Source organism: Protopterus annectens, chromosome 17.part0 (genome assembly GCF_019279795.1).
Source record: "Protopterus annectens isolate FY-2018-M chromosome 17.part0, PAN1.0, whole genome shotgun sequence".
Lineage (NCBI taxonomy): Eukaryota > Metazoa > Chordata > Ceratodontiformes > Protopteridae > Protopterus > Protopterus annectens.
The window spans coordinates 209280363-209352451 of NC_056751.1; positions in this window are offsets into that span (position 1 = coordinate 209280363).

Consider the following 72089-nt stretch of genomic DNA (forward strand, 5'->3'; position numbering starts at 1 on the left):
AAAAGTGAATACACCAGGGACAGAAACACGTAAACACACTGAGGATTGGACTGATTACTGTGGTGTAACCTTCTTTAGGCACCCAATGGAAAGTAAAGTTAGAAAAAAAGTACATCTAGATGTAAGGTTGCACATTACTGTCTCTGTCAACCTGTGTTTGTGCCACAAGTAGAAGACTGCAGATCATGAAACTGTAGAAGGAGGAGGAATGGAGAAGCATGACTGACAACCCTTTAGGATGCAGAATCATATTTCCTAAATAAATTGACTCATCTGATATTAAATATGATAGCTGTACTGTACCTGTGCTGCACAAAATGCTAAGTACACAACAAAATATCGATTAAGTGGTTGTATATGCAGTTATCTGGATGAAACTTTTGATTGCAGACATATATATATATATATATATATATATATATATATATATGGTATATCATCTATTATGTTTGAGTTTTTGTTAACCGGAATAGTAGTATCTATTTTTAGGAGAGGTCCTGGGTGAAAAGTTCTACAGGAGCACATTATAATGGATCTACTTCTAAATCCCGATGAACATATAACTGATGTTCATTTACACGAGATAAAAATAGCAAAAGATGAAATACCTGAACAGTAAAGTTTTCCCAGGATAAGTAAACACTTGCCCAAACATAAACAAAACACACACCGAGGTAAGTAAAACCCACCTAGGTGGGGGCTACACCCCCCCACACCCCAATGTGGGGCGGGGCTTTAACCCACACTCCCCCAACTATATATACCAATTCCAGGATCACACTACAGTGGAGAAAAGGACATGTTGGGCAAGCATTTACTTACTCTGGGAAAATTTTGCCATTTGGGGTTATTTCATCTTTTGCTATTTTTGTCTCATGTAAATGGACCCCGGTTATATTGGAATTGGGATGTCAAAGTAGACCCATATATAAAATGTAAAACTAATATACTGACAGCTGCTGAACACATTAAAATAAACCAAAAACAGTAAAATATTATATTCATAGAATAAAACGGGTCCCCTTCACATGATCGACTTTTCATAAAGTCGAAATTCATATGGCCAAGACCATATGATCGACTTTTGAAAAGCCAGCCATGGGGAACTGCTATCTCCGTACAGTGCAGAATGGGAAAATGTCCCTCTTCCGCACTGTAGTGTGATCTTGGAGTTGGTATATTTAAGTTACGGGGGGTGTGGGGGTGCAGGGGGGATTGGCCCCTGCTAACAGTTTTAAGGCAAGTGTTCATTGTGTTTTTTGTGTTTATTTTACATGGTCGGCTTTCCAAAAGTCTATCATATGGTCTCGGCCATATGAAAGTTGACTTTGTGAAAAGTCGACCATATAAAGTAGACCTATATATATATATATATATATATATATATATATATATATATATATATATATATATATATATATATATATATATGTGTGTGTGTGTGTGTGCGTGTGTGTGTGTGTGTGTGTGTGTGTGTGTGTGTGTGCGTGTGTGTGTGTGTGTGTGTGTGTGTGTGTGTGTGTGTGTGTGTGTGTGTGTGTGTGTGTGTGTGTGTGTGTGTGTGTGTGTGTGTGTGTGTGTAGTAAAGGTTTTGGTGACACAAAGTGATGTATATGTATGCTTAAGACGCATTTCTTAGTATTGTACTGATGCCGACTCACCCCATTACCATCACCACAGTCTGACATCTCTAGATGTTCTGTCTACTTGAAGAGGTAGTGCATATAATGTGACAGTTCAGTCCTCAGGACTGTAACTTGTCATTTTCCCACCTTCACATCTACAGGGACAACAGCATGGGGCTATACTGACTGACATACTGCATCTGCTATCGATGAAGGTATCATTCTGTTGCCTGTATGCAGTCACTGACCATTCACTGTTAATCCTCTGTTATTTACAGATGAATGGTATGCTCTGTCCTCCCTAAGAAGAGCTATCCTTGGTTCTCCATTCATTCCCCAATTTCTGGTACATTGAACCCTGGACTCAAGCATGGCAGCAGAAGACATGTGGCTGTTTCTGAGTTTCATACCAGTGACTCAGCAATCTGCTGTAAATGGAGCAGAGTCCATACTAGTATCCTACCTGATAATCAAGAATAATATGTCTTCCTATGGTAGAGGGGGTACAGGTACTGTTCCACATATGTATAAGATGCACTCCCATATATGAACATTGCCAGATACTGCTGATTACCCCACTTCATACAGCAGACTGTTTCTGATCAGGTTAGTTTCAGTTACAGTGAGCTACTGTTGTCACAGAGAGTGATACAACAGTGACAGTGTCCCAGATGGCACAGAATAAACTGGTGCCACAAGTCCAGGAAGGCAAAGGAGTATGGGAGTGAGAGGCCAAATCTGGTTCTGTCTTCTTGTGGAGAAGAAGGTGCCTACCCCACTGCAATGCGAACACCTACTGGAGGGGAGTGTGTAGTATGAGTGGTGGGTGTACATTATTGTCTCTATCAACCTGTGTTTGTGCTATAACCTAAACAGGAAATATACAGGAATTGGCTTGCTCATATGTGAATGAATGCACATGAACAGAGAAGAAGGCACTGTGGGCCTTCATGTCTGTGAACTTCCATGTCAAGTGATGGAGGCTGGTTTAGAGTATAAAAAAATGGAAAAATCCGCATTGCTGCCCGGATAATGTCAGCATCACAATTAGCTCTCATCATAGTGATGTGAAAGTAAGAAACAGGTAATTAAAGTGAGGATTAGATGATTAGTAGGCACCAAGACATGCATCCATGTATAAATAAATAAGTGCATACATACATACTTACATACATACATAAATAATAAAATAAATTAAAGTTAGCTCAGCTGATATTTGATTCTGCATTCATTTTGGGATAGCTATGCATCCTTTTTTTCTTTCTTTCATACCTAAAAAGCCAATAAAAAGTTTACACAAAAAGAAAAGGATGTAGGGAAGAAATAATTTAGTAAATTTGAAACAGCAAATAATATGATGATGAATGATGATGTGATGGGATAGCAGAATGTTTGGAGGGGACAAAGAAATGAAATTCAGAAAAAAACAGTTGACATGAATGCTATGTGATGAAAGGAGATACTGCCAGCCCAGCTAGCTATAATTTTGTAAATAATTATATGTCATTGGAGAGTATCAAAATTATTTGTGCAAGATGTTTGTGTTACAACTATATTAGAATTGCATGTCATGTGTCTATCAAACTGCTTGTACAGATGTGTGCTGAAAATGGTATTTGCAAAAGGCTTGTGTTTAAAATGGATCCACAGTGTACCCTACTGGAATAGAACCAAAATGTAAAAGCGCTACTGTAACTATTTAAATGTATATATTTTAAAAGTGGAAACTGGAATACAGGAGGTTAACTTCAGTCTAGTAAATTTTAGAAAAATACCTGAAATTAAATTACTTTATGGCTAGGCCATAAAAGATGATATCTTACAGTTTTCTACACAGCAACAGACACAATGTCTGCACTAGGAAACTTTCTGTATTGTCTTTAGGGTGAATTAATTATACTACATCTGAAAGCATGAAATAATGGAATTGTTTTATGACTTCCAGCATCTGCACAAGATCCGAGGTCTATGTATTTTTACAGGTAGATGCTAAATACTGCCAGCTTCCAGCAGTGGGGGTTTCACCTAGGAACTAAAGTCAGATGACGAGAAATTATATAATTCTGCAAGCTATCCCAGAAGTAATATTTTAGATATTATTTTGAGAAGTCTCTTAGTGAGACAGAGCATTCTGCATTATGTCTTGGAGCTGACAACCACTAAAAGACCCATTCACAACACATCTGCCTTGCTCTATTAGTACATTCTTAGTTTACAGTAATTCTCTTATAGATATAGTCAGGAATATAGTGAAGCTAAGTTTAGATATTTTGTTTTTATTTGAGACCGTCCTGCAATGTTGTTTTAAATATTTCCTGTGGTTTTGAACTCTGAGGTCACTGTGAATATATAGTTAGTATTTTCTTGTTCTTTTATTATTTATTATTACATATATTTAAATATTTCATTGTGGCTGATCTGTCTAGAGATGTTTAAGTTTTGAGACTGTATGCTTATTTATTTGGTGACACTGTGTGGGCCACTAATAATAGCCTTGCTCTTGGTCAAACTATCATTTGTGTTAATATTAATATTATACAGTAAGATTGGATACCCTTTGTTAAGGGCCTTAAAGTAGCTGATAAGGAGTGACTGGTGGCAGTAATAACTAACTTATAGTCTGGGCAGAAAGGGGCATAGCTAGTAAACCTTACCAGCCTTTCCCAGGTGTGTGTGTGTGTGCGTGTGTGTGTGTGTGTGTGTGTGTGTGTGTGTGTGTGTGTGTGTGTGTAAATCAAACCTCAAAGTGTATGTGTGTGTCAGCTACTTGGGCAGGGACACAAAGGACTTGTTGGACAGAGAGGGTGCTGGGGGTCTTGGCTTGGTCAGTCAGCTGAGATCTCATCTCTATAGCTGTGCCAGTGGGAAGTCTTACTGGGGATCTGGAGAAAGGTACAGGAAACATCCTCGAACTAACTGTGGTCTCTGTGTGCTCTTAAGGGAAATTGCACTTGATGCATCTCGAAATACTGTGTATGTACCTGTCATACTCCCAGTGAACATTCCCCACTGTTGCCAGTGGTGAGAATTGAAGCTCGATTACTGGCTAGCAGTGGTGGTTCATCACATACTACAAGACAGGAGGAAAGAAAATGTAGTAAAGTATCTGTCAGATAATAAAGGGAAGGGACGTGGAAGTATGGCAAAATTAGGGACAAGACAGAAGATTTATATAACGTACTATTTGCCTGGATGTCAAAAGGGTTGACTAAGTCCCCCGAATAATGCAGCCCTGTTTGTACTTGCTGGTATGTGCAGGGGGCTGAACAAGCTGGCAGATAAATGGATGGTGACCAGAAGATACATAGCCACCTTGCCCAATGAGAATCTTTGGTGGCCACATAATGGTCTCTTCTGATGTGTCTATATCACAATGATGGTACAACAAAAATGAACTGCAAAGTACAAAAATAAAAGTGCCCTTTGGAATCTGCCTTGACAGACTTTTAAGGAGCTTACAAACACAAGCCATAAATAGGATGTGGCTGATACTATAATTTTGATTGACAGTAATGGGCATTCTATCTAATCCCCACCTGAGAGATAATAGAAGGTAGGACTGCTGGTGGCAACGGGATATGTACGCAGGTGTATCTGCCATGCAGGCAGTTAAAGTAAGGGGTCTCTATCAGGCCAGAAAATAATGAGAGTAAACCTAAACAGATGAATGTCACACAAGAAAAATATTTCTACTTATTTATATAATTGGTAATGTGGCAGCAGGCATGTCACTTCACCTGCTGATTTTGATGGCAAAATTCTCAACATCTGTGGTTGTCTCAAGCAGGAAAGATTTACTTTCAGCAGAGATATGAACACCATTGTGGATAAATCAGTAGCACAAGTATGTATGAATAAAATTAATTAAGACAGCAATATTGCATTTTTCTTCCCTACACTTCATAAAATGTATTAATTGTTGCATATACACAAAAAGAAGTAGGAGTATGGAAAGAAAAAGTGAAACGATAATTAACTGCAAAGAGCTTATAACCTTTGACCTTAACTTCACAACATCTCCACCACCGTGTTTTGGCCAGCACAGACTGATTTAACTATATCAGATATCAGTTTACAAAGTAAAGCAAAGGTAGATACATTGCCACTTTTGTAGTCAGAAAAATGACCAGTTCTTTTCACAGTGAAGCAAATTAAAGTAATGTCCACCTGCAGTATCTTTCTTGGCCCTATTTAAATTACAACTTGCCTTGATCTAAAAGGTAATCACTTCTTTTATTTTGCTTGAGAGATTAATGCATGACCAACTAGACTTCCTCCCCACCCTAAAAAATGACTTATGATTAAGACAGTGTTAAGGCTCTGATGACTTCTCATACCAGTAATGATGGCATGAAACTTTACACATATTGTAAACTATTGAAAGATATTTGTAATTTAGTTCATTGTGATAGCAAAGCAGATGCATCCCAACTGAGTCACAGACACATTTTATGAAACTGATTTTCTGTTACTGATGTGTTATAAAGCATGACAGTTTTCAGCTGGCAATGCTTTGCCTGCTTAAAATGATTTACAGACAGCATACTGATGTGGTGATGTAATACAAATCTTCATTTAGATGTAAATTAAACTTTTTGCTCAAGTAAATAGCAAAAGCTGAACTATTTTTCTTAAAAGGCAAGAATTAAAGCAGGATTAGAATACTTCTTATTTACATATATATCAGGGCATCTGATTTTAAAGTGCTGTACATGAGATATATAAAAAGTTTTTAGAAAAGAGATCTACTGTTCATTAGCAAATGGGCTTAACCTTCAATGATACCATAATGGAAGAAACTCTTTGATCAGCAATAAAACAAAAGGGGATTAATGGCATCATCCCTCATGTTAGAAAGCTTATTTATGCCAGTAGTAAGCTGATGCAGATATTGCCAGTCCTTGTGCCCAGTAAATTTTAAAGTACTTAGAAAATGATTCATATATATATATATATATATATATATATATATATATATATATATATATATATATATATATATATATATATATTTATTTATTTATATATATATGGCTCTATTGTGTATGACTGAACCTCCCGAATGTCGAATGTAAAACACCGACAAAATAAATTTGATCGTACACAATGGTGAAAAAAATGAAAACAGTATCAAGAGAGGAAATCTATTTCCTCTACCAATATTAAAACTAATCTCCCCCCCCCCCCGACACTATCTTCAAATTTGTCTCAATAGTATTATGGGAAGGTTTTAATAATGTTTAGGGGAAGGTTTAGGGTTGCAAAAAAGGGCAATGTTAGGGTTGGGGTAGCACCCATTACTAAAAAGGGCGGGGAGGCTCTCATGGAAAACAAGACAACTACATGTGTGCACGTAGCACTAGAAGAAATTGGCTGATGGCCAAGCTCCAACTATATTGCCTAAACAGGGCAGGGAGGCTCTGCCCCCTTCACCACCTTAGTAATGGGTGCTAACCCTAACCTTAAAGCTGCTCCTTCCACCAACCCTAACTCTACACGTTAACATCATTAAAAGTTTCTGTAACACTGCCACTACACAAGATGTGTGGTTCCATGATTTGTGTAGTTAGATATTTGTGTAGTCAGGCTATTATGTGCTTGTTGCTCATTTATTATGTGAACATAAGCTGATATAATTATATATAGATAGATAATCCTGAACCTTTAAGGAGACTCTTAAACAACTCCAAAGAACAAAGTAAAAATGAAAAAGCAGCAAAGCAAAGACCAGGAAGGAACCGGACCACAAAACGTATAAGCTTTCATTCATTTAATAAAACACCACGAACTTCATCAGCATTTATTCTGGTGAAGTTCGTGGTGTTTTATTAAACGAATGAAAGCTTATAAGTTTTGTGGTCCAGTTCTTTCCTGGTCTTTGGTTTGCTGCTTTTTCATTTCTACTTTAATGAGACTCTGTTATAAGAAGAGTGTAGGAAAAAGGTATAGTAAGTTTAAGAAAATATTGTAACTGTAAGTCAGGGAAGTACTGGTTTCACTGAGGATGAAATATCCAGCAGGCATAATATGAACATCTTTAGAGGGAATTCAAGAATACTAAGAATCAGGAAACTCATAATCTATCTAATTATGTAATTATGCAAAACTTGTCACAATGTCTATACTATCGTACTTTCGTAACATTAGTATACAAAAACAAATATATATATATATATATATATATATATATATATATATATATATACATCTTGCACTTCAATACATTTATTTCAACTGACTTAAATATGTTGTGCTATTGATCTCCAAAAATCATAAGAAAATCATGCTGTTGACAGTATTTTTTGCAAATACCTTTAACATAAAGAAATGTAACTAATGGCAAGGAAATAAGAACATAGCATCAAGATAGTGTACAACAATCTAGGTATGGTACGTTAGCATGTCTTTTATGCTAGATGGGTAGGAGCTGCTTGTGTGAACACTAAATATGGTAACAAGACTTATAAAACAGCAAGATGGTATGTTAATATTTATTGGACGCATGGAGTAATCCCTCCTATCTTCTGCAGAACAGTTGACATGCATAGAAGCATTTAGGTCACAGCCCTAGTTCCTCTACATTGCCAGATACGTTAGTTACTAGGCCAATAGATAACCCAAATCCAATATTTTCTTTAGCATTTGCCCAAATTTGCCCTTCAGCTAAAAAACAGCAAATATTTTGTTTAAAGTATCGAACTTAAATAAATTTCAACAATGAAATTAAGCAACTAGCATTGATTTTTATTTCTTATTTTACTCTATGTTTTGTTAACCAGGGTAGGGGCATTAATTCCAAAGGCCCTAGGCTTGTCCAGACAATACTGAGAAACAGCAAAGTTACATTCAAACATTGTCAGAAAGCACATTTTAGTTTATTGTTTTAAGTTAAGTAAATTAATACTACGTTGATGGCAAACAATAAAAAACTGTAAGGTGATAAGTGGTTTTCTACAGCAAAGTAGTTGCAATATTTACAATATTCATATATGTGAATGTGAAAAATGTGCTATATTTCATAGTTTCATAGGTTGTTACTAGGCATTTGGGTCCCAAGTATCATGAGTGTCTATACGGGGGGGGCATGTTAATACGGAGTAAACTAGGGATTTAGAGAGGGGAGTGTTAGTTATGATAATACTTTTCTTATTCATGGTCTCTGTCCATAAGCTACATGGGGGCCAGATTGGGGATAGATTTATGATTTGATGCTTTGGGGTGTTAAATATCACTGTGGCAGTACGATAATGGATTTAGAGGGGTATGTCCTCAGGTTATTTAACCAGCAGTAACATTTTGCATCTTTAAAGATAATTTTTTTCTGCTCAGAATTCAATATAAATTGGCAACCTTGAGACTGGAAGGTGGAATCCTAACCTCATAACACATCAGCACCTCATCACTCCCACCCCTTTTCCTGGCACTTGGTGATTTGAAGAAATAAGCAGAGATTAACATCAGTATACATCCTGACCCAGACCTATATGAAATAAAATATGTCATGTCAGTACAATAACAAACATGCACAACACTCAGATGCAGAAGAGTCTATCCACATACATGTGTCATTGAAGTCTTGCCACATACAGGTGTCATGAGACATGAAGTGGCACATCACACTTGGCTGAGTATCTGTAACAAATCATAATATACATATATATCAACATGTCTGGCAGAGCACATGTGATAACGCATATGACAAAACATGCCTGATGTTGACATGTAATGACAATGGGGTGTATATCAAAAGATCAAATGCTGAAAAGTTCGAACACCAAAACCTCAAACCTGAAAGTTCGAAGACTGAAAATATCGAAGCCACTGAACATCAAATTCTTTCCCAGGGAAAAAATTTGACAGGCCGTTTCCCCGGCTTCACTATTTCCTCCACTGTGGTGCGATCTTGGAGTTGGTATATTTAAGTAGGGGGAGTGTGGGGGGCACAGTCCCCCACGTTGGGGTTGTGGGGGCAAAGCCCCCCCACATTAGAAATAGTTTGTAGTGTTCATGTGTTTCACGTTTTGCACTGGAACAGTGATTTTTTTCCCCAAGGAAAAAAAATCGCTGTTCTCAGTCTTCGAGGTTTTCAGCTTTCATGGTGCTGGGTTCGATGTTATAACACTTGAAGTTTTGACACTTTGATGTTGTGATATAGACCCATGACATTGTGATGCCTATCTGTCACTCAGTGTAGCCACATGCTGTTCCTGCAACTGTGATGTCACCAACAATAGCCATATTACATATTCATTTTTCACAAGAAAATGGCCAGGTTTTTGACTCATTTTTCACAAATAATATCTATAGTTCATACAAGATAAACATGCTGCAGTGAGAACAGCAGATGTGGGACAGCCAGCAATAGTAAGTCACATATGTCCCAAGTAGTCCATAATTCTAACTGAACCATTGCCTGTACATGTGCACACACACACAGGGCAAGAAATCATCGTGGTACACAAGCTACATAAGAATACATTATGTTGTACAACATACTAATGGAAGTATTACTGCTGCCTTGAAAACAAACTTAAAATCTGTGACTAGGATGACACATATGACTCTGCACCTAAAAATATACAGGCAGCACAACACTAATGTGGCACAGAATTAGTACCTCCATGTGTATGCAGCACAGTGCTGTGGACTCAGCAAGATATGATGGTAATGCCACATTCTATAATGATGTTACCATCTTGATCCCATGATGTACAGTGGGCAGGGAATACACATGCTGCATCCTGGCCAGCTAGATAGACTGGCATTATGGTGCTCACTGCAGCATATGATGTGAAATGGCCAGGAACTGAGCACTTTATGAACTCACCATCTATGCAGTCTACAGAGAATGGGCAGCACTATGACTAATATATAACAATAATGACCCCTCAACAGCTGTCACTCTCTGCCTAGAGTCATGCTGATTTTCCTCTCTCAGTTCAGCATCTGAAAAGTAATGTAATACTGATAAGTACACTGATGCAATGGAGGACAACAGTGGCCAAATAGGTGTAAAGCTTAATGGTACTCTGAGTTTGCCGTGCCTGGGTGATCAAGATTGTGTGGAAACTGTTGTTTCCTCCATTATATCCACCACAACATGCTTGCTTAAAATGTAACTTCACATATAAAATCTTCCAATGCATTTCCTTGAACTGTAATTAAAGTTTTACATATAAAAATAACAGGGAAATACTTTGACACTCTGGACTCAGCTTTTAACAGGGATAAACAGATCACTGTTACTTTGTTTTGCTAAATAGTATTATCAGTCTCTAATTATCAAAAATAAATGAGCTGTCTCTCTTTAAACCATTAGAAAAAAACATAAAGAAACCCCCGGATTTAATAAACTCCATGTAGGAATAAAGTTATTCCAACACGGAGTGAATGGTGTCCATTTCTACATTTCCCTCTCAGCAGCGAGCCTTTAATATTAATGAAGCCATGTACACGGATTCTGAATGAGTGCTAGGGGGTGTGTTACAGTGCTTGCAGATCAGTAACATGCCCCCTGTACTCTCAAAGTGTCGTATAGCACTTTCACAATAAAGAAAGTGTCCTTGGGCACTTATTTAAGAATGCGATGTATAATGTCATGTAGAGTGTGTATTGCAATATCTGTAACACTCCCCCTGCATTGTGAATGTGCTGTATGGCACTAAAACAAATAAAGAAAGTGTCCTCAGACACTTATTAAGAATGTGAAGTGTAATGTTCTGTAGGGGGTGTGTTACAGTATCCGTAACACAACCTTGCACTCTCATTAGTGCCAAAGTGCTGCATGGCATTTTCACAATAAAGAATGTATTCTTGGACACTTATTTAATAATGTGAACTGCAATGTCATGTAGGGGGTGTGTTTCAGTACCCATAACACACCCCCTGCAGGGGTGCCATACAACACTAAAACAAATAAGGAATGTGTCCTTGGACACTTATTAAAAATGTGAAGTGTAATGTCATGTATGGGGTGTGTTATAGTATCCATAACACACCCCTGCACTCTCAAAGTGCCACACAGCACTTTCACAATAAGTAAAGTGTCCTCAGACACTTATTTAATAATGTGAACTGCAATGTCATGTAGGGGGTGTGTTTCAGTACCCATAACACACCCCCTGCAGTTTGAAAGTGACATACGGTATTAAAACAATAAAGAAAGCATTCCCAGGCACTTATTTAATAATTTGAAGTCTAATGTTTAATTTTTAATTAATGGTTATTTTTTTTCTGCAAAGTTTAAGTGTAAGTGTAGCTGAGTGGGTTTGTGTGGCCCTTAGCTCAGCAGTGCTTAAATGCATTGAGAAGCTATATAGAAATGTATAGCTAAAAACATCACAGCCAGTTGAGTGGTTAGAGTCATGGCTTTGTGTGCAGTAGGTGCACTGCTCGAATACCCAAACAAACCATTATTTTTTTACATGGGAAAGCCTTTTCAAACTATTTTTTTTTTTTTTTTATGTAGTTATTGATATTTGCTAACCAGGGAACTGGAGCTGGTCCAGAATCCCATGTGTCAGTGGAGATATGAGGTGAAAACCACCTTTTAAACACAAGTGACTGATACAATACAGTCACACTCCAATGTAACATAATGAAAGCACACAGGGGGAGGCCATGTAAAGTAAAATACATACTTTTAATAATAATGTAGCAATAATGAGTAATTAATATCTAATGTTTATTTTTTTAAATGAAAAACTTTGTTTTCCTTCAGCTCAGTGTTAAGCACTGCTAAGCCAAGCTAAGTAATGCATAAACAGTAACTGTCTATTTTTATTTATTTTATTTATTTATTTTACATTTGTTTACCGGGCTAGTCTAACTGAATATATTTCCATTTTCAGTAGAGGCCCGGGGAGAAAAGCTCCAAAATAGCATAAAGAATTTAAACAACAATACTATCACAAAGTAATAGACAGATTTTAAAAAATACCACGATATAGTATTAAAGAGCAGAGATTAAATTAAATAAAAAAACTAAATAACTGAATAAAAAAATAAGTTACATACTGGATAAAACAAGTCTTTTTACAGTATCACACATGAGGTAGTTTATAATACAGAAAGGAAATTATTTGTACAGAGGGATAATGTAATTTAGTAGTTACAGTTACTGCTTTGGGGAGATAAACAATGTAGTTTCAGTTTTAGAACAACATGGGGAAAAAAGTGGAGAAAGAAGATGTGGCATCAGAAGTTAGACAGGGTTTCTACAGGGACATAACCAGTGTGTTTTGAGGTGTCTTTTAAGCTTTTGTTTAAATAGTGTAAGAGATGGAAGTAGGGTTAGTTCACTGGGTAATAAGTTCCAGTTTTTTTCCAGCAGTGTTGCAGAATAGGGAATCACCTGCCAAGTTGTTGGTCTTGTTTATGTTAGCTAAAAGTTTATTGGAGCAGCCTAGGGAATTGAGGTTTTTGTAGGGGGTGATGAGATTAGTGAGTATGGGAGTGTTGTTAGGTTAGTAAAATATCTTGTGGGCAATAGTCAGTTGAGAAAATATCAGATTGTTTTGTAGTTCCAGCCAGCCTAGCTGCTGCAGATTTTGACAGTGGTGAGTTCTAAAGGGATTACCAGTTGCAAATCTGGCAATGCTATTGTAGGAGTTAGCTAGTTTGAGAAGGTTATTTTTTTTTAGGTTAGTGTATATGGGTGAGGCATAAAGAAGAGTTGAGATTAAATGAGAGTGGGCAGTTGTAGTTCTAGCAGTAGGAGTTAAGAAGGGTTTAATTTTATATAATGAGCCCATTTCTCTGTTTACTGTTTTAATAATGTTGTTTATATGGTTATCAAAATTAAGGTTATTATCAATTGTAATTCCTAACAGTTTCATAGTAGAGTCAGGAGATATAAGGGTGCCATTATTGGATTTGACAGAGAAATCTAAAGGGGGTGGACTTACTGGTAGGAGTAAAGAGTAGGAGCTTAGTTTTTTGGGCACTCAAAAGGAGGCAACATTTCAAGAACCATGCCTCAACTGTGTTGAATAGCTTCTGAGTTAGAGATTGTAGTTCTGATGGGGAGTTATTTGAACATTTGATTGTAGAATCGTCTGCATATTGTATGCAGGTGGCTTGAGGAATTGCTAAATAAAGGTCATTAATAAAAAGTGAGAAGAGAAGAAGTCCTACAATGGAGCCCTGGGGGACTCCAAGGTTGACTGGCAGGTGGGATGATAGAGTATTCACCCAGAGAACTGCCTGTTGCCTATTTCTTAGGTAGGACTTGAACCATTGAACTGCCAGAGTGTCAAGAGAAATGGATTCTAGAGTATTTATAAGAAGGGGGTGATTTACCATACCAAAAACTTTTGAGAGATCAATAAAGAGTGCAGATGAGAGGATGTTATTATTGTGGTTTTTATTGATGAACTCAGTGAATGATAATAGAGCAGTAGTGGTACTGTGAAATGGCCTAAAACCATTTTGGCAGTTAGCTAGTATGTTGTTTTGAGTTAAATGGTATAGTAGCTGTTGGTGAATACATTTTTCCATAACTTTTGCTAAGGGAGATAAAAGAGCTATCGGTCTATAGTTAGAGTAGTCTTTTGAGTTACCCCCTTTGTGTAGGAGGATGATGTGGGAGATTTTCCAAATGTCTGGGATGGTTCCCTCATTAATGGTTCTGTTTATAAGAATGGATATAGGATAGGCTACTGCTCTGACTGCATTTTGCAAGTATTCAGATGGTAACTGGTCAGCAGAGGGAGTACAAGGCTTAAGTTTTTGGAAGATGCTATAGATTAGAGTGGTAGAGATAGGTTGTAAGTGGAATATTGGGAAGGTACCAGATGAAGAGGTAGGGAGGCTTGAGTTATCAGGGGCTAGTTGACTGGCTAGAGATTGTATGGTCTCTGTAAAAAAAGGTATTGAAGGCATTGGCAGTTTGATGGGGGTTATTGTGTTCAGCACCTAGAGGGGTTGGTGTACTAGAGTGCCCTGGGTGAAGAAGTCTATTAATATTTGACCAGAACTTCTGTGGGTTGTTTTGATGGGACTGCTGTAATATACAATAGTAGTTTTTTTTGTCTGTCAGTATTGCTTTTTTTGTAATATTTCTCAATTGTCTAAACGTTAGTTGCTCAGAAGTAGTTTTGGTGGCTCTCCATTTAGCCCAGGATTTGTTCCTAAGTAGAAATTTTTGTCGCGTTTCATCGGATAGCCAGAGGGCAGGTTTGGACTTCATTCTAATTGACCATTTAGGAGTGTGAATATCAAGGATAGCTAGGAATTTGGAGTTGAAATATTTAGCAGCCTCTTTGAGTGGGAGAATTTTTAGAGGTTTCCAGTTGCAGGCATTAAGTTCATTTTGGAATAGTACTGTGTTAAAGTGTTCATTTGTCCTTATGATCCCATATATGGGAGGGTTAGAAATATCTTTCCTTTGTCTAATAATATAAGTCAAAGTGTGATCACTTACATCATCAGGCAGGGTTCCTACTTTATAAGATTGTTGTTGTTTATTGATAAGAATCCAGTCTAAGGTACTCTCTTTATGGTTTGGTTTGTTAATTCTGGTTGTATTGGTGATTGTTTGACTAAAGCCATGAAGATTAATATGGGAGGTAGGATTTTCAGTATTGACACATTTCCAGTTGGTATTGAAATCACCTAGTATTATTGTTTCTTGTGGGAAGGTAGAAGATACCCAGTTTAGAATATCCTCTATTAAGCTGATATTATTGCCAGGAGGTAGGTAAATGCAGACGCAGTCTAAGCAATACTTAGCAATGCTTAGCTCCACTTAGCCAGTTTGAGCATTGCTAAGCAGTCCCCATCTAAGCAGTCCTCAGTTAAGCTAAGCAGATTTGTAAACCTCTAAGCAGTGCCAAGCATTTGCCACTTTAAGCACTGCTCAACTCAGCTTAGCGGGTTTGCACACTGCTGAGTTTTGCTCAGCATTTTTAAAAATGGTCCAGTGGTGGCAAAGGGTGGGAAAATGGCCTTAATTAACTGCACAGGTGGGAATACAGGCAGAACATGTTAGAGTCTGATCCATGCAGGAACTATGGCAGCTATTGGAGAAGAAGCAGGCTTTCGGGTGGAGTGCTGGGGCATGTTGGAGTCCAGGGTCATAGCTGGGCTCCTTGTTAAGAACCATGATGACAGACTGCTGCAGGGCTAGTACCAGGGCTCAGAATACAAGTCTGAGCCCTGGGACCATCTGACACATGAGCTCACCAATGCCACTGGCAACCCCTGCACTGGTGAGCAGGTCTGTCATTATTATGACAACCTGAAATGGAGGAAGAGTGTGCTTTTGGCCCAATGGATCCAGGATGCTCGGGCCTAGAATGCCCCAGAAGTTTGTAAGTATATCAACTGGTGATTTATCAAATTGTAGTATGAATATCTGATAGACAGGTATGCATAATGGTGTATTTTCCCCACAGCTGTAGAGGAGAGGGCTCGTAACATTGAGTTTCACGCAGGATGACAGGCGAGGCTGCACTGATACTGTGGTGAGTACAGATCTAACGTGCAATATATAATGCAATAAATAAGAAAGTGTAATTGCTTACTGCCATTAGGTATAGTATGCTCTAAGTGTACTGAATAAATGTGATGTTACATCAACATTGGTATAAGTGACTAATGCCAGGTACTGTGTAATACAGATGAAGGCAGCAAGCAAGCTACTATTGATGAAAGAAAGCCAGTACTGTAGTAATACTGTGTAGGAATGAATTTGGTAATAAAGTACACTATGATTGCACTGTGAAGGTAATAAATAACATTCATTCATCATCTACAGGATATACAGTACAATTGAATTTAGAAGTTTGAATGTAATAACCACTGTATCATGTAACCATCAATAAAACTTAGTCCCACAAACTGCTGTGTTTAATCTGGTCTGCTGTTGAAGACATACAAGTATACAGGTGATACACAGAAAATATGGCTATGAGAGTGTAAATTGACTGAGGTTTGTCTGATAACCAGCTGTTATGCCAAATTGTAGATGTGGAGCTTTAAAACAAGATACTATGACATTTGATATATGCTCTGCACTAAGATCTGAACCTTGAATAGTAATGTGTAATGTATTACAGCATGTTCCCTGCAGCATTGTCTTGTGTTAACCTTTGCATTTCAGCTATATGTAGTCCTGAATGTAGGTATGCTGATGCAGGCAAGTATGAGACTGTAATAGATACAGACTGCTGATATATGATGTGCAAATGTGTATGGATTGGGTATGCAACACAGCACCCTGCTATGGCCTGTACAGATCACACATAATCACATCTACTAGGGGTTAAATAGGTGCACCTGCATTCAAAGTATTAATACACAGTTCACTAACTATCATGCATAACTCTCAGGCATGTATCTTCAACTGTCACTACAGTCTTCTGTGACACTCCACTTATATTGCAATGTCAGACTTTGTAACCAAGTGAGTTTTAGGCACAAATCAGTCAAGTAGCAGACAGCAGTGCCTCAGTTGCTCAGTGTAATAAGAAACCAATATCTTTTTGCACACACAGACCATGGTTTGAATCCAGTGGCTGGTACTAAGTTGTGTTTATAGTTACACACAAGTCCTGAGTATTTGTAGAAACAGTCAGATAGTATTAACAGATATATTCTCCACAGGGCTTACAGATAAAGAAATGTTTGTATTAGCTGTATGAAGGGTATACAAATAAACTGTGTACAAATGTTCCAGTGTCCAACCCCATGCTTACAAATGACAGCAGGATAGATATATACACTATGCACTCTTCCTGATACATATATTTCAAATGTCACGCTGTCATGGCTAGTGATCACTGTTGCCAATAACCTTGGACACAGATATAAATACAGTAGAAGTATGCCAGTAGCACACTCACACAATATCAGTGCAGGGTACACCTTGTTAGTCATATATGTAACCCTGACATGTACGAGTCCCCTATGGTCATGTACCTAGAGTTGTCACAGCTTGCCCCATACCATTTCAGGTCAACAGCTTAACATGCTACAGTAGCTATAGGCTGCAGGCAGATGTAAAGTGAGCACAGACCTGTTGAGTATTGAGCAGTACTGTTGCGAAAAATATAGCCTATACAGCTGGTAATGGACTGTTTTTCTCTCCCCACCCCTTACCATATTCATATAGTATGGGTATGTTCTTCTTAAAACCTAATGATGGGACTTGTGTTATATTACTGTTCATATATTTCAATGGTTGCATACTAACATACCTTGTTCCAATCCCACTGTTGGTGGCTTGTTGCCGTAACTGTGGCTGGAATGCTGTTACAATAATGACTGTTATTCCATTTATGCATGTGTTTCATTTGCTATGCAATTTTTTCAATTCTATTGTTCTGGGTTAATTGGAACACCCATGCATGGTGTTATAACTAATGTTGAAATGTTTTGTTCATGACTAACCAATACACTTTGACAAACCTCAACACCATAGCACATTTGGGTAGGCAGATCTCAGCAGATCCACCTGTCCCACCTCATCTGGCTGTGGCACTGGGTCCCAGCACATCTGGAACCCAACCTGGAGCTGCCACTTCCACTGATCCTGCACTACCCTCGGGTGGAACCACCTCAGAGGACGGGGCCCACCCCCCCCCGGTTGTGGGCATGGAGGGGACCTTGTCAACTGACACCATTTCTGAGGTATGGTGCGCAGGGTCATCCAGCGGGATTTGGATGCCTGCCTGTGCCAGATCGAGGGCAGACTAGTGCACTTCGAGGGGCAGTCTGGCCCAGTCATCCAGCCCCCAGCACAGCCACCTTTTGGGCCATGAAGGAGAAGTAGTGACTGTCCATGGGTGGAGACCTCAGTCCCATTGTTTCCATCTGGGGTCACGTGGTCCTCTGATTCCCAACCACCCTCCCCGTCCAAGGTGTTTACCCCCCCATGGGTCATACACCTCCCCTTTCCACTGTCTTGTCTGTCTTATCTGTCTGCAAAAGCAACATCTCCTACCCAACTTACATCCCCAAATGTACATACAACCCTTCCCCAACATCCCACTCTCACCTTAAAAAAAGAAAAGGGGCATCTGTCCACCCCAAAAAATATCATTCCATACATAGCTCTCCATTTCACCCCCCACATACACTGCCATGAATCAATCATCCCATCAATTAATCAACAAACTTATGTTATCCACACCCATCCCTGTAGGGTGTGAGGCTCTAAATTCTAAATTGTCCACATCATGCACAGCTGTTGCTGCGCAAGGAATGGAGAGCTCTGGTCCTTTCCTACACCTGTCCTGCACATCCCTATCTGCCTTTCATAATGTTTTTCCGCTGCTTGCCCCTATTTCACCACTTTCCTATCACCCTGTTTTTCTTTTCATTATTTGGAAATAGCACTGGTTTAAGTGGGGATAAGCTCCGCTAAGCAAAGCTAAGGGGACCTAATCGCCATTTGGCATCACTTATCATTGCTCAAAACTGTGCTAACCCACTTAAAACTGCTTTAATCACTGTTTCATTCAGCCATTGTTCTGCCCAGCAACAAAATAACCAGCCCTGGCACATCTCAAGCCCAGGACTTAGGTACTAGAGTCAGAGCAATGCACTACTACAGCAAATCAGCTTTGGTGAATTATTACTGCTTTTGTAAATATATCATGCAGTGCACTCATGTAACGTTAGGGAAAAAAGACATCACTGTCAAGTCTCAAACCCATGACCCTATGCACTAGAGTCAGAGCAATGCAGACCTACACCAAATCTGCTGTGGGGAATTGCTACTGCTTTTGTAAATATATCATCAGTACAGTCATGTAACATTAGGGAAAAAAAACACCACTGCCAAGTAATGCACCCAGGATATTGTCAACTACAATACATTGCATTACACCAGCAGGCCAACAGAGCTCGAGATCAAGTAGTGCTTTTACAAACATATCCTGATTGCCAGTGACACACTACTCCTATATATACTGGGACAAATCACAGTGTACTTGGCCTAGAGTAACCACCTGTCCCTCTTGGTGAGCGACAGACCCTCTTTGGGCAGTTGTGTCCTGCAAAGAAATAGAAACAATGGCAAATTTCCTGACATGTTAGGACAAGCATTTTATCAATATTTTATGTAATAGTTGCATAAGACAGTTATTCTGCATCTGAAACATGTAAATGTTATAAGAAACAGAATAAGCAACTAAAATGCTACAAGAATAAGCTGTAATGTAGGCAAACAAATGAGTTTCTGTCCTTTGTACTGGCCATGAGTATGTTTTGCCATGTGAAATCTGATGTTTTTATCAAAAATGTCCCACTTTGGCAATTGGGAAAGGTGGCAACCCTAAACTAGGCCTCTGACACAGACAACAAACCAGTATACAGACAAATAAATGCTGCTAGATGTACAGGGAGGCCTACAATATCAGGTAGAGCTGATAAATGCTCAGACTGTTGCTGAATGACCACAGTTGTGTCCCCTACATATGGCAGGGTTGCCATAAAACCTATTCTGTGTGTTGACATACTGGAAAAGCAGTGCAGATTGAGGTTACAAACCATGACAGACAGCTTGATGTTACACATCATACCCATCTGAACACACACATGTCCATGCCAATCATGCACAACACATTGTATTTATGCACATATGTCTTAGAAATGGGTCTACCTCTATGGTTACAGTTCATTGACAGTTTATTTATTTTTTTGTTTTATCATTTTTAGGCATTTTTTTTGGGGTTTTTTGCCCACCACACACACCCACCCACCACCCCCCGGGCCCCCCCCTTATATATATATATATATACAACTCACAACATTGGGGAAGGGGGGAAGGGGCTTGTCTGCTTGTCGAAATGATGAACTGTCGACCAAATGAGTGTCGGTCATATGAACTGTCGACCATGTGAAGGGGACCCCTTAGAAATACACCTGACATGCTATAATACCTTATTAGTAATATAGTATATAATATATATTATGATAATATGATAATATATTATCACAATATATATATTATATTATTATTATGAATATATAATATATATTATTAACATATTCTATATCATCTATCTGTTACATTCCTAGCATGTGTCACATCTTGACACCCACAGTGCTGGCCCACAGCCCAGTCCATGGCACAACTACATACATGTCAACAAAACATAGGAATAACTGAGCCATGCAATGACCAGCAAAACTGCTTGCTCCCACCGCACTCACTGCCACCTACAGTAGCATGTTAAAGGCCTGCAGGGTGGGCACATTTCACAATTATGAATATGTATTATAAATCTTGCCTAACACACTATAGATGACACTATTATGCAATATATGTACCAGAGGCACATGTTTCACCTGGACTGCTATGGGTACCCTCAGACAGGCCATGATGTAACACAACAGCTGATACTGCTCCCTCACTGACAGTAACAGCTTGCTGTCTCCCTATTCCTTCATAATCCCTGACTCCGGGCCAGAATGCAGTAGCTGCAGCCTGCTACACATGCAGCAGTATGTCCAGCTACCTGCTACAGACCTATCATAAATGATCATAATCAATGATCATCAATTATCTTAATCTAATCATTCCTCAAGCTACATGTATCCAATATGCTGATGACTCCACACTAATATGTTCAGCTACCTCTGCACCTCAACTTCAGGCCATTACCCAAACAGTGCTTAACACAGTAGAAAACTGGTTCTTAGAGCATAGCCTCCTCCTGAATCCTAAAAAGACAAAACTACAACTCTTCACTCCCACTCAAAGGACCCCCCCCCCAATTGACTTCACAGTTTTATCCAATGATGGCATTGTTATATCTCCCGACCCAACTACCAAGCTCTTAGAGGTAACAATAGACTATAGTCTTAGCTTTAACACACATATTAACACAACAATAAAAACAGTAAACAGAAAATTAGGCTCCCTGTATGGGATTAAACCCTTCCTAACTCCAACAGCTAGAACCACTATTGTCCACACCCATCTAGCTTCCACCCTCCTCTACACCTCTCCCATCTATACCAACCTATCAAAAAACAACCTTAACAAACTAGCTACCTCCTAAAACAATATTGCCAGATTTGCTACTGGTTGCTCATATGGAACTCACTACTATCAAAACCTTAAGCAACTAGGTTGGCTAGAGCTTAATAATCAACTTCAGTTTCAACAACTTATTATTGCCCATAAGATCCTCTACTTCCTAAAAATAGTCCTATACTTACTAACCTTCTAACCCCCTACAGTAATTTGACTACCCTTCACTCAACCAATAAAGTACTGGTATCTACAGTCAAATCAAAAAATAAGGTCGGGGATTCTCTGTTTTCCAATACTGTTGGCAAATCCTGCAACCTGCTTCCCAAGGAACTCTCATCTCTCTCCTCAGTGAAACTGTTCAAAAAACAACTCGGAGAATACCTTATTAACCATTGGTTATGCCCATGTAGTAACCCAGACTAATCCTTCCACCACTTTCTCTGAACCCTACCTACATAACCTTTTGCAATTTAATTCCAGTTCTCTCTATGCCTTAGAGAGTAGACCTACCTATACTAATTTTAGTCTTTACAACTCTCTCTTACACATGATCCTCTTCTATGTACTTGCATAGATTGCTGCTTGCAGCATTAACTTGCTATCACATATAAATATCTGCATAGACATTCTTTATATTTCTTATAACATGCTGCCTTAAAGTAGCTATGCTACTATAGGATAATGGAATGACTCACTGCTAAACACTGTACCTGGAGCTGCTATATTTGCTAGTGTGTTTTTTCATTTCTCTTTCTTAATGGCGCCACTTTAAATTTGTTCATTGTTCAATCTCTTTTCTTATTATCTGCTACTTTAATACTAATTTTTATCTATAAAACATTTGTATTCTTCACCTTAAAATAGTACTGCACCTAAATTTGTTACATCTTTACTTATCTCTACCTGTAGTTGCTAATATTTTGCTTATGTGGAGCTTTTCTCCCCGGGCCTCTACTGAAAATGGACATATATCCAGTTAGACTAGCCCCGTCAACAAATGTAAAATAAAATAAAATAAATAAATGCCTCCCACACACCTAGAACAGTGTATCCACAAGACCCATAAACATCAAAAGTTGGCCGGGTGCTCATGTGATAGGAGAAAATTACAGTCAGCTGCCTGTTGGGTGCCAGGATCTGCCACATAATGCATGCACTCAAGTCACTCCACAACAAGTACAAATATGACTCTGTCATTGTCCATGTTGGAGTGAATGACTTGAGACGTACCTCCCTGGACTACATGAAAAGAGACATGGAAGAGCTCTCAGATCATGTGGCCCAGGCAGGTATGACCCTAGCCCTGAGTACATCCTGCCTTCGCCCAGAATGATACCACAATATAAGGACAAAATGATTGACTTCAACAACTGGCTAAGCTTCTGGTGTCATTCAAAGGGGATCCAGTATCTGTCTGCCTGGGATGACATGACTGACAGACCACGATGCTTTACCAGAGATAGTCTGCACCTGTCTCCCCTGGGATTCAGGTTACTGGCTAAGGCTCTTGCCACCCCTATAGTGCCTTTTTTAGGCAAAGTTCAAAGGACAGCACCACCACCGTAACAGGTACAAGCATGCAAAATCTGAAGGTAATGCTACTCAATGCTAGAAGTCTAAACCTCAAAATGCACTCTCTCGAGGCACTCCTAAAAATGGAGAACATCGATATCTGTGCAGTAACTGAGACCTGGTTCAAGGCTCCAGAGAGCAGCCCTGCAATACCAGGCTACAACTCTTACCACACTTTTCGGTCACCAAACCAGGACCGAAACATTAAAGGTGGAGGAGTGTCAATATTCACCAAGGATATTCACACCACCAGCCTAGTTGCCCAACACAATGCGTCTGAAATTCTCCAGGTGCAACTAACACTAGGTAAGACTGCAATCCAAATTGTAGTTTGCTACAGATCCCCCACCATACCCAAAGATTCTCACTACACCTTTCTAAACATACTGGAAAATATTAAGATAGAACCAAACACCCTAATACTGGGTGATTTTAACTACCCTGCCATTAACTGGGAAAATGACTCATGTACCAACACCTTTGCCCAATGGTTCTTGGAATTCATAAATTCCAATGCCCTGGATCAACTAATCCATAGTCCCACCATGGGCTCCAATATCCTAGACCTGGTCATTACCAACATGGGAAATTGATGCTCCAAACCTATGGTCACCCCCTCGTTAGTCAGGTCTGACAATAAGCTAATCACCCTTAACATCCACATCCCACCCCCACCCCCCAGTAAGGAAACCTCCATAAAAAACTTCTCCAAAGCCAACTTCATGCTACTCAAGTCAGAAGTGACAAACTTCATGACACCCATGCAGACGGGAACTGAAAGTTCAACTGCTGAATCCTACACTAAGGCACTATACGAGCACATCCACTCATGCATGAATCGTGCCATCCCAAATAGAACCAAGATGCTCTCATCCAAAATAAGGAAGCCAATCTGGTGGTCCCCTGCCATAAACAAACTTTACAACAAAAGGAAGAAACTGTTGCAGAAAAGAGGAAAATCCCAGGATGCAAAAAACTCCCTTACCAGCCTCAGTAAGAAACTGAGATCCCTCATAAAATCCTCCAAAGCTAGTTACAAAAATAAAATTGCCAAAGATTCCAAAGACAACCACAAGGCATTCTATAACTATGTCAAGAATCTAAATGGCAATGCTCAGATCTGCTCTGAGCTAAAACAGAATGGCATTAAATATACTGATCCCAAGGATATTGCCAATATCCTGGCAGATCAATTCAGTGCCAACTTCACCCCCTCTCACTCCCTAAATGGCCCATCTCAATACCGGAAGATTGCCAAATTCCGGTAATAATGGCCACACAGGTAAAAAATGCACTCTCCAAAGCTAAGAATACAGCATCCATGGGACCAGATGACATCCCGGGCTGTGTACTACATGAACTACAATATGAACTGGCACCTCACCTAAGTGTCATGTTTAATCATAGCCTCACCTCAGGTTTCATGCTCACTGAGTGGCGCAGAGCTACAGTTATCCCACTCCACAAGGGGGGATCCACCTTGGATCCTGGAAACTACTGCCCCATCAGTCTGACAAGCCTTATCTGCAAGGCCATGGAGTGTATTATCATGGAACTTATAAACCCAGTTTGGGTTTGTGAAGGGTCGATCTTGTTTCCTGAACCTCCAGAGCCATGGACAAGGGTAAGGTGGTCCACACAGCCTATCTAGACCTCGCCAAGGCCTTTGACAACATCCCCCACTCTGGAATCATAGATAAACTTACTAAGCTGGGCATTAATCCCTACATCACCCAATGGGTTGCTAACTGGCTTACTGATAGAACCCACGCTGTCAAAGTAGCCAACTCCAAATCCATCTCCAGACAAGTGACAAATGGAGTACCTCAGGGTTCAGTCCTGGGACCGCTCTTGTTTGGCATCTTCTTCTCTGAAGTACAGGCCAACACTAAGGAACTCTGGCTAACAAAGTTCACAGATGACTGCAAACTGGGAGCCATTATTGAATCCCCAAATGATGTGGGTAATCTACAAAAGGGCCTTACAGAAACAGATGCTTGGTGCCAGAGCCATGGGCTCAAGCTCAATGCCAAGAAATGTATAGTTATCCCCTTTGGGAAAAAACATGTATCTGTGAATTACCATATAGGTGGCAGTACACTAAACACCGAAAGTGTTGTAAGAGACTTAGGGACACAGGTGGACAGTGGTCTCACCTTCGATAACTACATCTCCACAACAGTCAGGAAATCCTTTTATGTGGCACACCTCATCACTAAGGGCTTTTCATCCAGAAAAAAGGAGGTCATTGTCCCACTGTACTCATCCCTCATTAGACCCATTATAGAATACAATGCCCCGTTTGGTATGTACCTCTCAAGACATCTGCAACAACTGGAAAGGCCGCAGAAATACCTCACTAAAAGAATCACAGGCCTAAAGCAGATGCCCTACACTGACCACCTTAAAAAACTCCAGCTATACTCTGTTGCATATCATCTACTCAGAGGAGATCTCTGCTTAACATACAAGGCCATGTCAAACCCAGAGCTGTTGGACAAGCTACACTTAAAGAAATCCCAATCCCTCAGAGCCACACACTTCAGGGATCTAAACCTTGTCATCACAATAAACAAAACATGTTGGAGGGATAGATTCCTGACCCAGAGACTCCCCAGACTCTGGAATAGATTGCCCATACATATCAAGCAGAGTGCCTCTTTGGCCCTCTTCAAAAGGAATCTTGACGACTGGATGGGAGAAAGGAAATTCACCCCAGGGATCACGTCAGTCACCCTGCTAGACAGGGGTCCAGGGAAGTAAATAGTGTGGGAAGAAATAGCCAGGGAATTGTTATGGCTAGGCTTGTATAGGCCCTAGGGATGATAGCCTAGTACCAACCTATGAAACTATGAAAGGAACATGTGTCACAGTCTCCCCCTACAAACATACACAGCTGATAGAACAGCATCAACTGTAGCAGCATGCACATTCAGATAAAAATGATCTTTGTCACCCACATCTGCCTGTCTCCTTACTGACCCCAACACAAATTGCACAACAGGGCACTGCTACAGAATCTGAAAGTCTGTTAACAATGGCCAGACATAGTATGCAAAACTGTCGACATAACACATCAATCCAAACAGTGGACAGCATTTCTACCTACCCTCTGCAAAGCTGTAGCTTCAACATAATTTTCTCCTCACAAACCAGGAAAAGGGACAAGGCCTACATGAAGGCCTTAATTATAGCACTGTGTAGCCATGCCATTGCCTAAGAAAAAGGCAACCCAGCTGTTCTGGATGCAATTAGAAAGTGGGAGTCACAGATTGGTGCACAGACAATCACCTGTTCATGAGCAGTACCTACAAAAGGCAAGCTGCTGCCTATGATAAACAGGTCTGAACCTTTATTCATGAAGGGAGACTATGATTCACAAGGACACTACAACTGGATTTCTTCACTCAAAGGAGTACAGCACTATACCAGGTATGTCATTGAATGAAGCATGTAATGGGATGCAGATGGGGGGGGATGCAGTCATGGGAAATAAGAATGTAAACTGTAGGTCTTAACAACATTGTCTGGACTGACGTTACTGCTAGTCTGCTGTCCAGCACCTATGTCCATCCCTTACGGCTCTGTCTGCCATGACATAGATCACAGCTCTGGCCCATGAATCACACCAGCAATGGTCAGCTCACATATGACTGCTAAGTTTGTTGTCTGTTTTACAATACTAACAGTAAGAACTGGTGGATACAGGCAGCATATGACATCATGCACTGTCAGTGAGTCCCTCTCACTCTGTAAATGTCATACAGGCTTAGTTCAAAGACTGTACAGGTGTCTCTCACCATTAACGTGATGCTCTGGCTAGGTCACTGTGTATTTCACATCTGCATCTCATTGCCTGACACCTATGGTTAGCATACCTGGTGACCCCCTGCAGCAGGACAGCAGGTTATAGTTACTAAAAGTGGGGGGAACGCTGTCTCTGGCTCAGTGGCGGGGCATACATATTGAGCATACAATGAAAGGGAATGCATAGAGTACCAGATATTCATGTACCATTACTGTGTTCCCAGGGGTCTGCCATGTCACAGACACATTCCCCAAATTCTGGGGACAACCATTATGTATTGTCCAACCGGTGTCTAAATACACATTTGTGTGGCAGGGGGCCTACATCTATGAGGCACATGTACACATTCTGCAAACATCTGGGTACTGCAGATGTCAGACAGCTGTGAGGAGGACACACTACACCACATATGCACTGCTATCACTGATTGTGTAGCACAAATGTTGCTGGAATGTCCACATGCACTTGTAGTACCACTCGCCTATTTTTGGATGTAGCCTGGATGACATAGTACTAGCATGTTGCTCATAGGAGACACCCAGCAGTCAATGACAGTGATGGGTATGGACACAAACCAACACAGTGTGTCACACCACTTAGGCCATATCTGCTACTCCTGACACCATATCACATAACTAGGCTATGGGCCCTGAGCAGCCATATGCCCAGGCCAGATGTTAGCCCATGTGTATGAAAGGCAGCACCCAATGGCCCTCTACAACAGGGACACAAGCTGTATCCCAAGGGTGTATGTACAGTAAACCATCCAGTTATCCAGGCTACAATTGCAAATGTGTAAATAGTTATACTGTCTGATATGGACAGGGTGGCCATTCCACCACAGGCTGATTGTGTTGGACACTCATCTGACCTGCCAACAAGGCCACCTCATGTCACACACCAGGTTGAGTGTGTGTGTGTGTGTGTGTGTGTGTGTGTGTGTGTGTGTGTGTGTGTGTGTGTGTGTGTGTGTGTGTGTGTGTGTGTTAACAGAGTGGAGCATGACGTGCACTTGTGCAGCAGTCCCAGCAATGTGGAGTCCATTAGTGCCTTGCATGCCACACTGAGGTCACACGTGAGGATTATGTATGAAACCAGGTAGAGGTTTGGCCTTATGGCCTATCACTGTGAGGTACATGTGTGATGGCCTGGTATTCCCTGTTGGGCATCCTCTGCGATGTCCCCAGCTCCTGCATTTACTGTGTGATTTATAGACATTAAGGGTCCTCATTGGGGGTGATGTGGGGATGTTTATACACCATGCCCCATGATGACATACCCTTATGTATGACATGGGCCATGTAGAAGGTTTATCTTACAATGGAAGCAACATTGTCTTGACATGTCATATTGCCAAAGAGTTGTGTCCATAGCACACTCATGACTGATTGCATGCCTAGGGTGTTGTTTGTACTGTCATAATATGTGGTACTGTCACTCTCCCCATAGGGGTTCTCACTGCATGTCCTGTTATGTGGCCTGAGGCCATGTGTCTGGCAATGGTCATGTATCTATGTGAGACCCTCCTAGGCAGATATCCCCATCAGTTGGGAATCTGGTGACACCACGCAGCATTCAGTCATCTGGAAACATGGTCAATCATAGGCCAATGGCTGTTACATGCAACTCAGATGTGTACATCACACATAACAGAGGCCCAAACATGGAACAACAAGTTACACACCTACTTATGGGTGAACTGCATGAGGTGCATTTCCCTATGTGGAATAAGTGGGTTATGTCAGCACACTGGTTTGCTACCCCTATGGTAACATATGGTGTGATGCATACTTGTCAGTGTTATATCTATGATGGTCATGTGGGCTATACTGTCACATAGTTTGTCCAGCTCAAGGTACGCATTTTGCAGTGTCACCACCAGTCCACAGCCTTGGTGACTGTGTCATTGAGGTCACCTGAGTGTAGCAGACATGAACCCTTCCTTGACAAAGACTACATGTGCATAATGGAGTGTGTCCATGTCGCACATGTCCTTCTTAATTGGGTTCACTTGAAACTGTGCTATGGCTTTGCAGAATAGCCTAGTTAGGCTGCTGTATCTATCATGTGACTGAGTGGGAGATGGCCCACCTTAGTCTAAAGGGGTGGCAGTGGCCATCCATGAAATGGATGGGATGAAGGTAGTAGTCAGTCCTCCTTTTAATATTTTTTATGGTGTTTCAAGGTTATGCTTGGGGTCATGTAGGATGCATCCTTTGATATGATAGGCTCCCATGGCAGATGTATACCATGACTATCACATGGCAGTGGTGACCTGTTCCCCATATACAGGAGACATACTGTGGACACCCTGATGTACTCATGGGGAACACAGGGGGTGCAGCCTACACTGACTCTATCAGGCATCTGGTATGCAATACCAACAGCAGTGGTATAGCTGGTGTCCCTGAGCACCACAAGTGAGCAGCTGCAGCTGCTACCTGTGCTGTTGCAAATATATGTGCAGTAGGGGAGATGATTGTGTGTAGTGGATGAAGGCAATGTAGGCTCTATGTTTGTTATGCAGATTTGCATGACAGATCTCATTCTCATGTACATGCTAAGGAGACAGTGCTCCAAAATGGACACCTGCCCCTACGTCATCTCGGACAGTGGTATGTCTTCAATGTACTGAAGAGTATGTATTACACATGTCCACCAGAGAGGTGTACATATCCTTGCAGAGGATGATGTAGGCCTGTTGCTTATACCTGACTACATGCATCTGTACAAATGCACATATAGCACTTGTGTGTATGTGTGTAAATTGGTGCCAGTCCTTGATGATGGTTTGGGGCCTGTGAGAGTGTGTATACCCCTCCAGGAGGATGTATTCCACATTGGAGGTGTGTGCATGGCTGTCTTAAGTGGATAGGTATTGTGGAAGATGGTGACTGCAGACCTGACTGCATGATGGTTGCTTTGCCGCAGAGGATGACACTGTAGGGGTGCAGCACTGTTAACCCATGGTGTGTAATGTCAACTGCAATACACATTCACCTGATGTGGGGGTAGCCTCTGGCCACACCAAGGTGTTCCTACATCCACTGATGAGGGCTTACTGGCCATTTGTGCACTGGCATGGTTACATCTTACAATGTATGATAGGGTCTTTGAATTGATGCAGGTTCAGGATACAGAGCCAACTCCAAATATGTTTGATGAGGTCCATATAGGCAGAATGGGCTTCCCAGTCACATGTGGTTGCCAGTAGCTAGTTGTGAATTGAATAGCTTCGTACTGGCAATGGTGAACTGCCCCTGCAGTGTCCCCTGTGCATCATACTGCCTGTACAGAGTGGAGGTGTGTATGTGTCTAACACACACACACACACACACACACACATATATATATATATATATATATATATACACATATGTATGTGGAAATGCCATGTCCCATGGCATTACCAGCTACACTTTAACTTCTGCAAGTATGATAGGATGGTTGACCATGTAAGGCTGGTGTGCTCTCTACTTTTAAACCATGGTCTGTGTGACTGCACAGACATCTGCAGTTCCCAGAGTTAGGAATGCTTGCAATGAGGGAAAAGTCATGTCTACACCTCTAGTGTTTAGCAGCATGCTCTTCAATGTGTGCTGCACTGTCACTTGTATGCTGGTAGTGATAACTTCACCAATATTACTCATGGAGTCACTATGGGAATGGTGGGAAATACTGCCAGATGCATGAAAACCCATGATGACAGATGGAGGCCACCTGTCACAGAGCATTGTGGGCTGTTTAACACATTACCCCCAACTCACAGGTACAGGAACCCATGGAATATCACAGGAGAAATATGGACATGTTAAGGGCAACCATTCCCTGACTGTATTGCGGCATCTGTCTGCATGACAGCATAATGCTGCATAAGGCTATGGACATACCTGCCTGGGATACATAACCTGTGTGCACACTCATGTCTCACTGCATATAGTCCAGGGATGTACATGTCAGGTGAGGTCAGGCACACCAACATGTACTGTGACAGACCCATTACAGTACCTGCTGGTGGGAGACATCAGTGTGTACGCAGTATGGCGGAGTCTGCCACCTGACACAAAAGTAACTGTGACCATCCACATACATAGCCAGGTCACAGGTACACCAGTGAGTCTCCACTGGAGTCCACTATGTGTAACATGTTTGACATGGGCTGACGCCTGTGTGACTGTGGGAGACTGCTGTGTGTCCATGTGTGTTATCTGCTGTTTACAGCTGTGGCATTCATGCGTGTCTTTGCCTCAGACATCCCCTTTTTTGTGGATGCGTATGTTGAGGATCACTGCAGATGTTTGTGTGTATTATGTAAGTGTGTGAGGTGTACTGATTGTGTTGACAACCTGTTTGGGGACAGATATGCAGCACTGACAGGCAGAGAGTATGGTCTGCAGGTTCCCACAGTCATTCCATCTCTCACACGTTGTGTACCTTGGTGGTGTTTGTCGATGGCTGTCCATCCATTGTACATGAGGTAGGCGCTACATGGTGCCAGGACACCAATATCAATCACACTGGCAGGAGAAACTGTAGGACATTGTCCAGCCATATACTCCAGAATCTGATGGAGGAACACCACAGACAAGGTGATTACTAATACAATAGAAGGCTCATCACACCAGTACTTGTAGACAGCCTATGACCAAGCAGTAATAGGTGCAACAGCTACATGCAGTGCAACACCTCATAGCACATGCAGCAAGTAACATGAAACATCAGGATCAGGGGGGGGGCATAGCATGCTGTAATGACAATATGTTGCCGATACTCACAGACATACTGTGCTGGTAGATAGCGGGGGTATGATATGGGAATTAACGGTAGCTATTGCTGGTGATAGTGTATGTGCAGGGTCTGTACATAATGGTGAGCCATGTATGCAGTCCTGTGGTGTGCTCCCCTGTTCATGTCTTTCAGGTGGGATGCACAGAAGATGCAACCCCCCAAAGGCTGAGATTGCTGTAATCATTGATGCCCTGAGATTACATCAATGGGTACTGTTGGAAAGGAGCTGCCAAAACCTGCAACAGCTTGCTGCCCTGTGGGCAGAACTGGTAGCAACAATCAATAATGTGGGCCACAGGCACAGGATGTATGAACAGGTCTGACACCGTGCCACAAATCTCATACACCATGCACGGCATAGGGCTGCAGCTGTGGCCAGGGACCATGCCGGCACAGGTAGAGGGCCTGCTACACAACCACCACTCTCAGCCACAGAGGAGTTCCTGGAAAACCTGATGTCAGCCACCTGCTCACAGGAAAACATCAGTACATATGTCATAGAAGTGGGTAGCACAGAATCCACAGCTGAGAAGCATCAACATAAGCTTCCAGTGGTCATCATGTTACTATTGTAGCATTCATAGTGGCAGCCTCTGCATACCTGTATGCATATATTAGGTCATTATGCATCTGTGGTGGGGGGTTTGTAATGCACACATGTGCACACATATTGTGAATGTCAGCAATGTGGGTAGTATCACAGCTTGTACTCTACTTGTTGATAAATGCACATATTGTCCTATACTATTGCTATATGTGTGTGGCCTGACAACATCTCTCCCCCACAACTCAATAGGTACTTCTGGTGTGGCTGGGGAACATCAACCTGTAGCCAGTGAGTGTGAACTATCATGTTATGGGCCACCTATACCCTAGGCATGTTAAGGGCTGCCAGTTTTCCATGCAAAACACTGTTAAGCATAACCATATTGCAGTATGGTCCATGTGAACTTGTGGTGGCGTTCACTGCAGTGCATAACATAGGTAATCAAAGTAGCATATTTGCAAGAGCTGTAACATATTCCCACATAGTTTGGTATAGGTGTAGCCACTGTGCTATACAGGGGTGCATTACTATTGTGTAGACAGGTGCATTATGTGTTAAGTGGAGGTCCATCACATAATCCAACTTCTCATGTATCTCACATGTGTATAGTACTAGCAGCATTAACTGGACATAGCTGCTCTGCATGTTGTTGGCGCCTGTCCAGATTGTGTCTGTTGTGTTCCGATTGTGTGTTGCGCATGGTATCAGTCAGAAGGTGTGGTCTGTATAATGCCTTTGTGGCACCTCACCTGTGTGCGTGTGTGTGTGTGTGTGTGTGTGTGTGTGTGTGTGTGTGTGTGTGTGTGTGTGTGTGTGTGTGTGTGTGTGTGTGTGTGGATCATCAAACATTATAGTGCAGGAATTAATGTAGTTATGTTGTCTTCCCCTCACAGGTGACCATGGGAGTTGGAGTGTGTCCCCCTCACAACCTGATGTCAGTGTCTCATCGGACACTGATGATGATGGTGGCCATTGTGAGGCACAGCTGGGGTTGTTGGAAGCTGAATCAGTCCCATTGGTTGACATTCCACTTCCACCCCAATGTCTCTGCACACAGTCAGTATGCCCACACATACCCAGTCCCCAGGAGCCACAGCTATTGGGCAGTTGGAGTGTGGTGGCATCGAACAGGGTAGTATGGCAACTATGGAATCTGAGACTGTAGACACTAGCCATAGCCAGAGAGCTGGTGAGGTCCCACACAGGCAGATTGACAGGAGTGCTCAAAGGAGGAATGCTGCCCATTCAGCCTCTGTCAGAGGTGTCACAGCACATGTCACCCAACCCATGTTTCGGTCCATCATAGAGGGACAGGCACATTGTGAATGGTACACCAGATGGATGTTCAGGGTCATGGATGCAACACTGCATAGCATGCATGACACCCTCCATGGCATTGGTGATGGCTTACATCATTTTGCAGATGTAGTGGATAGACAGTGGGGTGAGACATTGTCAGTCCTGAACTATGCAATGTCTGTGCTTGAACATGTGGTGCGAGTAGGGCATCGGACATGTGGACATAGGTCAGCAACAACATCAGCTGAGAGACCACGTGCCCATGCACACTCACACTCCTGTAGTGGCAGTACCACCATCACTAACAAAGGGAGGGTGCTGTCCATACCACAATGTGGCAGGTCATGGACATATGGTCCTGAGTGGTCCCATGAGGGTCACAGAGACAGCAGACACCAGTCACCATCAGGAAGTAGTACCACATCTGGTCTTGGGCATGGTGGTCCTACAGCCACTCCTGGCAGAACCATTTCCCATGCTTGCGGCTGGAGACTGTGAACTGTACATTCTGCCATGTATGATCTACGGCTGTCCAACATACCCTTGTGTAGGGCTAGCACATGGCTTGACTGTGTGCATGCACACACTTACACATGACTGTCACATGCAGTTCACCGACAGATGCACACAGCTCCTCTCCATGGCCCAGCTGACCAGCACCTCTCCAGACACACACACACACACACACACACACACACACACACACACACACATGATGCCAACTGCATGGCACAGCCTAGGCCTTTGGCAACCCCACACCATACCCCGTGCATGTGATGATACCTGTGCCACAGCCCTGCTATCCATACCATCAATGCAGGGACATGCTAATATGTGTCTGATGCACAGGGTGAATACATTACAGGTAATGGCATTTTGTAGTGTAGTGGTGTTATGCCCTGTAAGGTGCTGTCTGTTGCCAATTGTCATGCATATGCATCAAAGTCTATGTACCTTTTTGCCACAATGCTTTATTACTGTTGGTACTGCTGACCGACTGTTGTCTCACAGACATTAGTATTTTTCTGTTCCAGGTATCTGCTTGTTTAAGTCATGGTGAGCTTCTGCCATTCCAGAAGCTCAAGATGGTGGGGTGGCAACATGGACACCTTTTCATCACCAAGATTTGTGCTGTGTCATATGTGATTCAGGGTTGTCATACCAGTAATGCACACACTCTCTTATATGGGGCAGTTGTTGAAGGGCTGATCACAACGTTGCCATCTAGGCATGCCACAGACAGTTGTGGACAACCTGACCGATATCCACTGGGGCAGTACTGATTAGAGGCTGTCTGCATGGCACAGGTGTTGAAGGCCATGGATGACCTTTGTGGGTGTTAAAGCCTTTACAGGCAGATGTCTACATAGGTGCATAGTAGACCAGCCAAGCTGCTAATGTATTGTTGTACTTACTGAGGATTATTCAAAGGTAATGTCCACCTTTTGTCTGGATGCAGTCCCTTTACCTATGTGGTGAACCACATACAAGCCTTCTCTGACCACTGCCACTACTTGTTGCCTGAATGTAACATTGTTAGCATGCTGAGTACTCATGTCTATCATCGCACTGTGTGTGTGTTTATGGGGTTATTGCTGAGGTAGGATGTAGTGGGGCCATATCCTTGCCATATGGTATGCTGACACTGTTGTCTGCATTCAGCTTGAGGCCAGGATGTTGGCACCATTCCATACCCACTGTATGACCCATTGCAGTGTGTTACCAGCAGTTTATGGCTCAGTGACAGACTGCACACTACTTACAATTGACACAGCCTTAGGCAGTACCTACATATGTGTGTGGTGGCAGTTAGCATTCATGCCTAGATACATGTGGGTCATTGAGGGCAGCAGGTAGTCTCAGGGCCTTCCATGTCTACATACTGCATGCACATAGGCAACAAAGAGTGTGGTTGACATCTTATCAAATGTGGACTGCGGGACACCTCTTGTAGTAACGTGACAGCTGGTAGGATATACCATACTCATGGCAAGTGCAACACACAGGATGTCCTTTGGTTTCCTCATACAACAATTTCTTTGTGTGACATTACATCAGCTTATGCTATATGACATGACATTAAGGTGCTTTTGATGTGCAATAACTGTTCTATGCAATTAGTAGACAACTTTATGACATGTTTGTTGCCCGACACTCTGGGGACCTCTGTATTGTTTGAGTTGTTGTCACAGGTCCCACCTTGCCAAATATGGACTGCAACCTGCAGGGTGGTACAGATGATGGCCATACCTCTCACCTCTACATATTTCTGCATAATGTCTTGCTGTTTGCTGCATATTGTATTTCCATTTTTCCTAACATTGTGATTTTCTGGCAAATTGCTGGAAAATCATGAAAGACTAACATTAGAGATTAATGACAGATATTGTCACATCACAAGCCATACCCTTTAGAAAATGCATTCAAATGCACAACCTGTTCTGGTATCTACTTTCCATGCATGTCACAGCAATATATGAAGGTTGTGCTCAATGTTTGGTCTTTGTCCCACTTTTCTGTATGGCTTTAACCAGATGGCTTTCTGTGAGGGGTTGAAAGGTATGCTGTGGCTGTAACACAGTTAGACTGCTGCAAGGGGATATATATACATACACACAAACACACCCAAGCATGACCTGCCCTTGTTGACAGTAGAACTTCTACCTGCCTAGTTTTACATACGATAGTGCTATATACATAACACAAACACCATAGCTACCATAGTTTTGCAGTGTGTACCACTACTATTCAGGTGGGTGACAATTAGAGGGGCTTTTAGGATTGCCAATGAGGGATTAACAGGCTCTTAACATGGTAGAGCCATCTCAAACACACACACACACACACACACACACACACACACACACACACACACACACACACACACACACACACACACACACACACACACACACACACACACACACACACACACACACACACACACACTGCTGCATGGGAACATGCATTGAAACACACATGCACACAGAGTTGACACTTTTTAGATTAGAATACCTACCTATCTTGTTACGTACAATACAGACTGACATGACTACTGCATGCACCACAGTTCCTTTGTGTCATAAAATGTGCAACTGTGCGTCTAAGGTGGATGACATCTGTAGGAGCCTTGAGTAGGTTAGCAATGAGAGAGTTAACAGGGTATGACAGGCACATAAAATGGTATAACCATCACATGCACACAGGGAAGACAGCCAGAGGGGATATGCATACAGAAACATATACACTCACACAGTTGGCAATACTAAGATTAGAGCCCATACCTATCTACTATAGTGCTACGTACATATCACATGAGCCACAGACATTATGTGCCAGGGACATAACTCAAAACCTCTTACAGCAATTAATCCTGGGAATGCCTTCATGAATGGTGGGAGAACCCCCCCCCCCAAAATAGGGATACTTCTCACATATTGCTCTTAGAAACATAGACAAGTGATAGGGTAACAGATTTTGCATCAGCATGACATTTCAGAAGGGTATGATATCTGAAGTTGGCATGTCTGTCACTATTTGTGATGTCATGTCTCACGAATTTGCCACTGATGTGACATAAAACCCCATTGTTATGAGACACAGATCACATATATGTTGCAAATATCTGGACATTCTGCATACATCTGTGCAGATGAGTGGTATGGCTTGTAGACTTTAAAATGGTGTATCTAAAGTGAATGACATCAAAAGGCCCTTTAAAGTAATGCCATGGGGAGGGGGTCAACAGGCCTTAAAAATGGTATAACCAACACATACAACAGCCACAGGAGATATGCTTCATACAAACACATATACAGTACTACAGTTGGCTGTATCGAGATTCAATCCCCTACCTACTTGTATGTATTATAGTGCTGCCTAGTTATCGCATGCGCCATGGAGCTTATATACATCAAAATTGTCCAACAGTGGATCTAAGGTGGATGACATGAACAGGACCTGCAAAGTAATGCAATGAGGGTGTCAAAAGGGTGGATTAGGCCTCAAAATGGTACCAGCAAACACACAGGGAATATGCTTCACACATCCACACAATCACAGTAGCCAGTACTGAGATTAGAACCTCTACCTACTTTTCTGTACTATACTGCAACATCATTATGACATGTGCCACAGAGATTATATACCTACAGACTGTCCAACATTGCTTCTAAGGTGAATGACAACAGCAGGCCTTGTAAAGTAGGGCAATGGGAGGTTTACTGGGTGGAAAATGCCTTAAAATGCTTTAACCTAGAAACATATAATTGTCACTGCTGAGATGAGAACACCTACCTATCTAGCTGTATGTACTGTTGTACTATGCACTTATTGCATATGCCACAGAGCATATATGGGTGAAGGGTGTCCAAAGTGCTTCTAAGGTGAATGAAATTAGCAGGCCTTGTAAAGTAGGGCAATAGGAGGAAAAGGCCTCAAAATGCTGTAACCTAGAAACACACAAAGTTGCCAGTGCTGAGATTAGAACCCCTACCTACTCAGTTGTATGTACTACAGTGTGACATACTTATCACATGCACCACAGAGGTTATATGGGTAAAGGGTGTCCAAAGGTGCTTCTAAGGTGAATGACATCAGCAAGCCTTGTAAAGTAGGGCAGTGGGAGATTTACTGGGTGGAAAAGGCCTCAAAATGCTTCAACCTAGAAACACACAATTGCCAGTACTGAGATTAGAAACCCTGCCTATTGAATTGTATGCACTAGCATGCTACATAATTATTGCATGCACCACAGAGCTTACACAGGTAAAGAGTGTCCAAAGGTGATTCTAAGGTGAATGACATCAGCAGGCCTTGTAAAGTAGGGTATGGGGGGGTTACTGGGTGGAAACACCTCAAAATGATTTAACCTAGAAACACACACACACACACACACACACACACACACACACACACACACACACACACACACACACACACACACACACACACACACACACACACACACACACACACACATACTCACACACATACACACACACACACACACACACACACACACACACACACACACACACACACACACAAACACACACATGGCAGGTGATGTGAGATTGCAACCCCTTCCTCACTACTATTACACAGTAGAGCTCACCTTCATACTGCCACATGCAAGTGGTTAAAATCGGTGTGCAAATGTCTGCATCAAGACATCACTCTATGCCTTTCAGGGTGTGTGTCTCTCTCTCTCTCTCTCTCTCTCTATGTCTCTGTCTCTCCCTGTCTCTGCCTGTCTATAATTAATATAGTTGTATATGTTACCTATATATATAGATGCAGATATATCACATATGTTCCACCTCCAGATAGCTACGGGTAATCCTGTCTGATGGGGAGGGTAGAGATAGTTAAGGTGTACATAGCTGTTTGTATGCAAAGATGTATCTGGACAACACAGTTGTATAGTTAGATGTGTGTTTAGACATGGGCTGTAATTCTGTAAGTGTAGGAGCATGCCCAGTATGACCTTCAATAGTAAGAGTTGGACTCCATTCCAGAGCTAGTTGTACTCTAGTCCAGGATTTTGTGTGCTACAGCTGATTGGCTGATGAACCTGTGTAAACAGTCCAGCACCTCAGTGATATACTGGCTAGGGATCTCTTGGCTGTGTGCTATCCTTATTAACTGAGTCATATCCTGGTGTGGGTACAGAATGCATTGGACTGAGCAGAGTTTTCCATAATATGTGTGATATATTCCACATAGCACTGTGATTTCCTGGTATGTCAGTGGCAGATCAGTATAGAGTAATGGGAAGGATGCATTGACAGACATTTGTTTACTGACCCCATACACTGCAGGGAACTGTGTTACAGCACAAATTGTTCTAGTGTGCGCATTCTATGATTGTCTGGCCAGTGGTTCCCCTTCCCCTTATATGTGTCCCTTCCCTGTGATGTTCCTCCCACAGCTGTTTCCGCAGGATCATATTGTGTAGCATGGCAGATGCTATGAACATGTGTACACATGTGGCTGGAAAGTTAAGGCAGCAGAACCGTGACTTGAGCAGCCCAAACACACCCACTACGATGTTCCAAGTTTGTGTGTGTGCCTCATTATGGCGTTCTTCAGTTGGCGCATGTGTATTTCTGATGGGTGTCATCATCTACGGTTCCAGTGCATAACCAGCATCCCCCACTAGATTATCGTACAGGATGTCCTCCCTGACAAATGCCTGGTAGAGCTGTGATTTGTGCCAGATGTGGGAGTTGTGATAACTGCCAGGGCTGCCAACAAACACATTGATGATAATGCACTGGGCATTGCACACGACCTGGCAGTTGCATCGCTGCATGCAGCTTAAATGTGACATATGTGATAAAACAAACACTTTTCATTTTTCATTAATTGCATCCCTTTTAAATTTTTTAAATGTCAATGGCCATTGGCATGCCTACTGCACTTAATACATGCTTTTATTTGAGTTGTCACAGCTCCAGGTTTATTTTTACATTCCTATACACAGTTAGTAACCTTTACCTGCAGACACCGCACCTACACAGATGCCTGTCTGCTTTCTGGATCACAAAATCACCTAATTTGCATGTTTTTCACCAGCAAATGAGGTGATTTGCATTATCTAATCGCATCAATTTCTGCACAGTGCTAGGAGGCTTGTGCATGCCCCAGCTTTGTTTCCTGGATCACTTGGTGGACATGTTCTGTGTCCAAACTTTAGCATTATTCCTACATGGAGAATAGCTCTGTGTTGGCTTTATTGAATTACCTCCCAAATCCTTCCAGTCGATATCTGCATTAAGAACATCAGGTCGATAAATCCAATATTTTAGAATATAACATATGTCTCTATATAGCAACCATTAGTTAGCATTTCTGCTTCCTATTGAAGTGCATTCTTCTAAGAATATAAATTTAAAATATATGAAACTTCTTGCACCATTCCAAATGTGCTTTAAAATAGGATTATTTATTTCATTGTTTTTAACATTTCTCAAATATTCTGCTATGCCTTGTTTTGTCTGTCTTTTTGTTTCCCCTACATATGTTTTTCTGAAAACGCCAGATCTGCTTGCCAAAAGTAGCCCACTAGACTCTCAAACTCCACACCTGGCTCCAAGCTAGTAAACTGAGCTTCTTACCCATTTCAAGTTTGTGAGTAGGTCGAGATAATTTCATCCCCAAGACCTCTAAACATTTGCTTTACCAGATAAAACTTAGGAGGGAGCCAGCTACTAGATGATTCATTTAGTCTTTTACCCCTATACCCAGGTAGGATGATCAATTTGCATGCCAGGACCATTACAGACCTCCACCAGAGTTTCTTCTGTCTTCACCCTACCCAGGCATATTTCACCACCTTTTGGGACTCACCAGGTACACTCATGCTCCATCTCCTTGACAGGATGTGTGAGACAGGCCGGTGGTGCTCCCCTTGCATGCACAAGGGGAATTTCACATCAGCCAGTGCATGCAAGCACACACTTTCATTGTGGTGTGGGGTCTCTTGTACACTGTCCGACCTGCGCACCTGTTAGACAGTAAACAATGTTCATAGATTCATATAATTTTTTTTTTGATGTGCATGTAAAATTTTATAATTTGAAAAAAATGTAGGCTTTAACTTTACATTTTCTGTCTTCCTGCACATAATGATATCTTTCTCATTTCTGACATCTTAAATTACTTCTTTGATATGCACTTTTATTAACAAATGGCTGAAAATACTGTGCTAAACTATCACGGATGTCACAAACCCTTATATACTGTTCTATGTTGAATACAAAAGAGATTTTTTAATTTGGTATACATTAAAATATGTTTTAACAAAATGTATGCCATCATTAATAAAATTATGTATAATAGGCATACGCTAGGCTCCCAATGAACTATTTTCTGGTGTGTCAATATTCTTTCTGTCCTCCTGTCCTTATATACAAAAACTGTATCTATTGTCATAACTCACTCACTTTCTGAATACACAGGACTTCCTTACTAAAAGCTCTAGAAAAAAAGGTTTGTAGTAGTTGTATTTAATTTCTTCAACAAAATCATCAGGCAATAACTTAATATTCTATATTAAAGCAGTCACAGCAGCAAAAATCAATATCATGCTGAATAAAATCCGCAGTAATGACAGTCATTTGAGTTTCAGACTTCTTGCCCTTCAGAGAATTCATGCTACTGCAACACCTGTTATTCTATCAACTTTCTATATTTGTAAAAGCAATATTTAAGACGTGTTCCTGTTTTGGGGGCTTTGCCCCAGAATTCTTTATGGCTTTGTACAGATTTCTTGCTGTAAGAGGTTTAGAACTATGTATGGGACTCCAACATTGATGTCCATGCATTTGTCCTTTGACCCCACTGTTTGTAAGTCCCTCACATAGTGCAACGGATGTTGCAGGCTTAGAACCTGCTGCATATTGTGGGGCAGCCAGTATTTGGGAGAGGGTTTCTGTTGCCCCACATAGCTGTCCGGTGTCTACTGCTATCCTGATAACCCACTTCATTCCCATGCATGCATGCAGCAATACCATACATATTCTGCTACAGTCTACTACCCCATTCATTTATTGTTACTAAGAGTGACTTTCCTTGTGCCAGCAACAATTAAGAAGACAGTGCTTTAGGGCTGAGTCTGTTAGATGCAGGCAGCACACAGCCTATACATGGTAAGGTATAGGTAGTGTGATGTAGCTGGCATCCATTTTACTGTGTGTATGTGAGTCGGAGTGAGGTGCCAGTCCCTGGGTCCCTAGGGTGTCAGTGTATGTGTTATGCATTACCTCTTTGCCAAGGCCAGAGGGTACTGGGCATGCCTATGTCTCCCTACAGTAACAGGCTCGGAGGGTTCCACTTCCAAGTCCCCCTGTGCCTGTGGGGACCTTGGCAATGATGGGGGACTGTGTGTCCCTTCCCTGTGATGTTCCTGCCACGGCTGTTAGAACTATGTATGGGACTCCAACATTGGCGTCCATGCATTTGTCCTTTGACCCCACTGTTTGTAAGTCCCTCACATAGTGCAGTAGATTTTGCTGGCTTAGGACCTACTGCATATTGTGGGGCAGCCAGTGTTTTGGAGAGGGTTTCTGTTGTCCCACATAGCTGTCCATTGTCTACTGCTATCCTGATAACCCACTCCATTCCCATGCATACATGCAGCAATACCATACATATGCTACACAGTCTACTACCCCATTCATTTATTGTTAATAAGAGTGACTTTCCTTGTGCCAGCAGCAGTTGAGAGGACAGTGCTTCAGGGCTGACTCTGTTAGATGCAGGCAGTACACAGCCTATACACGGTAAGGTATAGGTAGTGTGATGTGGCTGGCATCCATTTTACTGAGTGTATGTGAGTCGGAGTGAGGTTCCAGTCCCTGGGTCACTAGGGTGTCAGTGTATGTGCTATGCATTGCCTCTTTGCCAAGACCAGAGCATACTGGGCATACTTATGTCTCCCTACAGTGACAGGGTCAGAGGATTCCTCCTCCGAGTCCCCCCTGTGCCTGTGGGGACCTTGGCAATGATGGGGGGCTATGTGTCCCTTCCCTGTGATGTTCCTCCCACAGCTGTTTCCGCAGGATCATATTGTGTAGCATGGCAGATGCTATGACCATGTGTACACATGTGGCTGGAAAGTCAAGGCAGCAGAACCGTGACTTGAGCAGCCCAAACACACCCACTATGATGTTCCAAGTTTGTGTGTGTGCCTCAATATGGCGTTCTTCAGTTGGTGCATGTGTATTTCTGATGGGTGTCATCATCTACGGTTCCAGTGCATAACCAGCATCCCCCACTAGATGATCGTACAGGATGTCCTCCCTGACAAATGCCTGGTAGAGCTGTGATTTGTGCCAGATGTGGGAGTTGTGATAACTGCCAGGGCTGCCAACAAACACATTGATGATAATGCACTGGGTATTGCACACGACCTGGCAGTTGCATCGCTGCATGCAGCTTAAATGTGACATATGTGATAAAACAAACACTTTTCATTTTTCATTAATTGCATCCCTTTTAAATTTTTTAAATGTCAATGGCCATTGGCATGCCTACTGCACTTAATACATGCTTTTATTTGAGTTGTCACAGCTCCAGGTTTATTTTTACATTCCTATACACAGTTAGTAACCTTTACCTGCAGACACCGCACCTACACAGATGCCTGTCTGCTTTCTGGATCACAAAATCACCTAATTTGCATGTTTTTCACCAGCAAATGAGGTGATTTGCATTATGCAATCGCATCAATTTCTGCACAGTGCTAGGAGGCTTGTGCATGCCCCCAGCTTTGTTTCCTGGATCACTTGGTGGACATGTTCTGTGTCCAAACTTTAGCATTATTCCTACATGGAGAATAGCTCTGTGTTGGCTTTATTGAATTACCTCCCAAATCCTTCCAGTCGATATCTGCATTAAGAACATCAGGTCGATAAATCCAATATTTTAGAATATAACATATGTCTCTATATAGCAACTATTAGTTAGCATTTCTGCTTCCTATTGAAGTGCATTCTTCTAAGAATATAAATTTAAAATATATGAAACTTCTTGCACCATTCCAAATGTGCTTTAAAATAGGATTATTTATTTAATTGTTTTTAACATTTCTCAAATATTCTGCTATGCCTTGTTTTGTCTGTCTTTTTGTTTCCCTTACATATGTTTTTCTGAAAACGCCAGATCTGCTTGCCAAAAGTAGCCCACTAGACTCTCAAACTCCATACCTGGCTCCAAGCTAGTAAACTGAGCTTCTTACCCATTTCAAGTTTGTGAGAAGATCGAGATAATTTCATCCCCAAGACCTCTAAACATTTGCTTTACCAGATAAAACTTAGGAGGGAGCCAGCTACTAGATGATTCGTTTAGTCTTTTACCCCTATACCCAGGTAGGATGATCAATTTGCATGCCAGGACCATTACAGACCTCCACCAGAGTTTCTTCTGTCTTCACCCTACCCAGGCATATTTCGCCACCTTTCGGGACTCACCAGGTACACTCATGCACCATCTCCTTGACAGGATGTGTGAGACAGGCCAGTGGTGCTCCCCTTGCATGCACAAGGGGAATTCCACATCAGCCAGTGCATGCAAGCACACACTTTCATTGTGGTGTGGGGTCTCTTGTGCACTGTCCGACCTGCGCACCTGTTAGACAGTAAACCATGTTCATAGATTCATATAATTTTTTTTTTGATGTGCATGTAAAATTGTATAATTTGAAAAAAAATGTAGGCTTTAACTTTACATTTTCTGTCTTCCTGCACATAATGATATCTTGCTCATTTCTGACATCTTAAATTGCTTCTTTGATATGCACTTTTATTAACAAATGGCTGAAAATACTGTGCTAAACTATCACGGATGTCACAAACCCTTATATACTGTTCTATGTGGAATACAAAAGAGATTTTTTAATTTGGTATACATTAAAATATGTTTTAACAAAATGTATGCCATCATTAATAAAATTATGTATAATAGGCATACGCTAGGCTCCCAATTAACTATTTTCTGGTGTGTCAATATTCTTTCTGTCCTCCTGTCCTTATATACAAAAACTGTATCTATTGTCATAACTCACTCACTTTCTGAATACACAGGACTTCCTTACTAAAAGCTCTAGAAAAAAAAGGTTTGTAGTAGTTGTATTTAATTTCTTCAACAAAATCATCAGGCAATAACTTAATATTCTATATTAAAGCAGTCACAGCAGCAAAAATCAATATCATGCTAAATAAAATCCGCAGTGACACCTCTGTGCACTGTTTGGGAGGGTGGCCTAATAGTTAAGGTGTTTGTCTTACAAACACAAGGTGCAGGGTTTGAGTCTCACAAGGGATAATTGGCTAGGCTTACAATGGCTCACAAGGGCAGTTAGCCTAATACTAACCTATGAACCTAAAAAATCTGTATCCCTGGTTTGTTCATCAATGCTCAGAACAAATACATTGTCCACTTCAGCACTTCTAAAACTTTTGCTTTTGTCACAATTCCTTCCAAAAAACATAGATGTTTTAATACAGTAGGTTCCAAAAACAAAGTAGCCAGTCTCTTACTCAGATTTTATATCAGTACTTATACTCTCAATGTATTGGTCAGTACTTGATAAACTGAACTTCACCCAGCTACCAGAATACATTTCTACCCACTGACTACCTTCTAGACATTGCAGTGTTTTCTGAGTAAATTGCAGTGCCATGGCAGCCTTCTGGACTTTAACAAATTGCATCCTAACTGAAATGGACAAACGTCAGCTTACAGGAGCAATGTCTGTGGATCTTATTCAAGCCTTTGACATGGTTGTCCAACAAAATCAGCTCTGCTAAAAAAAAAATTAAGTTAGCAACAAAATTTGCCAATGGCTCGACAGCTGTCTCTGAGTCACACATTTGTAGTGATAATACGTTACTGCTTAAAAGCACCTCTCATCAAAGGAGTACCTCAAGGGTCTGTTTTTTTTCCCTGTTATCTTTCTCATATTAGAGAACCTTCTTCTTTTTAAAATCCTGAACTTCCCATCATTCACTGTTCAGACAACATTGTGATTTTCAGATTAGAGTCCTTTCACTGTAACATCATATGTTAAGTACATCAAATATCTTAATCATTTCCAACTGACCAAGGTCCAGAAAACTGATAATGAATACAGCCAAAACCAAAGTCATTCTTTTCGGTACCCATCAGAAACTACTACAGTCACTACCCTCATGTACTGGAATTCTAGACCAACAAGGAAACCCTGTACAAACCACTGCTTTATTTAAATTCTTCGGAGTTTGGTTAGTCCAAATCCTAAACATCCAGCAGCATGTGTATAAAACAAGATAAAAAAATTCAGTAAACTCTCCTCACACTTTCTGTCCCTTGCAGAAAGAGAAGCTATTGGTAATTGAATACTTAAGAGATAGTTAAAATAAGGTTGCCCAATTATAGTCTCACCACAAAAAAAGAATCTTATTGCATGGCAAACAAGTTCCAACAAGACATGGTGAGTCACCACCATGCCTCAAGAACTGTACAAAACTACACAATTTGCAAAAAGGATAACTAACAACCAGTTCAACCAAAGTAAAGGTGGGCAAGCCTGAGATTTTTTGAAGAAGAGCCAACCCTGAGCCAAACCAAGGGTCTGGCTTGGATTTTAGATCCCAATAAGAGTTGAGCCACAGCAGACAATAACAGCAGTAGCTCTGTTAAAATAACTACATCTAGAAGGCCAGAGGTGATTATTTAAGTAACAACAAATAAATAAATAAATACTACAGTTACAGCCAAACAGACATTGGCATTGCTTGCATCACTCAAATGAATGCTGATGGTATGCTGATCATACTTCTTTACAGCTTGCACCCAGCCACCTCCTTTACTGTACCCAAGCTACAGGAATGCTAGCAATGAAAAACTGGAAAAATATAATAAACAATAGCCTACAAGTACACCACTCTGTATTCAGAGCAGAAATGGTGACCTGGCTCATGAAAACATTTCATTTTTCCTCTTCTGGTCTAATGATTTAATTCACATTAGTTCCACCACATTTTGCAAAAATGGTCAAACAACCCCAAAGTAATAATTTGATACACTGCCTAAATGGAGTAACAAAAGCCTTGTGTAAAGCTGGATTTTGTTAGTTTTGTGTAGGAAACCATATTTCAGTTCCCTCAAGGCAACCCACAGTAATAAAAAACCAGTATTCTTAATAACCTCTTCAGGTTCAAAATACACACACTCTCCCAGTGGACTGCACCCCTTCAGAGAAGGTACACCACCTATGACTGTGAAGTTGCTACAAAATATAATCATTATGGCAAACTTTACTCTTTGATGGATACTGCCCTCCAACAAACCATAACTGCCCTTTGCTCTTGTGTATCATATGCCCCCAAAAATTATAGCAACTTTTTGCACCCTAATTTATCAGTGAAAAAAGCATGAAGAAAGAATTTAAGAACTACAGTAAAATTTTATTTCAGCTTTTGATTGCTAAACAAATCACTGCCCCCAACAAGTCATAACCCTTTTATTTACTAACAGTAATTATATGATGGCCTTGTGCTTTCATGTACAAGGTGCCTCCACACCCCTTCCCCCAAAAAAGGCAGCCTAGTTCTCTACACACATCTGATGCTTGATGGTGAGGAGAGTTAAAGAAAAAAGAACCAACTGTTACAACAATATAGCAATTTCAACATGTTGCTCTTGAACATATATAATCACTCTCAAACAAACACTAAGTACCTCTCAGAGATTCATAGCATTAAGTTAAACTCAAGGACAATTGAGAGACTGGAGCTTACCTTAATAAAAACAAAGAAACACGAAATAATTCTGCCAATGCTATCCTTAGCATCGGTAGTACTTTTCAAGCTCTCCTGATCTGTCTTTCTCTCATTGAAACAGGCTTCTCCACCCATGGAAATATGCAAGCACACTATTGTAAAGGAAATAATGCACCATTCATCCATTATAGACAAGAATTGCCCAACTACAATGTCTTGCAATAGTCTTCTTCCATGCAAATGTTTAAATCTTATTCTTTTTCAGCACTATGGCACATGGCACCACCCTGTCTGGTAATCCAGCCCACCTCAGTGCTTATATATGCAGACCTTCTCTAACAGAAAGTACTCATACCCTGCAGGTCTGGTATGAATCAATATTCAGCAGTTATTCAAAAAAATGTGATTGTGGCTTGGCTATTACTTGGCTCTTCAATCTGCCAGATCATGAGCCAGAGCAGAGCTTATACTCAGTCTCAAGCCAGCTCTGCCTTGCCCACCTCTAAACAAAAAGTTGAACTTCTCTTAACTTCACTCCTCTTCAATCTGCTAAATCAAACCTTCTTCTCTTACCTATCTGGTAGATTCACACTACATGAATGAATATACAGTCTAAGATCTCAAATACAACACAATTCTCCTCTTAGTACCCACTACTCACAAAGAAAATGTAGATACAGATCCTGTATTCTTGGACCCAAACTTTGGGATACAATACCTATGACCATTAGAAATGCAGTTATTTTCCTCAAACTGAAGACAATAAATCAAACATTATTTCATTAACTTAAATGCATTTTTAATAATTGAGAAACTAAACAACTTCAGCTACCTTCATTTACTACAAATGAGTTCTGCAATAATACCCTAATTCAATTACTATTACACCATTATTCCTCCCAGCCTACCACTTCTTTTTCTTTCCATCCGTCATCAATGTCTTTTTAATGAAACCTCAAGTTCCTAAGTACAATAGTCCACCATAACCTACCCTGACTTCCATAAAGAGGTAAATTCATTTTTATGAAAATATCTTGATGTTATTATGCACTGCAGTGCATACTTTTTAATAACAGCTAATAACATCATGTTCTTTGATTATTATCTGTACTCAATGTGGCATCCATGCCCTGGTCCAACAAACAATGAACCTCAATCCTCACCACTAACACCAGTGAGGGGCGTCCATATAGGGAGAGGATAATAAATACACCGTAAATACACAGTAAAGTATAATTTCCCTTAAGAGCACACAGAGATCATAGTTAGTCAGTCTGGGGCTGGTTTCTCCCTTTCTCTGCAGGTCCCCAATAAGACTCCCAACTGGCACAGTTATGGGGTCCAGATCTCAGCCTAGTGAGCAAGCTAGAACCTCTAGTACCCACTCTGTCCAACCAGTGCTTCATGTCCCTGCCCAAGTGGCTGACACACACACTTTGAGATAAGAGTTATATACAACCACACAGACATTCCCGGGGAAGGCTAGCACAGGTTCTCCAGCTGTGCCCCTTTTCCCACTAATATCAGCTACTCAAAGGCCCTTCTGAAAGGGTGTCCAATTATTACTGTGCAATATTATTATCCAAATGGTAAGTGTGACTGAACAGTGAACAGTCAAGGCTTATTAGAGTGACTTGGTACAGTATCTATATATATATATATATATATATATATATATATATATATATATATATATATATATATATATATATATATAGATATATATATATATATATATATATATATATATATATATATATATATGTGACATACTCTTAGAGCTTAAATTATCTCTACATAAACAGCCACAGTTGAAAGGTTTGAAAATATTTAATAATAAATAAAAATACAAGAAAATACTTCTTACTACACAGTGGTAGTCAAGAACTCGGAGATTTTATTTTTTTTTATTTTTTATTTTTTTTTTGTTTTGTTTGAGATGTTTCCACAAATTTTTTTTTTCAGAGGCACGGCAGAAATGCTCGATGCTCAGATCATGTATTTTGGAATGTGGGAGGAAACTGGAGAGGAGGAGACACGCCACTTGAGGACAAGAACACACAACCCACACAGAAGGCACCCCAGCTGAGAATCGAACTGGAGAACCTCTTGCTGTGAGGCGACAATGTTAACCACTGCACCACTGTGCCACCCAAGATCTCTTCAACATCCCGAGATCACAGAGAAATGTTTAAAATAATACCGTAGAAAAGTTTTGACATCATAGAAAAACAAACTAGTCTAATCTTCCTATTTCCTAGCTATTTCTAAGAGAAAACACAGTTCTACATAACTTACATATAAAAACAAGCAGTGCTGGTGATGTTGGATGTTCTCAAGATTGCTCAGAGCTCTCTGATTCTCTCTCATTGAACTGATAACACAGAGCTGCTTCACATGACATCATTCTTCACACTTCTCTGGTGTTCCCAGGCTAACAGAAACTGCATTTACATTCTTTACACCTGGTCAGAAACCAGAGCAATAAAGGACATTTATACCTGCAAATTCTAGCCATTAACTCTGGACTTAAAACAATAGGCAGGATGCCTCCGTCTAGACATATTGGCTCTGAATTTTGACATCAACTAATTGACTTATCAGCTTTGTTACAGCAGAGTGCACTGTTGTTACATTTTTGCAGTTCAATATCCAATGCAGTCTTTTCACATTTAAGAGAACACGCATGTGGCTTACACTAATATTTGCAAATGACAGAATTATCTACAAAATTATATCTGGCTAGGCTGGTAGCCTTTACCTATCTTCGCACTCAATATGAGATTTTTTTTCCTCCTGCATAATTTACTAGAATTTAAGACTGGAATTCCTTTATCATATATTTTTGAATGTCTTTGTCTCACTTTACCTGGGATGACACAGAGGTATGTCTTTCTGGATCAGTACTGTATCCCACACAACAAATGTGAATGAATGAAATAATGAATGAATGTATGAATGAATGAGTAAATAGATAAATAAACAAATTATTAATAGCTCAAATCCTTTTGCCCTCAACAGTTGTCTGCAAGTGCGAAAAACTAATATTTTTGTTAAATGGTCACTGTGAGTACGTAAGAAATGATGTGAAGCTGTCTCCTTCATATTTTTCCTGTGATGTATCTTACCATTTTCTGAAAATAATGATATATCCACAAAGTCTGCCAAGTGATTTGATACTTCATAAGTAAACTCTATATCAACCATATTAGTAAGCAACCAGATAATGAAACTCAAGACATCTATACTTGTTTATATATCTTTAAAACAAATATCAAGCCATCAGTAAAACAAACTTAATACACTACTGAAAACTGTGTGAATTAAATAGATATATAGAGGCAACTTAAGGCTAGTGCATTTTATTTACAATGAGAAACACGATAAAGTTAATTGTTTAACAGCAAACTTGTCAAACTTTTGACATATTATAGCTGGTTCAGTAATACACTACTCATGTTGAACAAATACCTCATAGCTCAGTTCAAATAATAAATAATTCCGTGTTCAACTTAGGTAAAATAACTCATAGTTCATTAAGTCTAATATTTTATTTCTCACATGTTTTGCCCAGCTCTGGACTGAAATGATATGACTACTTCAATATATCTACAATTTTTGAATTTCTCTCTGTTTTCCAGTCTTTCATTTGATCTACCTCCAACAACTCAGAGTTCCATGAATTCTGTCCAGCAAAGTTATCTAAACTCCATCCTCTAAGAACAAATCCCTCCTTACAAGTGGCAAATGTTCTCTTTCTCTCTCTCTCTGTCTCAACAGGGCCCAGACTTTGTGTACCACTCCAAGACTCATACTATCTCTTGAAGAGAGGCCATCTCTGTTTTATTGTCTATGGCCCTCTTTTTTCATAAAAAAGTGATCGTGACCTCCTCTGTTTGGGCAGATATGGATCCTTTCTGGAATTTGTCAGTTTTGCTTCTTCTCATCAGTAGTGGATTATTTATCCTATTTGTATGTTTTAGTGTGCTAGTTAATCCATTAACTGTTGTATTTCATTCAGATATGGATCCTCCTTCCACACTGCCACAAAGCTGCAGTTTTACAGCCACAGTAGTCACTAGGTGATACTATACCATATCAACATCTTCCACCTCCTAGTTCAGACTGGTGGGGAAGAGCAACATTAGCCAGGCAGATCCCTCTGTTCCATAACCTCAATGGCTGAGGATCGTTTTTCCTCCAAGCTTAATGGCAGGAGCTGACAAAATGACCAGATTGGGAGCATGCATAGCACCATGCTTGTCTTATGCCATAGACAGTCCTTTGTTGCATAGGTTCTCCCCTTAACTGCACCAACATGGTCAGTGGTGGTTTTTGGAGTTATAGACCACTGAGTCCTGCTTCATGTCTGCTATTTTTCTCTTCTTTACTACAATGTAAATGAGATGACACATTCTGGCTGCTCAGAAAACACAATCTCTCATCAATGGGCTTCAGACTAGCTATAGATCTTAGCTAGCTTAGAGACTCCTGCATAAGCTCAGCATAATAACCATCTACAGCATCATCTAATGTGTTGGTACTGGGTTCTGCAGCATTTGATCACATGTATACTAAGGTGCTGCCTGACACAAAAGTGCTGCTTCATTTCCTTGGTAAAGTGTATACAGTACTGTTTGAGGGGAAATAATATCCTTTTAAACTTATTAATAGATTCAAAGGATTTTGTGAACAGGATTAGAAATGTAAAGGTTTGTGAATGAATGTTATTAGTAAAATGGATGTACAAGCACTGTATACCTCTAGTCTTGCTGACATTTGGGATAAATATGCTTAGGATTTACTTAGGATTAAACACTGAGAAATTAAGATTTTATTGATTTGTACTCTTTCAGAAAGAATGTTGAAAAATATGTTTTATGTTCTGTGATAGGCTATACAGGCAAATGCCTATGTTCTGTGATAGGCTATACAGGCAAATGCCTAGACTTGCCATGGGGGCTATTAAGGTACCCATGGTAGTAAATTCAGTGATGGGAGCCTAGGATCAGGAGGCCATGTTTCCAGCTCAGAGTGTCTACAAAACATGTTTTTGTTGGCACTTCACTTCTGAAATTGTACTTATGGAATTGTACTGTGGAAGATTTGAATCATTTCATGAGTACCTTAACAAATCCATAAAGTTTTGAAGTTTTCTTTTAGCACACCTTACAAACAAATAACTTTTTACATAACTGTATAGAAACATAGGATGGAACTGTTAACAAAAATGTATAAAAATAGGTTCATGGAAGGTTCATTTTAAAATAATGCATCCCTACCATGAAATATACAATGTGGTGAAAGGGTAAATTGTTCAGTTTCTGAGACTGACCTTGGAAGTACCACCTTTAAAAGAAATATGTAAGAAGTGAGACATTCCTTTCTCATTCAAGTGTATAATGCCTTTTTGTGTATACTTCCAGTTATCACCCATACCATGTACTTTTTCCAACTCACTTACATTTTGCAACTGCACATCCTTACAAGCAAAAGTGAAGCCTAGCAAAAGGGCAATTTATTAGAATATCTAGAATGACGACAGATGAGGAGAAGTTCTTTAGGGAGTGTGTGAAATTAAAAACATGTTTGTCGAGAGAAAATATCCTGAGAAATTGGTGGATGAACTTCTTAAGGAAGTAGCAGGAAATAGAAGGGACAGGTTTTCACTGATTTTGAGCAAAGGGCCCAGTAAAGACATTTAAGGTAAAGAAGTGATTTACAATAAAGAAGAAAGACATTTCCCTGGTGCATTTACATTTAATTATAATAGTGAAGCCCCCTTGATTTAAAATGTTATACAAACAAATTGGAAACGTTTTGCAGAGTTTCCGGACTTGGACATTATTTTTAATTAGCCATTGATTTTTAGTTATAGGAGGGATAAAAACATCAACAATATTTTAGAAAGTAAGCCTCTGAGGTCCATTGAAAGGAGTAAAAGAATTGGTACTTACAAATGGTACAAATGTGCACAATGTCCCTACATTAAAAATACTGATAAAATATATCTGCCTAGTAGAGATATAATTATCCCTAGTAGATATTTTTCCAACTGTTATAGTAAAGGACTAATATATTTAGTAGAATGCAAAAATTGTTTTGCATTTTATGTGGGGAAAACTGAGAGAGCTCTTAAAAGAAGAATTTGTGAGCATTTATACATCAGGAAACAAGACCCCAATAATGCATTATTTAGACATACTAGAAATTGTAGGGAAGTCAGGTTTGCATTTTTTGCACTTGGAGAAATATCCCATGATATTATGGGGGGAGAATGGGAAGTCAGAATTGAGTTTAGAGAACTGTACTGGCAGCTTGTGTTAGAAGTCTGTAAGAAGCCAGGACTGAATGAGCATGTGTCCCTGGCACCAGTGCTAAAGTTGAGAGCTACAAGACTGTAACAAAATTGGTATTTGATATTATTTGGGAAGTAGCTACTATTTTTTTGTCCTGATACCTTCAACTTTTAGAATTGAGCCCAAAATATATAGGTGCAATAGGGTCAACTGTTTATGTCTTCTTCCATCTCATATAAGATTATTTTAATTTAGTGACATTTTTATTATGTATATATAATTTATTTATATTTTTGGTCATAACATTTTTTATATATTTTTTAGAAAATGATTTTATGTATGAGCATTTATATATGAAACAATGATTAAGATTTATATCCAGAATGGTACATTTCTCTTTAACTTAATTAGAATTGCTTAATTGGTTTTATTGTTGATGAGATATATAAGAGGTGATAGATGGATATGTGTATTTATCTGAAGGGGTTCCACATAGAATGAAAAATGCAGTGAAAAAAGTTAAGCATTTTATATTTTATTTTTTCTTTGTGTTTGTGGCTCAATAAACTTTGTCCTTGGCTGACTGAACAGTTCGTGATTTTTGGTGTCCAACATATTCGTTTTATAATGTTGGAGCTTTGGATCTCTTTTAAGCACAGACTTCCTTTGTATGTTGTAAAACACCTTGAATGGAAGTCTGCACTGTCAATTCCTCTTTGGTATGCATAACAAAGAATATTTCTGTATGGCCAACAGGATCTGTGGGACCTCACTGTACCAAGTCTAATACACTTGAGTAAAGCCTCCCTGGCTTACATAGGTAATGGCCAAATGCAAAACAAAATTTACAAACAGCACACTATTATGAGTGGATTCCTTACACACAGCTGTGTTTTGCATGAATCTGCCATATATAATTACAATGAATATTGTCTAAAGCATCTGCAGTAGATGAATGAATTAAGAAGGAGTGTGTTATAACAAATGTTAAAGCAGTATGCAAGACTGATGACAATGCATTAACTATGCCCATGTGCACAAAAACTCCAGCACTGTATTTCTAGTGTCAATGACTGAGGAAGCTGCCACTGTAATATTGTTCACATGCTAAATACATGGAGTACCCTCTATAAATACATGTCAAACCTTAAACATGCCACATGATCATTGCCCCCATGACAAAGTATTATACTGGTATGAAATCCTGACATGCATGCATATGTGTTCATGCAAACTGTCAAGCGGTAATATTGATGTGATATACTATTATGTCTGTGACACTGTACAGTCACACAACTGTACCTATGATACAATTGGACTTCAAATGTTCAATGGTTAATAGGAGAGTACTAGGCTACTGTTCCAAGATGACATAAACAACTAGCCATATTTAACATGCATTTCACAATTTTAAATAGCTATGTGAGCAAAGTTCACACAGTTATGAGCCTATGCTGTTATGTAACATTAATTGTGTCTATCCATGAGGTATATGGAAGTAACACAATGAGTACAATTACCATTAACAATCCACTGATGCAGGCTGCACTTGCATAGGGTCTGGAAAGACCTTTGTTTTACATGAATGGGAAGCTTGCTCCAGAGAAGGGGTAGTGTCTGATAGAGGTTTATATTCCTCCAACATGATTTATTATGTCAGAGGCTAGATTAACATTCTTGGAATGAGTGATCCTTGTGCAGTTTACTTTATCAATGTGTAACATTTCCACTAGAGCCAGACTGTAAAATGTCCTGTAGGATAGACACAAGCCAGCCCTTAGTAGTCTGCAAGGTACAGAATATAGTGATATGCATTTCAATCTTTCCACATAGGACTTGTCTTTTACACAATGTATCTTCCTTGTGCAAAATCTCTGGTGTTGCTTCAGCTGTTGCAGATGTGTGGTGAGTTACATGCAGAAGGGTGCATTGTTCTCAATTACTGTTGTGATGAGGGGTGAGTACAATGGAATTATAATGTCCTTTGATCTAGATGACATGTCCATACTTATGGGTTGTGCCACATAGAAGGGATTTGTCACCACTATGGACACATGGTGATCGAACTTCCAAATTACCATCTACCTGAGTACCCAGGTCATTTACCACTGAGTCCAGTCATTGGAGTCTGCTGTCTATATTGTAATTAACTTGGGTATTTGCTTTACAAAAAGGAATAATTATGCTTTTTGGACATTTAGTATGTCTCCATGGCTCTGGCAGCAATCATTTGTGTGAGTTAAATACTTTCTGCAGTATAACAATACACTTACTGGATTCAAGGATTGTCCACAATTTGCAGTCATCCATAAAGTTGATTGGACAAAGTCTGTCTAAGTTTGCCTTGATTTCTGTGAATTAAATACTAAACAGGAAAGGGCCTTGTACAGCACCTTGTGTAGTGCACTGGTCACTGGCCTCTTACTAGAGGTGAATTCACACACTTTGACAGTATGTGCCCTGTTGGTCATCCATTGGGCTACCGCTTGGTGATGTAGTGGTTTATGGCCATTTGAGAAAGTTTCTCTGTAATACCTGGGTGTAGAATTGTCTTAAATACCTTGGCTAGGTCATGTTAGGTTGGATGTGCATTCTTTCTTTCATCCTTGGCCTTAATGACCTTCTTGAAGAAGTCAACCAGATTTAACAGACATGATCTACCCTTAATGAATAAAAAAAATGGGTTGGTTACACAGTCAGATTACTTATCTATGTCCTTATTGATAAGGTCCATGATGATTCTTTCCAATGATGTACAGATGAGGCTATCAGGCTTATAGGTCTATAATTACCTGCATTGGGTGATGGCTCCCCCCCCTCCTTGTTCACAGAGATGACTGTTTTTGTGCACCATTCTTCCAGGAAATAGTCTGTCTGTAGGCTCTGGTTAAGTAGGGATCAAACTGTGTCTGCTAGGTCATGTTTCAATTTATTGATAAGGCAACCTGGGATATTATCAGTGCTCAATGATGTTGTGTTTTTAGTCTTAGAGAGCCTACAGATGAGCTGCTCTCTTGAGAAAATATGCTGAACAATGTTTGCATGTATACTTTGGGTATTGAGCAGATGGCACAGTGGAGTGAAGTTTGATCCATGTCTGCCAACTAGCAGGCTGTCTATTGGCTACAATTAAGTATTGGTAGTGCCAGTCAGACCCATCTGTGTACATAGCTGTGTATTTCCCTTGCAATATTGTACTCACTTAAAAGAAAGATTTGTGACAACACTTACAAATACAACCTTGAGTATGCATCACATGACACACAGTGAAACTAACACTGTTGTACAACTCTACCCATTTCATAGATGTATTGATTCATACACTGTTACTAGTCTAACAACCCAAAGGGGCCTTTCTAAGCCTAGCCAATTTTCCTGAAAGAATAATGATGTCCTGTATCCAAATAAGAAATTGAAGGCCAGGCATTTATAAGTTACCTCTGCCATAAGGGACATAGGTGCCAGGCCCGGTGTAAACTTCCTATTCCTCATCCGGTGTAACTGTCATTCCATCACTTGCACATCATATATCTATATGTTTATAGTTGGAAAGGTGTGTGTGAGGGCTATGATACTATATATGACCACATTACAAATTAGGTGGATGTGGTGCATGAAGAACAGTTAATGACAAAAATGCTGACAATCAAACAATGCTGCTGGCCAACACCTGACTAATGCTTGGGAGTAGCAGTACATCTGTGAATACAATGAATTCCCCAAGGTTAAAAGTGAAACTGAACTGGTTATATGTTTGTGTATATAACAGCATTACAATATGTTGATGAAAAAAGCGTATGTGCCCATGTAATCAGTATGATGTAATACTGCTGTATGTCACATAACATTTCATGATGGTAGGTATACACATGCACACATTTGCCATACTGCAAGTGTCACTGTGCTGGCTGAATGAGAAATGTGTAAATGTTAATATACTCCATTATAGGAACACATGCATTACTAAGGCAACAATATACATAGCATTATCCTATGTCAACACTCCTTATGGAAGGAACATGCAATCATCTGACATCACTGGCCATCAGTATATTACCTCAAATCACAGGTTGGAATACACTGTTGTAGGGCTACTGTCATCCACACCTCAACACAGCACATGTGGATGACAGCAAATTGACATGTGCAATCATCATATGGTCATAGGGCATTACTAGGCTAACAGACAACATCACTTTAAATTCCAGCCATAATTGCCCCATTTAAAAAAATAAGTATATCTATATGATGGAAGCAGGATTATGTGCAGATGTGCCTATCTGTTTGACTGTATGACTTACTGCCTCTGTCTATATGTGACATATGCTCCACCCAATGACAAAATTAATAATCAGACATGCAATGATCTGTCAATGGCTTGCAGAGGTTCATTTAAGGGCTCTGCTTCACATCATCCAGGGTTCTGTAGAAAGCATGTAATGTTGGCAGAGGGAATTAGGGGATATTGGATTCATAGGACTATGTTAAAGGTTCTCTTGAGTGGTATTCAAATGGAAAGAAATTCAAAAGATCATATACTGGCCATAATATACTACCAACCATAAACACAGCAGTTGAATGAGGTCAGATTTGAAAATTAGGCCTGTGTAGGTATAAAAATTGGATTTCATAAAACACAGGAGTAACACCACCACAGGTATCTGACTTGACATTGTCTCAGTGCACTTTATAGATGATTACAGCATCTTTGTATGCTGAAATGAAGATGATGGGAGGAGTGTGTTACATAGATGTGGAGTTACATCTTGGTGTAAAATTGTCTACCCACTCAAATATAAATCAACACACACACACCCACACACATTGTCTGTTGCGACATTACAGCCACAAACTATCTAGCTATACAAGCTAGAAAAACGCAGTAGTTAATGCCCAAGCCAACATATATTTCTGAGTGTAATACTGTCAGAGTGAACTTTAGAGAGGATCACATCATAAGTGTATGTTGATAATAAGAAGTGGACAGGAGTGTTTGACATAGCTGTAGTCTCACATGCAGTTTTAAAGCTGTCTCCAGACTGATCATATAGTGAACATGCATATACACACAAGTTGGGTGCAGTAAGATTAGAACCCCCGACCTAGCTATTTACATTAGCTACAAAACACAGTACTTAATGCTAGCACCACAGCACAAGCCTGATTTTCATAGTATCAGACAGCACTTTATAGTAGACAACACACACAAGTTGATTGCAGTGAGATTAGACCCCCTACCTAGCTATGTATGTTAACTACAGAACACAATATTTAATGCTAGTGCCCCATACAAGTCTAATTTTTGTAGTGTCAGCAGATGACATCATCAGTGTCTGATGAGAAGATGTTAGTAGGAGTGTTTCACATGCTGCTCTAAAATGGTGTCCAGAATAGGAGTGTTTCACATGCTGCTCTAAAATGGTGTCCATAATGACAGCTAACTGAACACAAACACACACACGTTGACTGTAGTAAGATTAGAAGCCCTAACTACTTATCTATATTAGCTACAAAATACAGCACTTAACCCAAGCACCATGGTACAAGTTTGACTTTTATATTGTCACCGAACTCTTTATAGCAGATGATATCATCAGTGTATGTTGGGAAGAAGATGTTGGGAGGGCTGTATGAAGTTGCTGTGAAGTCATGTATGACTGTAAAACTTTGTTCTTAATGAGATTTGTGATATGACAGTAGGACACAGACTCATTATCTTTTAAATATGCACACATACAGTTATACTGCACTGAGATTAGAACCCTTACCTAACTAGTTACACAAGCTAGAAAACACAGTACTTAACACAAGTGCCATGGTACAAGTTTGACTTTTATACTGTTGCAGAACACTTTATAGCAGATGACACCATCGGTGTATGTTGGGAAGAAGATTTTGGGATGGCTGTATGAAATTGCTGTGTAGTCATGTATGACTGTAAAACTTTGTTTTTCATGAGGCTTGTGTGGTGACATTAGGACACAGACACATGCTCATCTGACTACACGCATACACATTTACACATACAGGTACACACACAAATTGTCTGTTGTGCAATATGAACCCCTACCTATTTATTTCAGCTGCAAAACGCAGTCATTAACATTCATGCCATAACTGAAGTATTTTTTCCTTGTCATATTGGCCTTTATAGAGGATGCCATCATCATATGTTGCAGGTAACATATACTGCTATGAGACTTGTTTGCAAAGTCTGGACTTTGGGGGGGGTTGTGTGCTTGCAATATGCACAAATACTTTAAATGTCAACTTCTTAATATATATGCATTAATCTGTCATGAATATATATTGCAGAACTGAGACATACATGCACCTGTTTCTCAATATGTTGTGTACATAACACATTCAGACAGACACACACACACACACACACACACACACACACACACACACACACACACACACACACACACACACACACACACACACAATATGTTAGAAACAGCATGAATGCAAGTGTTGATGTAAGTGTTTAGGCTTTGATGAATTGTCCACAGTAATACATGTATTCATGTATTAGAAATCTCAATGCCTAGTGTCAGTATAAAGCTTTAACTATGTAACAATGCAGTTGTCCTCCTTATTTCTGTATTGTAGTTGATATTAGACCTATTACTAAGATATAATTTCAAGTGCATAGATGCAGAGCACACATGACCTTGAGTAATTATGCGTTCAGTGAATAACAAGTCCCTTCCCTTTTGTTGTGTTTTTATATGCCTTTTGATGGGATGAAGAATAACTGGGCAATAAGCATAGTAATACATGCAAATACCTCTTTATGTAGTGTATTACTGAGAAACTGATCTGCGTGAATGATGGCAAAGTGCACATGTGAGATTTACATTTAATGAATACAACTTGAACTTGAGACGTAGTTATGAATATATGCTGTAAGAGAAAGAGCTGTTCATACTGTAGTTAACAGTGGAAAGGTTTGTGTCATGACATTTAGGACATGAAGAACTGTTGCTATTGCCTTCCCTGTTTGCGCAGAGATAAGCAACAAGCAAACTCAGTTCTCTGCTTAAATGGGAAACTAGTAATATTTCTATTGGTTCTCCTTCCTTTGTCCAAACACTCTAAGCAACTATGCACACCAGTCAGCACTTTGGGCAGTATTGAGTGTAAAAAATACACCTGCTGACTACCTTTTCCTGTGGCAGCAGGTGTAAGAGCAGTGAGCTCATGTTCAGAGTACAAATTTATTTATTTATTTATTTATTTGACAGTTGTTGACCGGAAATGTTTGACTGAGCTTATGCCCTTTTTCAGCAGAGGCCCAGGAAGAAAAGCTCCACAAAGTATTATATACACCAGAAAAATGTTTACAAACAATACAGTATGTATGAGATAATATAAACAAGCATTATAATGCTTGGATTCACAAAATTGTAACATGAGAGTTTAAAAGTGTTATTTACAAAAAAGGCAATAAAACCAAATGTTAAAGTCGTTCATATATCTCCAATACATAAGGACTTCATCATACAGTGTGGAAGTAATGACAATAAACTCAGAGTTTAAGAAAAGTGTATAATGGTACTGTATATCAAATCTTAGTTCTTACAGGCAAAAGCATGTACATCAGTAATCAGAAGCAGAGGGGAAGTTGATAGAGAGAGCAGGTGATAGAAAAAGTATGGTGATTGATAAAAGAGGCAAAATTAGAGATTTTTTTTAATAAGAGAGGAGAGTAGTAGTAGTTAGAATCAAGTGAAATCTGAGAAAGGGGAATAAGCTAAGCGGAAAAAGAAGGGAGAGAGGTAAATATGAGTAGTGGAGAAACTGAGTGAAAAAGGTATTGGGAGTTAAGAATTCTGTAGTGAAAAATACATACAAATTGAAAAGGGGATGTATGAAAGAGGGTCAGGTGATTAAGTTCGTGGTGGTTGCGTACAAGAGCAAGTCCAGATATTTGTAAAGTGGACTTTTAGGGTGATTTTAAATGGGAGTCGCTGTGTAATAGATCTGATTGTTAAAGGTAGCTTATTCCAGTGGATAGAAGAAAGATAGTTGTAGTGGGTTTCACTAATTGATTTTTTTAGGTTTATAGACCTCAAGGAGGTTTTGATTGGTGCTTCTAGTAGTAATTTAAGATGTTGGAAATGTTAGCACAGAAAAAGAGTTTGTAGAGGATGGAGTGGATAATATTAAGTTGATAGCAAAGAATTTGATTGGGGAACTCAAGCCAGCTCAGTGTTTTCAAAGCCAAACAGTGATGGGTTTTAGGCTGAGTGTTGGTGGCAAATCTAGCTATTTTGTGATATGTATTTTCCATCTTATTCAGTAGTGTTACCTTGAGGTTAGTGAGGATTTTGGGAGCCATAGAAGAGACAAGGTAGGAGATAAGCAAGACAGAGTAACCGTCTTGCCTCTGGTGTGAGATATCTTTTGTTACAGTATAGTAAGCCAAGCTTTTGGTTAGTATTTTTGAGACAGTAATTTATATGAAAGCTAAACTTTAGGGTTTCATCGGGTTTATATTAGAACACCGAACTTTCAAAATTTTGAGTGTTCTGATATCGAACCCTATTAATCGAAATGTAAAACAGCGAACATACAGAATAGCAAATTTTTTCCAAGGGAAAAAAATGTGCTGTTCCAAAACACATACACACAACACAAGCACGCCAAACAAACAGCAATCCACACACATACACCTAAATTCTTACACCTAACCCTACACTAAACTATACATACACCACTAACTATCCACTTACCTTAACCCAAACCTTAACCCTAAGGTCCATCACTATCGCATAGTCACCTCACCCACACCCTAACCCTAATTCACCTACCCCGCTCTAACCCTCACTACCACACATTCGCACACTTACCTGACCCGTGCCCTAACCCTAACTCACCTACCACACCCTAACCCTCATGTCCACACAATCGCACATTTACCTGAACCCGACCCGTAACTTTCTACCACTGAAGCAACAGAAATGGACAACTGAATTCTTTCCCTAGGAAAAAATTCATTTTTTTTGTTTCTTCGATATTTTCAGCATTCGCTTAAAACAGTCGATATTAGAACACTCGAAATTTTGAAAGTTCGCTGTTCTAATATAGACCCGTTTTCATCAATTATAACCCCTAGTAGTATGGTATGGGATTCAACATTGATGGTGGTGTTGTCTAACGAGGTGATAGTGAAGGCTGAGGTGTTATAAGAGTGTGATTTAGACAGAAATAGAAGTAGTTTAGTTTTCTTAGCATTGAGTATTAGCTGGTTATTGGTTAGCCAGGTCTCAATATTTGTGAAAGTTTGCTGGGTTTTGGAAAGCAGGTCTGAGAAATAATCAGAGGAGGTGATGACTGTAGAATCGTCCGCATATCGGACGAGAGTTGAGTTGGGGCAAGATTTATAAAGATTGTTAGTAAAAATGTTGAATAGAAGAGTTCCTAAGATGGAGCCTTGGGGCACACATGTGGTGACTGGCAGGGAAAGGGACAGCAATCTAACAGATTGTTGCCTATTTGACAAGTAGCTGCTGAACCAAGAAATAGCGGATGGGGACAGATTAAATTCTGTTAGTTTAGAAATGAGCAAAGGATGAGACACAGTATCAAATGCCTTGGATCAGTCCAGGAATAGGCAAGAGACTAGTTTGTTATTGTCTCTGGATTGCGCAACTGAATTGGTGAAAACAATGAGAGTGGTGGAAGTACTATGGGTAGGTCAAAAACCATGCTGAGTGGGTGTTAAAAGGTTTTCTAGTAATATATGTTACAGATAATAAATTAATAGATGTAAATAACACAGGGTTCCATTCAGCTCAATCATTTTTTTTACAGATGGTGTCAGGATGGCATTACATAAGTAAATTTGATAATTACTGCAAATGTGCCAAGGAATGACTACTGTGAAGTATGTGTGTGTCTTCCACAATTTTTATCCTTAATGCCTGCCTCTATACAGTTGTAGAACTATTAGCTGTTTTGCAGGTCTCACTGCAGATCACAATTTGTGTGCAGAGTTTTCTAGAAATGACAAGTGGTGGTACATGTTTTGAAATGCTTACTTCTGACTTAGCAGATATGCTTTGTGTCTGCCCATATAACCTGAAAAGTGTGTGCTGTATGCTTTGTCACAGTGAGGACAGTTTTTACATGACATTAGATGAAGATTTCATTTCATTAACAGAAACATACAGATGATTTGAAAAAAATTCCATGGTACATGAGCAGTGATCGACTATTGTATTACGGTCACATGTTAGCATTATCCATCAGTACAGTCAAGTCAGTCTGCATCCACCATCCATCAACCTAATAGATACACACATATACAGAGTATTTGGATGGATGGATGGATGGATGGATGGATGGATGGATGGATGGATGGATGGATAGATAGATAGATGAATACAAGGAGAGATGAACATACATGTAGCAGTGTTTTTTTTATGGAACATTAACTGTCATGTTTTTGGTCTGTTGTTATTATTACCATTACATGCTGTGTATCATGAAGTGAGTGATATAGGGATAGAAAGGCTTAGGAGAGGGACAACTGGCTTATGACAAGCAGAGCAAGGTTAGCTAAATATGAAATAGCAGTGTAGATAGATGTCACTTCAGATACTATTTTCTGGGCAGTACTCAATATATCTCCAAATGTTAAAATGTGTGTGATGAAATATGTATTATGTACATATCACCACACTAAGAAATGATGAGAGATGCATCTGGAATTGAACCCTTGAAGCTACTGTAAAAAAACAGCAATCAACTGATTTATGTCAGCATTCCATACAGGAATTTGCATTTTGTTACATTCAGTAGTGTAAATAACTGTCAGAGTAAATGTTTCAAAGTACTGCTTATACTCTGCTTTAGCCCTGTGTTGCTTTAGTGCAGCAAATTTAAGCAGCATAGAGTAGTGTAGCTGATGGCAAAAACTCAAGAGGCTTTGCCACTAGACATGAAGAGTCATTCACTGTCATTCAGCATTGCTGTGCAATGTCAAACTCGATGCAAATGCAGAGGAAAATTTGAAGGCTTTATTAGGGGTCATTCAGCCATGTGTGTGGTGTGTAATTCTATTTTCTGACCAGATTAAAGGTGTGAAAATGGGGTAGATAGGAAAGTGGTGAAATGGGGGCAAACAGGGAAAGAACAAAGGGGAAGTAATATATGAATTTGCAAGAGGGAATTAGGAAAGAACCATATCTAGCTACTTCTTTAACAGTGTAATGGGAACATGGATAAAAAATTAGAAAATTGGATGAATTTGAACTGTAACAACTCAGATGGGTGACAACAATGCACTCATGTTGTATAGCCAATTGGTCCAAATCTAGTGTGTCGAGAAGACACCTATGTGATGTAGACAGCTATGCATGGGACATTTTTTTTTTTTTAATTTCAAAAATAGAGGAATGTTGGGGAAGGGATGTAGGAATGTAAGGGTCGGGTAGGTAGGACAGGTGAGGAAGCAGGTGCAGGCAAACAGAACAAACAAGACAGATACAGGGATGGTGAGGGACATGGGAAGGGGGCATCAGAGTCACATGTCCATCAAGTATGAGAACAATGAGAATCTAGTCTTCACCCACAGAACTGTCATCACTGCCCCCTTCCACAGCTCCTTGTGGGATTATTTGACATTTGTGCTTTTTTATGCATTCCAATGAGCATCTTCTCCAGACAACTGAGGTGTCCACCAATGGTACTTTCTAATACCTCATACACCATCCCTGGAAGCTCCTGGTCGGTGAAGTAATCCCCACCTCCACCAATACTCTTGGAAGGTAGCAATGCACCAGCTGCTGGGGCAATGCTACCTGATGTTGATGCCCCAGGTAGTACAGATGCTGTAGAGGCAGTGCTGCCAGGTTGCATCACAGATATGCTGGGTTTTGGTATGGCAGCTAGGCAGCTAGTAGAGGGTTGGCAGGCTGAGCAGCAGGAGGTGGCCTACCTCCCTCTCCGGTGCTGAAAATCATTTTCCTTGCTGGCAGAAAAGTATGACATCAGAATAGTGCGATCCCATATATAAATACAAAAATTAAAAACAGAGATAAGGGGTGTGTATGAGAAAAAAACAGATGATTAGAACCATTATATGTCACATAAATGTGTTTACTACTATATTAGCTATAAATCTTTAAAAATCAAAATTAGGATTGTTAATTGTAGCAAATAATCCTTATAATATGCATATATTTCACATATGCTTTTGAAGATAATACAGATTAAATCAACAACATGCCATTTATGCCAGTTTTGATTAAATTAATATTGAATAATAATATTTTTGTAATTAGAATACATTTGCTACTTGTGGGAATTGAACCTGCCCGATCTGAATACAGTAAAACAATTTCCTAATACAATTACCTTGAGCTACAGAATAAAGCATGCATGCCTGCTTTTGCAGTCAAAATCTGCTTGCGTAAGTTGCTAGTTATGTATGGAAGAACAATAGCTTTAATACAATCATGTTCATTTGTGCTGCATACATATGCCTTGCCTCTCTGAGTCTTTCTAATCATTCAGCATGTGTCTTCCTGTTCACTGAAATTTCCTGAGCAGCTGGAAAATAAAGGAGAGAAAAAGAAACATGGCAGCATTATGTATACCAGTTTTGACTGTCTGCAGCTTTCTATATCAGTGTACGTTGCTTTATCTGTATACTTACACAACTGTGGGATGTCAACAGTCCTAAACTCATCCAGCCACTGCTTGAGTTGTGTCTGCTTGCACCATTTTAGGTCATTCTAATTATGCCTGGATTGTTCCCCAGTGTGTGGTATGCCAGTCCCACCAGAGATAGCCCTGATTAGAGTGTTCCAAGCCTCAACCTTATACTGAGACCCAGTATAGTCCTTCTGCAGCAGCCTATGGCTGTAGTGCTTTATTTGGAGTGCATTGAATATTTATGACACACACCCCATCTTTGAGCCTTGAATTGGGCACCACCCTTTCCAGCTCCTGCCATGTCTGCACAGGTCCTCCAGCAACAGTTAAAGTGTTTTCCTGCCAATTTCTGATATCTCATTTTACAACCAGTGCCTACAACCAGTGCACAAACCTGCACAACCATGCCAACATCATTTGCTCAATGTTATGTGGACAGCAATATTGCCAAACAAAGAGGCAGGCAGTTTATGAAACTGGAACGGTAAAGTGGCAGTTGGTATTTATGTATGGCATGTGTGGTGCTATACATAACAACAGTTTGTCCAATGGTCAACACTGATATGCTAAATGACTTGGCTTTTAAGATCTATATCTGGAAGGACCAATTTTATGACTTGACACATATGTTGTGCAGCCTTACACTGATAAAAGTAATTTGTACATTGTGTGATTCAAACCTATGAAAAAAAGAGAATACACGTATTTCTACATAGGTGTGTTTTGCCCATTGCCACAGAAGAAGTGTTTGCCAAACATGGTCATTAATAATATACACATTAAAGAGTGAATGGTGCTACACTTCAATTAACCATGCATGTTTGTGACCTGACAAGGTGCTGGTTTATACATTCTCAGGTGTGATACAGGAGTAATGTGTGACAATATACTGGAAAGGCATATACTTATATTACTTTCAGAGTAGATTTTTGAGTTCTGGGTCAGACCTTACAATACATTCTGTTTTACAGCTATATTTGTTGTATGTGGATATGTAGTATGTGCAATGTGTAGATGACTGTCAATAAAGTATGAAGTCCACCCCAGATCAGAAAATACATTTTTCATTGCAGAACTATAATTGTCATGATACCCCCAGTTACACATATAATGCATATGATATCATGTGTATGCTCAAGCAACGTGCTATATATAATTATTGTTATGTATAATTATCTTTATATTGTTTTTATATAAATTTCAGTGGAACACCATTAATAAAAATCAAAGCATACCGGATTAGAACCCTGGTTCACCTGTGTTTTTCTCATGAACATACACCTGTTGCCAGTGGGAAAGCTAGGCACCAGCTACATTTTTTCAATCAGTACTGTCCAGTGTGCTGATTACCGCATAACACCACTTAGCCTGTTTGTATGTCGGAGAGTGAAGCAAGTAACAAAGTTTCATTTTTTGCCCACAGTAGTGAACCCTGTTTGCTCACAGGTGAGCAATTTGCAAATGAGACAGGTAAAAGTGAATATGTATTATTTTTGTTCAGACTTATGATCATTCATCATTAAAAAAATAATGTCAAACTCGGTCTTCCTATCTTATATATTGCATGTCTTTACAAGGTATGCTACACACAGAGTTGGTTCACAAGTGTAATTTATGTTGTCATTATCATCCAAGGTGCTACCCACAATGCTGCTAAGTGTGATTGCACTTCTTAATATTTATACATTTGACCATGTTTGCACTAAGAAACATGTCCTGCAAATGTTAATAAGAGAAAAAAAAACAGTAAAACACATGTTAAAGAATTACACATCTTTGGATTTGAACTATCAGACTAATGAAATTACAAAACACAGTTGGAATGCGTTATCTCTCTTGTCATAGACAAATATTTGCACAGCAATCAAATCCTGTGCACACAAGTAATTCATATTTCCTCTACAATATTAATAGAACATCCACTTATACATTCTCAGTTAGTTGTACGTGTGGCTTACATATTTTGTACAATGTTTGATCACACAACCATTTATGAATATGTTTGCAGAACTGCAGCTCTGTCTTCTCTTTGTATTGTGTTCATTGCTCCCTTATTTGTGCTATAATCTCAGATATGCAGTCTACAGTGTATTTTTATCATTGTCCTTTAAATGTATGATAAAAATACATGACAGTGAAAAACATTGTTCAGCAAAGGCAGGAGAATGTGGCTATTAGTGAACAAAAATGATAAATGTGTGCTGCTTTGTTTCATTTAAACACTTGATGAGGTTAGTTCTATACTTTGGAAGTGTATCCTCACTGACACACCTTCTATAAAGAAGCATCTGAATTGCTGTTGTTTTTATTTTCTTTCTCTCTCTCACACTAATCATTCACAGTTGCAAGCCATTAGCATCTAACACTGGTGTATACCTACACTATGTTTACATCTGCTACACAAAGTTAAATGTTTGGTATTCATCAGTTGTAATGAGTCCATACCTCATTTTTATCTTCAAAATGCTCGGAGGGCTGAATCTATACTATAAAAAGCTAACTGTGTAGCTAAGGAACTTGAAGGTGAGGTGACATGTGTATATGGACACAACAGATGTTTGGCATTCCTTTGAAGGTGATTTATCCATAGTGAAGGCTTACAATTTGGCTGTTATGCTTGCATTATTCAAGTACATTCTAAATTTTGTAAAATGTTACAAATGTATTTATATATCCAACAGAAAATGGAAATTTTATCTCTATGCACTTCTTATACTTCACGGTTAGCATAGGCATTTTTGGCAGGCATTAACATTTCTGAGACAGACAGGTTATATTTTCACTGCAACTATAATTTTTAAATTTTGATTTTACATTATTCTATGTTATTGGTGAGAAATGTAACATATGTGTCACTGACACAGGTGATATGGTTCTGAGATGGCCCAGAGCCACCTCCATGTGAGTGGTGGGCACAGTGAGAAGTGACTGGCATTCATAAATTGACTTTTCTGTTGTAAATGTGTACAGGTGTACACATTGTAATAATTGTGTGGAAAGCATATATATGATTCATTCTGTGGTATCCCTTGTTATGTACCAACCTTCATCTGTGTCTTGTTTAGGGGGTGGGGGAGCCACATATCATTCTGTGTTGTAAGAACAAAAGTATGTTTCTAATGCTTTTCTGATGAAAATGTGTAGACATCCTGATATTTCAGTGGGAAACATAATACGTTACTTAAGTGGTATTTCTTGGTTTGTCTAAACCTTGATTTGTGTATGTGGGAAGGTGGGCAAGCCACATAACCTTCAGTTTTACTAAATGAAAAGTGTGTTTCCAGTGCTTAATGTTGACAAATGTGCATGTAAGCAAGAGATTAGCTATGTGATATTTATGTGTTTTATTATTCTCTGTTTTGTGTCACATAGAATTATGGCACCCAAGACTAATAATCCATGTAAACCCCCTTTCAGTGACTCTTAAAATGAAGTGATAATCCAGGCTTTGAGGAGCCATGGGGCTTTTCTGTTTGATAGAGGATGTGGGGGTATGGCTGCCAGAATGAAGATTTGGAACCGGTTTGTCAATGTGCAGTAGGAGATCACAGCAGGAATTATGATCAGGTGCATCATCAGATCACTGATATGATTTCATTAGCCTGGAGGAGAGCAGCTGCAGTTGCCCGAGAATAGCTGGCTGTGGGGGGGGGGTTGAGAGGGCAGATCAACAAAGTTGTTGTATGCAGATGATGTGGGATTACAGGCAGACTCTGAGCAAGAACTCCAGCAAAGTACAATGGAATGCAAAACTGAAGGCACATGGAATGAAACCAAGCACAGATAAGACAGTGGTAATGGCAACAACTGGGGAAATAAGAAGCTGAGAATTGAAATAGAAGGGAATATAGTGGAACAGGTAAATAGCTTCAAGTATCTTGGAGGTGTGGTTGAGGAGAAGGGAGGTCTAAGTGAAGAGGTCAAAGCTGAAATGAGAGGGTCTGCAGCCAACTAGCATAGAGTGTCAGGTGTAGTATATGACAGAAGAATGCCAAAAGAAGCTGAAAAGTAAGGTGTACAAGACAGTAGTGCGATCAGTACTATTGTATGGTGCAGAAACCTAGGCAATAAAGGCAGAGTAGCTGAAGAAGCTAGAGGTGGTGGAAATGAAGTGCGTGGGAAGTCTGGTAGGATGCACTCTGAGGGATACACGAAGAAATCAGGACATAAGAACAGAAGCCAAAGTAGCTACAGTTGCAAGAGAGATCAAAGAGAACAGATTACAGTGGTTTGGACACATGTGCAGAAAAGCAGAAGACAATCTGATGAAAAAGATTTGAGACAGACAGGAAGAAAGTTAGAGGAAATGAGGGCATCCAGCAAAGATGTGGATGGATTATGTGAAAGAAAATCTGTGACAGTCGGGCATGAGTGTTGGAGAAGGCAGGAGTGTGGCACTGAATGAACTGAGAGATATGGTGACAGTTAACACAATTCCCTGACCCCATGTAGAAAATGGGAAAAAAGGGGCTGATTATGATGAGCTGGCTGTGGGGGGAGGAGTTCTGCTACCAAGCCCCCACTGACACCAAATGATGTGTTCCTGTCCACTGTCAGAGATCCAGACAGCTCAGTGGCTGCTGCACACCATGTGCTTGATGCCAGTGCTAATGTAGCTGGGAGGACAAGTGTGTCCCAGGATGAGCTTCCCAGGTAAGCTTGCATATAACAAGTTTTATATTTGCTTGTATACTAAAATATATAATTTTAATAATACTTCTAGTGAATTTTATTTCTTTACCTATTGATGAGTTAAAAGAGATATATGACACAGTTGTTCAGCACACATGGTTGTGAGTAGATATGTCAGGCAAGTTTCAGTTTCAGCTATTTTATGCATGACATAGAGGCAACTGTGTGTTCCTTGTCCCCCTGTGTTAATCCCGTGTGATGATTAAGTCCCATACTTTCCTTGCTTCATTTTTTCCAGACCCATCCTCCCTAAAAAGTGTGGAGACATCTGCACATGGTAAGTAAATGTTTATTTAATTTTTAATGGCCATTCTTTACAAATATAAGTTATCTGTATTTCTGAGGAAGGTGTAATGAGTGACTGTATTGCTGTACAATCTGTGATTGTGTGACCAGTGTTATTTTCTTATCATATAAATTGGTTTACTATATAGTGTAGTAGTGATTTCATTCTTGTGTTTGTTGCTTATCATTGCAGACAATCGTGATAGTGGAAGTGTAGGACTCCTACTACCCGATGTCAGAGTATTGGT